The 72,089-nt window shown below is 42.2% G+C and overlaps 1 protein-coding gene across 1 annotated transcript; it reads left to right on the top strand.

Moving 5' to 3' along the window:
* The first annotated feature begins 41,472 nt into the window (after positions 1–41,472).
* On the top strand, positions 41,473–61,387 carry LOC124788901 (glycine-rich protein DOT1-like). The gene is made up of 2 exons (XM_047256186.1): positions 41,473–41,599; positions 59,480–61,387. Exons 1-2 carry the CDS (start codon positions 41,488–41,490, stop codon positions 60,628–60,630), a joined length of 1,263 nt encoding a protein of 420 aa, XP_047112142.1. The 5' UTR covers positions 41,473–41,487; the 3' UTR covers positions 60,631–61,387.
* The last annotated feature ends 10,702 nt before the right edge of the window (positions 61,388–72,089 follow it).

Genomic DNA, 72,089 nt, shown 5'->3' with positions numbered 1-72,089 from the left:
TGACATCAGACGTATCCCCTTTTTTACTCAGTGGTTTAACAATGGCACACTTCCGTCTATCTGGGAAAATACCCTGCTTCAGAGAGCTAGTACATATGTGGCTAAGAATCCCACTTATTTCTTTGGAACAAGCTTTTATTATCCTGCTGGAAATGCCATCAATTCCATGTGAGCTATAACTCTTGAGACAGTTTATTGTCTTCCTAATTTCAGAAGGAGAGGTGGGTGGAATTTAAATTGTATCAAATGGTGTGGGTAAAGCCTCTTCCATTAACTGTCTTGCTTCTTCTAATGAACATTTAGACCCTATTTTCTCTTCAACATTTAAAATATGATTATTCAAAATGTTTTCGACTTCCGGCTTGTTGTTTATCAAGTTTCCATTCGCTTTGATGGTGATGCCGTCATCCTGTACTCTTGGTTGCCCTGTCTCCCTTGTAATAATATTCCAAATTGTTTTGATTTTGTTATCAGAGGTATTAATCTCAGACATGATGCACATGCTTCTGGACTTTTTAATAACCTTTCTTAATGTAGCACAGTAGTTTTTATAATATTTGGCTGTTTCTGGGTCATTACTCTTTCTTGTTGTTAGATACAGTTCCCTTTTGTGGTCACAAGATATTTTTATTCCTTTAGTAACCGAAGGTTTTTAGCATGGTTTCTTATAATTAGATTTAACTACTTTCTTGGGGAAACAGTTTTCAAATTCGCTTTGAAGTGTATCATGAATTAAGTTATATTTTAAATTAGCATTGGGTTCCTTGTACACCTCATTGCAGTCTAACTGCTGAAGATTTTCCCTGAAATTTCTAATTATTGAGTCATTAATTGAATGCACAACTTTGGAGTGTTGTTTTGAATTACTGAATATAGATATGTCATATACTGTAACTACCTGAGCATTATGATCAGAAAGCCCATTCACAACAGGATAAGAATTTGTTTTTAAACTTATCGTGGTCTATAAAAGTGTTGTCTATCAATGTGCTGCTGTCCTTTACTACCCGAGTAGGAAATTTAATGACAGATGACAAATTGAATGAACTGAGCAAGACTTCCAGGTCATTGTTCCTATTACACTCTTTCAGTGAATCAACATTGAAATCCCCACAAATAATAATGTGCTTTCCCCTGTCTGACAGATAGCACAACAAGGCATCCAAGTTTTCCAGGAATAAATGAAAGTTTCCTGAAGGGGAGCTATATACTGTTACACTTATAAAAGTGCCCTCCTTCAGTTTAAGTTGACAGGCACATGCTTCTATATGTTGCTCTAGACAAAACTTTTTTGTATCTAAGCTTTCTACACAGTGATAGCTTTTGACATATATGGCAACTCCTCCTCCCACCTTATTCTCTCTACTCATATGTGCAGGTAGTTTATAACCACTGATATTTACCTTTTCCAGATCAGACACAATGTGATGCTCAGACAGGCATAGTATACACTACTGGAAATTGAAATAAGAACACCGTGAATTCATTGTCCCAGGAAGGGGAAACTTTATTGACACATTCCTGGGGTCAGATACATCACATGATCACACTGACAGAACCACAGGCACATAGACACAGGCAACAGAGCATGCGCAATGTCGGCACTAGTACAGTGTATATCCACCTTTCGCAGCAATGCAGGCTGCTATTCTCCCATGGAGATGATCGTAGAGATGCTGGATGTAGTCCTGTGGAACGGCTTGCCATGCCATTTCCACCTGGCGCCTCAGTTGGACCAGCGTTCGTGCTGGACGTGCAGACCGCGTGAGACGACGCTTCATCCAGTCCCAAACATGCTCAATGGGGGACAGATCCGGAGATCTTGCTAGCCAGGGTAGTTGACTTACACCTTCTAGAGCACGTTGGGTGGCACGGGATACATGCGGACGTGCATTGTCCTGTTGGAACAGCAAGTTCCCTTGCCGGTCTAGGAATGGTAGAACGATGGGTTCGATGACGGTTCGGATGTACTGTGCACTATTCAGTGTCCCCTCGACGATCACCAGTGGTGTACGGCCAGTGTAGGAGATCGCTCCCCACACCATGACGCCGGGTGTTGGCCCTGTGTGCCTCGGTCGTATGCAGTCCTGATTGTGGCGCTCACCTGCACGGCGCCAAACACGCATACGACCATCATTGGCACCAAGGCAGAAGCGACTCTCATCGCTGAAGACGACACGTCTCCATTCGTCCCTCCATTCACGCCTGTCGCGACACCACTGGAGGCGGGCTGCACGATGTTGGGGCGTGAGCGGAAGACGGCCTAACGGTGTGCGGGACCGTAGCCCAGCTTCATGGAGACGGTTGCGAATGGTCCTCGCCGATACCCCAGGAGCAACAGTGTCCCTAATTTGCTGGGAACTGGAGGTGCGGTCCCCCATGGCACTGCGTAGGATCCTACGGTCTTGACGTGCATCCGTGCGTCGCTGCGGTCCGGTCCCAGGTCGACGGGCACGTGCACCTTCCGCCGACCACTGGCGACAACATCGATGTACTGTGGAGACCTCACGCCCCACGTGTTGAGCAATTCGGCGGTACGTCCACCCGGCCTCCCGCATGCCCACTATACGCCCTCGCTCAAAGTCCGTCAACTGCACATACGGTTCACGTCCACGCTGTCGCGGCATGCTACCAGTGTTAAAGACTGCGATGGATCTCCTTATGCCACGGCAAACTGGCTGACACTGACGGCGGCGGTGCACAAATGCTGCGCAGCTAGCGCCATTCGACGGCCAACACCGCGGTTCCTGGTGTGTCCGCTGTGCCGTGCGTGTGATCATTGCTTGTACAGCCCTCTTGCAGTGTCCGGAGCAAGTATGGTGGGTCTGACACACCGGTGTCAATGTGTTCTTTTTTCAATTTCCAGGAGTGTATCTATTACATTATCAGATTGAATGTCATCTAAACAAACCAGGAGCTCGTCTGCTTTATTCTTCAATCTCAGAATATTTTGGTGAAAAATGGTAACATTATTTTTTTACTTTACTTTTTTGAGAATCTACTTTTTTCTTTAATCCCCCAATATTTTAGTTAAATATGATAACATTATTATTTACTTTCCCGTTGTGAGATTTTTGTGAGTTTTGGACCTCTTTAGCACCTGCCTGCCTGAACTTCTCATTGGACACTGATATTAGTCTAAAGAAGAGGTACATCCATTAGTAATAGTGTCGCCCCTTATGGATTTCGCTAACAACTCTGCCAGTTTACCCCTCCCTTTCCTATTGAGATGTAGGCCATGCCTTGTGAAATCCCCCCTATCAATAGCCTCAACAGAATCCAATCCAATGCCTGACAGAGTGGCCGCCCTACGCAACTGATCTAACTCCATATTTACCCTCCCGACAGAGCAGTTTAACTGGGGCTGATCATGCTGCACCAAAGTGGTAACTGATACCTAATCAACACTAAACATCACTAAAACTATTGACAACTTAGGGTGGTGCTAGTGCTTCTCTACCATGCATCTAAGGAGGGGGTAACTTCAGATAGAGGTATTCCCTAAAGACCATCCAAAAGCCAAATTCTCCATCTCCTTGGGCCACTATTAATATCATAGGCTGCCTTCTGCATTGAAGAATGCTCCGTAAATATTTAAGTGTTTGCTAAATGGAGTACTGAGGGGTCTGAAACCTTGCCAGTGCATGGTATATCTATATGATATAATTGGTATCACCAAGAATGTGGTACACATATGTGAGGGGTTTTTGAAAGCTTACAAGCAACACATTTCACATTTGCACAAAAAAATGTCACTTTATTTTAGAAGAAGTATCGTTAGGACACACGATTAGCAGTGAAGGAGTTAAGACAGTCAGTGGTGGTAAAAGCAGTACAGGAATTTCAAATTCCGTATAATACTAAGGAGTTACAGTGTTTCTCAAGTTTAGTGAATTATTACATAAAATTTAGAAAAGCATTTGCAGATGTGGTGGGACCACTTATGTTACTATTGAAAAGGGTGTAGTTAAATAAAGTCTGGAAAAAACTGTGGAGTAACAGTTTTCACATGCAAAAGGTTTTGAGTTTGAATCTCCTCAGGTGCTTTGAAATTTTTCATTTTTAAATCTTTATAAAAATGGCTTTAATCATTATTTTTATTCTATTAGTTGATTTAAATGGAACACTTTTATTTCCGTTCCTTTGTCACATTGTGTTAATCACTGTATTTACTTCAACATTTGCTCTCATTTTTCTTCCTGTCATTTTTTCCCACTTGGAATCTTTGTTTATGTGATTTTAACTACTTCTTATATTAACTTCGATTTAATTTCTTCCATTTTATTATTTTATACTTTCTTCCATGTTGCATTCATTTTTTCTATTTCTCATTTTGCTTGAAGTTCGTTTCATATGTGATCCCTTCTGTCATTCAAATCTTCATCTGTGTTATACGTTTCATAATGCAATCAGAACTTATATTTTAAATTTGTATGACGGATAACTTCCATAAAAATGTACATCTTGTAACGAAAAATACATTTTTGGCACCATTGCACAGTCAGTATAAATAGACCATTTTGTCTCTTGTTTTCACCGATAGTTCAGCACTTCCAAATGTTTAAATATTATGATAGATAGATAAAAATAATTAAAGTCATATGCACGAAGATTCCAGGTAGGAAAAAGATGATAAGAAGAAAACCGAAAGCAAACAAAAAGTTAATATGATGAGTAAAATAATGTGATAAAGGAATGGAAATAAAAAAAATACATTTAAACCCATGAATTGAATAAAAATATCTTAAATTTGCAGAGCACAAAGCATTCACGAATTTTATACACCCAACCAATGCAACAATCCTTTTTTAGCCCTCTAAGGGATAATGCGGAATTCTAAAATTATTTTTTCCATCGGTAACTCCCAAACGATGGCCCATCACAGTGAATGGTTGCAGTGTGTGGAACCTGGGATCTTAATGAACCACACTGTATGCGTGTTTTCAAGGAGTCTTTCCCAACACTGTGGACCTCTCCTTTTTTCTTTTTTTCTTTTTGCTTTAGGGCGCAAAAAACAACTGGGGTCATACCATACGCACCTAAGTCAAAACTACAGAACAAAAACACAGGGAGGAGTTAAACGACTATACGTCAGTCCTAAAGGACAGAATAGGAGGCAGCTAAAAACAAGCACGTGGAAAAAGGGCTAAAAAACACCCTACAGAAATGGAGGTCCAGTACTAACATCTAAATGGCGTTCGCCATATTGCTTCGGTGGATAAAAAGTAAAACGCAGTCGACAGCCCGTGCATCATTCGCTAAAATGGCTGAAAAATCAAATGGCAAACCCAGTCCGGAACGTAAATGGTTCAAAAAGGGAATTCCAGCAGGAAGTGGTGGACAGTGTGAAGTATGGAATCATGTATATCCGATGTTCCTTGTACAGAAAGAATTTTAAAGCTAAAGCAGTAACTAACCATTCAGCTCTTAAGTAGTTTTTAGGACTCAAGGAAGTTTTTCAATCTCTAGAGGAGCATACGAAATTCTTAAATTATTTTCTTTTTTTTATTGGTTACTGGCAAACGATTGTCCACCAGGGTGAATGATTACCTAGAACCTTAACCTACATCACTATATAGATGGTTTCAACAAGTTTATCCCATGGTAGGGGACTTTTCTTTGTTAGTGTAATGTATGGAATCATGTACGGTATATCCGACGTCATTTGTATGGAAAAATGTTTAAAGTTAAAATAGCAACTAGCCACGCAGCTCTTAAGTGTTTTTTTGGGACTTAAGAACCTGCCAGTAAGCTGACCAGATGGGCATTAAGAGAAAACGAGTTCAAGTATGAAGTTGTACACAAGCCTGTAAGAGATATACAAATCCAGATGGTTCAAACAGAAATGTAACAGTGGCACACGCACTGGGTCATGGCCTTGCACAATGGCAAGTAACATAATTAAATGACAGGAAATGTTAACTGTAAGTGTTGCAGCTGAAATTTGCCGTGTGTGATGTGTTGCTGTGTAAGACAACAAGGTTGTGGCTATGGGTAGTAGTAACAGCACAGCTACAAGAAGCACTTCTGAAAGAAGCATGTCATCTGGTCTTGTTGGGACGGCGGTTGTAAAACAAAGGTCGGCCGGGGTGGCCGGGCGGTTCTAGGCGCTTCAGTCTGGAACCGCGCTGTTGCTACGGTCGCAGGTTCGAATCCTGCCTCAGGCATGGATGTGTGTTATGTCCTTAGTTAAGTTAGGTTTAAGTAGTTCTAAGTTCTAGGGGACTGATGACCTTAGAAGTTAAGTCCCATAGTACTCAGAGCCATTTGAAGAATAGGAGAGTAGCAGAATGCTGCTGCTGGAAGTCAAGGAAAGAATATGTGGATCAATATGTGAGAGGTTGTACACAATGTGCCTAACAGGTAGATATGCGCCATAAATTAGTGCCTTTGCACAGGTTACCAGAAGAAACAGAAGCTTTTAACATAATTTATTAGACATTATTGGACCATTTAAACAAACTAATGCCGGTAGTTGATTTGCATTGATTGTTACTGATATTTTCTCGATACATGGAAATGGTAGCAATTCCATGCAACAGACGTCAATGGTAAATCAAGAATGGTCAATGGCTAGATGTTCATATTTGGAGTGTCAGAAAGGTTATTTACATATCAAGGGACAAATTTAATGACTGATTTGTTAAAAAAGCTGTGGAATTTTCTAAACGTTAGAAAGTTAAGAACTAGTCCACTGAACCATTAGGTTTATGGTAGAAGAGAGCACTATCAGATGGAAGTTGAGTCACTATATGAACTCACGCCATATCGATTGGAAAATGTATCATTTCTTGTGGTTATGTACAATTCAAAGATCCATTCTGGATCTGGGCTGTCACCTTATGAGGTAGTTCATGAATCACATATGCTACTGTCATTTGACAAGATAAGACCAAAGATTGGGAAGGATAGGGAGTCTGTAAAGAGTTTTCCTAAACATTAAGGGAAATATGGAAGTGCATGCAGACAATAAACACTAGAGCCCTTCAACGCCAAGATCGATTACGAAATCGTGTGGGCAGATTACCACTGTATAAAGTTGGTCTATGGGCATTGTTGAGTCCTTACATCCTGGAAGATAATACCAAAAGGCTTGTAACTAGATGTCAAAGGCGATATCAGGTAATGGAAACAATATCACCTGTTAATATCAAGCTTCAGTTCCCGACTCTTACAATGATTGTTCTTGTTAGGAGCCAGAAGCCTTTTCATGGTGCTCCAGATGTGCTGACGCAAGCTCATCATCAGTTGATTTTAGGTGTATGGGTAATAAGGAGGAGGAGAAGTGTAAAAACCTTGTGTAACCACAAAAACCTTGCACGACTTATGCATGAGATTCCTTATGGATTAAGTACAAGGAAGTAGGAGAGAATAGTTTATGTTTTGTGTTATAGGTACACAGTTGAAAAGTTAAGTTGGATACTGTGTTATCTAGGATTTAATCTGGAATCATAAGTGATTAAGTTATCGATCAGTTGCGAGAATAGGGGGAATGAGTTGTGTCTCATGTTATATGTGGCGTTTAACTTCTGTCTTCATTTGTACGTAAGTTAGGTATTTTAGAGTTATGTTTTCTTTTGTGTATCTACAAGACTGCAGATGTTTCAAAGGGAGAGGGGGGGGGGGGATGTGATGGGAATTCCCTGTTCTCAGATTGCCGTGGCTCAAGCTATAGATGAGAGGAGTTTTGATGGTGCTCTATCTCTTCACTAACATTGGAGAGGGGGCACTCCGTGTGTAACAATAGAAAATGGACTATTTTTCACGAGACAGGGGGATTTAGTAACCGAATGGCGTCGATGGACACTGAAGTTGACCCTGAATGCCTGAGAAATGCCAAACGAGGTGCAATGATTGGAGGATGTATTTGTGGAATTACGGAGAGAGACAGAAGGGAAAGACATGTTGAAATAAATGAGAAGCGAGTAAGATAAGATGCACCAGTTGTATTAAGGATTGAAAGGCAGATGCAGTACACAGTGGAAATGGTACATTTCATGGTGGTGTGTGTGGTGGGAGGGAGAGGGGGAAGGGGAGAATTTTGTCCAAGTTAAGTGAAAAAAGATATTGCTAATCTCATAGGACGGTGATAGTCACTCGGTGATGTCACTTACCGAACACTAAAAGGGATAGGGTTACAATCTACCTTCATACAGGCACTGGCATACACAATATTCAACCGTATTTAGGTAGGACAAAAGGTCAGGATTGCCCTCGTGATATCATCGAGCCGTGATCCTAATTTCAGCAAATGGGTCCACACTGGATTAATGCTGTAAATAATACCCAGACACCTACAAGCAGGGTAGGCGCTTGGGAGCTTAAGGGCTAGAACTGCAAGCGAGTGGAATAATTATTAACGAGGCAGATAAGGCGCAACAGCGCTGACCTTTCATTTGTCAGCCTCTGTCACAGGGGATATAAAATTGACAATAGAGAAAATGCTTTCACAGGTTTAGCAATGTGGGGGGGAAACAGCAGCACATAGATTTTAACTCTATTTTGCCTAACCTTCATCTGCCTTAGACAGAGGACCGCTCATCAATGCGACCATCTGGTATATCAGATACTAATAGATTGGTTAACGGTTTAACGTGATATAGTTCAATGGGTGCAAGAAACTAAATGTAATTGTAAGAGAAATGTGCTGGAATGTTATGATTGCCATTTGGAGAAATAAGACGTTAGGACGAGCATTGTTGCGTATAATACGAGATGCCATTAGGGCATGAGGAATGGATATTGATGTAAATAGCTGATAAATGTTTTGGAAGAGTCAACTTATGGGGTAACTTAAATGAGAACTGATATTTTATTTGGTAACCTAAGGAAGGTTGGATGAGCCAATGGACTAAGAATTGTAGAATGAGTGTAGGGCATCTGGCTTTGTAGTTCATGACGATTAATGTTAAGAGGGAAAGTGTCACGGTACATGCCGTAAATACGTATGCGAAGTCTTTTGTTACAGTTTGGCCACAGGTTAAGACCTGGGATGTATGAGACAGGCGAAACACCCTCGAACTTCAAGAAGAATATAATAATTCCAATCCCAAAGAAAGCAGGTGTTGACGGATGTGAAAATTACCGAACTATCAGTTTAAAAAGTCACAGCTGCAAAATACTAACGCGAATTCTTTACAGACGAATGGAAAAACTAGTAGAAGCCGACCTCGGGGAAGATCAGTTTGAATTCCGTAAAAATATTGGAACACGTGAGGCAATACTGACCCTACGATTAGAAGAAAGATTAAGGAAAGGCAAACCTACGTTTCTAGCATTTGTAGACTTAGAGAAAGCATTTGACAATGTTGACTGCAATACTCTCTTTCAAATTCTAAAGGTGGCAGGGATAAAATACAGGGAGCGAAAGGCTATTTACAATTTGTACAGAAACCAGATGGCAGTTATAAGAGTCGAGGGACATGAAAGGGAAGCAGTGGTTGGGAAGGGAGTGAGACAGGGTTGTAGCCTCTCCCCGATGATATTCAATCTGTATATTGAGCAAGCAGTGAAGGAAACAAAAGAAAAATTCGGAGTAGGTATTAAAATCCATGGAGAAGAAATAAAAATATTGAGGTTTGCTGATGACATTGTAATTTTGTCAGAGACAGCAAAGGACTTGGAAGAGCAGTTGAACGGAATGGACAGTGTCTTGAAAGGAGGATATAAGATGAACATCAACAAAAGCAAAACGAGGATAATGGAATGTAGTCGAATTAAGTCGGGTGATGCTGAGGGAATTAGATTAGGAAATGAGACACTTAAAGTAGTAAAAGAGTTTTGCTATTTGGGGAGCAAAATAACTGATGATGGTCGAAGTAGAGAGGATATAAAATGTAGGCTGGCAATGGCAAGGAAAGCGTTTCTGAAGAAGAGAAATTTGTTAACATCGAGTATAGATTTAAGTGTCAGGAAGTCGTTTCTGAAAGTATTTGTATGGAGTGTAGCCATGTATGGAAGTGAAACATGGACGATAAATAGTTTGGACAAGAAGAGAATAGAAGCTTTTGAAATGTGGTGCTACAGGAGAATGCTGAAGATTAGATGGGTAGATGACATAACTAATGAGGAGGTACTGAATAGGATTGGGGAGAAGAGAAATTTGTGGCACAACTTGACTAGAAGAAGGGATCGGTTGGTATGACATGTTCTGAGACATCAAGTGATCACCAATTTGGTATTGGAGGGCAGCGTGGAGGGTAAAAATCGTAGAGGGAGACCAAGAGATGAATACACTAAGTAGATTCAGAAGGATGTAGGTTGCAGTAGTTACTGGGAGATGAAGAAGCTTGCACAGGATAGAGTAGCATGGAGAGCTGCATCAAACCAGTCTCATGACTGAAGACCACAACAACAACAACAAGGCGGCCAGGCCAAACAATGCAATCTTGGTGATATCTCAGAAAGAAACTGCTACAACGAACCAAACTGAGATGAGTTTCCCCACCATTGTGCCACGAAGGTGTTTATCAGTATGTGGCTGGAAGCAATGTATCGCCACAAATAATGTTCCATTTATATCCTTTCTTTCTAGCGTAGTTATGTGCACTCTGGCAGCATCCTCCACAACACCAGGGCTACGCAAGTCTCCATCACATTATGGGCCAGCGAGTAGCTGAAGCCAATCTGAGCAACCATCTCCACCAGATCAGCTCATGGGATTAAGTCTGCACCAGCGGACCTTCATCAGTACAAAGATATGCTGTCTCCAAGCCCTGTTGGAGCAGCCAAACTTATGCCTCTAAGGGTAGAGGTTCGCTGCCATGGCGGCACCACCGTGATCCACCCACACTGGGGTATGTTTGCCTTCTAGTAGCAGTGGACCTCTATGGGAATCCAAGCAGCTGTTCGCATCACTGCCATTTCCAGCTCACTGCCGCAAAGTGCTAATCGGACCACGTGCTGCTGATTGAAGCAAAAAGTGCCAGCATGTCTGTGGCGACACACTGCTTTAAACATAGTAGCACAAGACCGAATAAATATGTAATACCTTGCAGTTGAAATTTCCTGGTCTCCACAGACCTCACCGCCACCTCGTCACTCGGCCACTCCTCCATCTTTTACACCATAGTGACCCCGCTCACCCCGAATCTCTCCAGTATAGCAATCGGTTGGTGGAATGTGGGACATAGCCGCACAGTGTAATTGAGTACTAGCTCAATGCCTACAGCAACCGTTTTCACAGTTTAATCTGCTGTGTTCTACTCTTTAATTACTCAAAATCGGCCAGGGAATAAGCCCTACACTGAAAGTATTCATTTACCTTCTGCATTTTTGATGGGCCCAACTCTTCCTTGATGCTAGTTAATATTTCGTATAGACAGAGCGTAGTGGCTATTGATCAAAGTCGTTGAGTGTTAATGTGTTTTAGTTTCAAAAACTTACTTTCTCGTATGAAAAAGCTTCAGGAAGTGTACCTGGAGTCGCAACCAAAAGTCACACAGAAAGATTCGTAACTGCAGAAACATATACCAACGGTTATCTCAATTCAGACATCAAGAGAAAGGATATTTCTAATTTGAATGGACTTTGTATTAGACACTTGACAATACATAAGTAATTAATAACACAGAACTGTATGATGACTGTTTGAAACCAGTATGGTTTATAGCACCCCCGCCCCCTTTTCTGGCACCCTCTCTATCTTCATAACCTATTAGCATGGACGGAAAAGCGGTATGGTTGTGCTCTACATCTACATCTACATTTATACTCCGCAAGCCACCCAACGGTGTGTGGCGGAGGGCACTTTACGTGCCACTGTCATTACCTCGCTTTCCTGTTCCAGTCGCGTATGGTTCGCAGGAAGAACGACTGTCTGAAGCCCTCCGTGCGCGCTCTAATCTCCCTAATTTTACATTCGTGATCTCCTCGGGAGGTATAAGTAGGGGGAAGCAATATATTCGATACCTCATCCAGAAACGCACCCTCTCGAAACCTGGACAGCAAGCTGCACCGCAATGCAGAGCGCCTCTGTTGCAGAGTCTGCCACTTGAGTTTGTTAAACATCTCCGTAACGCTATCACGGTTACCAAATAACCCTGTGACGAAACGCGCCGCTCTTCTTTGGATCTTCTCTACCTCCTCCGTCAACCCGATCTGGCACGGATCCCACACTGATGAGCAATACTCAAGTATAGGTCGAACGAGAGTTTTGTAAGCCACCTCCTTTGTTGATGGACTACATTTTCTAAGGACTCTCCCAATGAATCTCAACCCGGTACCCGCCTTACCAACACTTAATTTTATATGATCATTCCACTTCAAATCGTTCCGCACGCATACTCCCAGATATTTTACAGCAGTAACTGCTACAAGTGTGGGAAGTCTTCCGACACGCGATTTGTACGTCAGTCTACGAATCACAAAAAAGGTTTCTATGAAATCGTTGCGAATCAGTTGCTGACCAAGCGTATAGCACATAACTATATTCTGGAGGTGACAGACCTATTGGGCGAGAGTGCAGGAAGAGAAAAATCGTGTCTAAAAGTGACAGTAGCATGGTCGTGGCATATCTAGAGTGCATTTTACCGTTCCGCGATATTTCTGCTCATGTCTTTTGGGTTCCCAATCCTGTCATGAAGACGTAGAATGGATCGGTTCAGAAAGGCCATCATAGATGAAATTCAAAGTCTAAACTAAAGCTCGTGAGGACAGACACGATCACGTCCACTCCGTTTTGAATGATCGTATAACCACATCACGCACCTTGACTCAGGAAATGACCTCGTTCGCAGCAAGACAAGTACCTGGGCGGACAATGCAACAGCATCTGGAACACCACCGACTGTCACCACGGCGTCCATTGCTGCGCCTTCCTATGGCTCGCCTGTAGAGAGGAGCGAAGATTGTGTCGGGTCCAGTGGAAACACTGCACACAAGAGTGACACCATGTCGTCTTCTAAGGCGATTCTCAGGCCTGCGCACTGAATCTCGAAGGACTTAACCGTGGGCGGAGGCTCTGAGGAGAACGAATGGTGCCAGAATGCGTTCATCATCGTCATGAGAGTCGAGCCCCTCCCAAGAACCATGGACCCTGCCATTGGTGGGGAGGCTTGCGTGCCTCAGCGATACAGATAGCCATACCGTAGGGGTAGCCACAACGGAGGGGTATCTGTTGAGAGGCCAGACAAACGTGTGGTCCATGAAGAGGAGCAGCAGCCTTGTCAATAGTTGCATGGGCAACAGTCTGGATGATTGACTGATCTGGCCTTGCAACCTCCGAGGGCATGCAGCTTTACAGTATGGTTAAGTTATGACGGCGTCCTCTTGGGTAAAACATTCCAGAGGTAAAATAGTACCCCATTCGGATCTCTGGGCGTGGACTACTCAGGAGGATGCCGTGATCAGGAGAAACAAAACTGTAGTTCTGATGATCGTGATGTGGACATCGGACACGCAGTTTAGAAAATTTAAAAAGTTTAAAGTCAGATATAGTGGGAATTAATGAAGTTCGGTGGCGGGAGGAACAAGACTTCTGTTGAGGTGAATACACAGCTATAAATACAAAATCAAATAGGGGTAACGCAGGAGTAGGTTTAATAATGAATAAAAAAATAGGAGTGCGGGTAAAGCTACTACAAACAGCATAGTAAATGCATTATTGTAGCTAAGATAAACACGAAGCCCACGCCTACCACAGTAGTACAAGTTTATATGCCAATTAGCTCCGCAGATGATGAAGAGATTCAAGAAATGTATGATGCGATAAAAGAAATTATTTAGATAGTTAAGGGAGACGAAAAATTTAGTAGTGATGGGAGACTGGTATGCGATTATAGGAAAAGGTAGAGAAAGGTAAGTAGGAGGTGAATATGGAATGGGGGTAAGGAATGAAAGGGGAAGCCCCCGGTAGAATTTTGCACAGAGCATAACTCAATCATAGCTAACACTTGGTTTAACAATCTTGAAAGAAGGTTGTATACATGGGAGAGCCTTGGAGACACTGAAAGGTTTCAGATAGATTATATAATGGCAAGACAGAGATTTAGGAACCAGGTTTTAAATTACAAGACATTTCCAAGGGCAGATGTGGACTACGACCACAATTTATTGCTTATGAACTGTAGATCGAAACCGAAGAAACTACAAAAAGGAGGGAATTTAAGAACATGACCCCTGAATAAACTGAAAGAACCAAAAGTTATAGAAAGTTTCAGAGAGAATATTAGGGAACGACTGACAAGAACAGGAGAAAAAAATACAATAGAAGAAGAATGGGTAGCTTTGAGAGATGAAATAAATGAAGGCAGCAGAGGATCAAGTAGGCGAAAAGAAGAGGGCTAATAGCAACCAATGGGCAACAGAAGACATTTTGGATTAAATTGATGAAAGGAGAAAATATAAAAATGCAATAAATGAAGTAGGCGAAAATGAGACCGACAGGAAGTGCAAAATGACTAAGCAGGGATGGCTAGAGAACAAATGTAAGGATATCGAAGCATGTACCACTAGGGGAAAGATAGACACCGCCTACAGGAGGCGTTTGGTGAAAATAGAAAGACCTGTATGAATATCAAGACTCAGATGGAAAACTCGTCTTAATCAACGAAAGGAAAGCAGAAAGGTGGAAGCAGAGCGATGTACTTGAGGGCAATATTAGGAAAATGATAGAGGACGAAGATGAAGATGAAATGGGAGATATGATACTGCGTGAAGAATTTGAGAGAGCACTGAAAGATCTACGCCGAAACAAGGCCCTGGGAGTAGACAACATTCCATTAGAACTACTGACGGCTTTGGGAGAGCCAGTTACGACAAAACTCTTCAATCTGGTGAGCAAGATATCTGAGACAGACGAAATACCCTCAGACTTCGTGAAGAATTAAAGAATTCCAGTGCCAAAGAATGCAGGTGTTGACGGATGTGAAAATTACCGAACTATCAGTTTAAAAAGTCACAGCTGCAAAATACTAACGCGAATTCTTTTCAGACGAATGGAAAAACTAGTAGAAGCCGACCTCGGGGAAGATCAGTTTGAATTCCGTAAAAATATTGGAACACGTGAGGCAATACTGACCCTACGACTTATCTTAGAAGAAAGATTAAGGAAACGCAAACCTACGTTTCTAGCATTTGTAGACCTAGAGAAAGCTTTTGACAATGTTGACTGGAATACTCTCTTTCAAATTCTGAAGGTGGCAGGGGTAAAATACAGGGAGCGGATGCCTATTTACAATTTGTACAGAAACCAGATGGCAGTTATAGAAGTTGAGGGCATGAAAGGAAAGCAGTGGTTGAGAAGAGAGTGAGACAGGGTTGTAGCCTATCCCCGATGTTATTCAGTCTATGTACTGAGCAAGCAGTAAAGGAAACAGAAGAAAAATTAGGAGTAGGAATTAAAATCCATGGAGAAGAAATAAAAACTTTGAGGTTTGCGGAAGACATTGTAATTCTGTCAGAGACAGCAAAGGACCTGCAAGAGCAGCTGAACGGAATGGACAGTGTCTTGAAAAAGGATATAAGATGAACATCAACAAAAGCAAAACGAGGATAATGGAATGTAGTCGAATTAAGTCGGGTGATGCTGAGGGTACTAGATTAGGAAATGAGATACTTAAAGTAATAAATGAGGTTTGTGGTTTGAGGAGCAAAATAACTGATGATGGTCGGAGTAGAGATGATATGAAATGTAGACTAGCAATGGGAAGACAGTCTTTCTGAAGAAGAGAAATTTATTAACATCGAGTATAGATTTAAGTTTCAGGAAGTCTTTTCTGAAAGTATTTGTATAGAGTGTTTCCATGTATGGAAGTGAACCGTGGACGATAAACAGTTTAGGCAAGAAGAGTCTAGAAGTTTTCGAAATGTGGTGTCACGGAAGAATGCTCATGATTAGATGGTAGGTCATGTAACTAATGAGGTGGTACTGAATAGGATTGGGGACAAGCGAAATTTGTGGCACAACTTGACAAGAAGAAGGAATCGATTGATAGGACACGTTCTGAGACATGAAGGGATCACTAATTTACTACTGGAGGGTAGCGTGGACGCCAAAAATCGGAGAGGAAGATCCTGAGATGAATACGCTGAGCAGATTCAGAAGGATGTAAGTTGCAGTAGTTATTCGGATATGAACAGGCTTGCACAGGATGGGGTAGCATGGGGAGCAGTATCAAACCAGTCTCTGGACTGAAGTCCACAGCAGCTGTAATGGTTAAGCACCTAGCATAATGGCGTATATTTCCACTGGGTACACAACACTATCAGGTATACTTCCCATACCAGGCAGTCTCAACAGCAGGCGTTACATTTCTGAGGTGTAGAGGCCAGTGGCTCTTGATACTACCATAGAGATCTACGCGACATCTTTCTACAAGACAGCGCAAAACGGCAGGTTGCCCAAGTCTTCACGGGCTGCCTTGATACAAGGAAATTTGGAAATTTGTGGTAAGGACTGTGGGACCAAACTACTAAGATCATCGGTCTCTTGATACAAGGAATGTTTGAGTATTGCAGGACGTTCTCCAGTTCCGTCACCCACTGATGACGTTTAGTTACGGTTCACCGAAATACCGGCATACCAACATTCGTCAGTCACTACGATTGGTGAACTTGGGCATACAGATTAAATTGCATTGACGAAGTTACACGCTTCTGTCGTCCATGCTCAGTTCGAGTCGTGGTCTAGCCAGACTAGAGTCATTGTTGCTACCAGAGGTGGCTTCTCGGTGTTTTAAATTCGCGCCACGTATACCCCAAAATCACCTGTCTACTCGACAGGAGGTCCTAGCCACACGACATTTCATTTCATTTGTGTGTAAATGTAATAATTTATTCTTCACACTGTATCGTATTCAATACTGTGCTGTACACTCACCGCTGTCCGCGTCTTCGGCATGGAATCTCACTGACAGGAGTCGAATTGTCTGCACTGATGAGATCCGCTTCGAACTCAGCCCCGATGACCAGAGAAGACGTGTATGGAGACGTCCTGGACAGCGGTGGAATACCAGTCTGACTGTCACCCGCCACACAACCCGACAACCAGGTGCGATGGTCTGGGGAGCCACGTCTTTCTATAGCTTTGGTTGTTATCCGCGACGCCCTTGTAGCTCAAAGGTACGTCAATGATATTTTACGCCCCGTTTTGTTGTCCTTCATGGTAAACTATCCTGGGCTTACATTTCAGCAAGATAATGCCAGCCCACACACGGCGAGAGTTTCTATTGCTTGTCTTCGTGCTTGCCAAACCCTACCTTGGCCAGATGATCGCAGGATCTCTCCCCAACTGAGAACGTTCGGAGGATTGCATGGTCCTTCAACTGACTCGGGATTTTGACGATTTAACTCTCCACTTGGACAGTATTTGGCACGACATCCCACAGGAGGACATCCAACAAATCTGTCAATTAATGTCAAGCCGAATAATTGCTTGCAGAAGAGCCAGAGGTGGACCAACGCGTTACTGACTTCCTTAGTTTGTGAAGTTCTCTGTCCACCTCCTTTTTTTCGGGTGGCCATTGGCTACTCAGTTTCTGATGATGCTCACGTCTGACGAATGAAACTTATCAATGAAGGTAAATTTTATGTGGCTTGTGGCTGCTACACAATTTTAATCAAATAATCGAAATTGCTTATTTAACATTAGATGGGGAGTATTGCTGAAATTTATATAGCTGTGCCTCAGAGCTGTGTATGGCATACACTATACTTTCAGGAACATTTTGTGCCTACAGTAACGTCGGCAAGAATGCAACATTGTTGCAGTAGACTGAACACTCTCCCATTGAGTAAAGCTTAAGGTATATACTCACAGTGGACCTTCACTACGCAGTATTCACAATGCACATTCATCGGAGCTGTTGTTGGTAAGATTTTAGAGTAGGCAACTTCCAGACGTGGTAGTATGATTCTAAAACGCATAGGTTAAGAGCTACGAGCACTTCATTATCTTCGATTCTGTAAGACAAATTTCTTCTACTGTAAACTCTTTGCTTTCCTTTTTTTGTTTGAAAATGTAGAATGGACCAAGCGAAGAAAAAAATTCCAGGTAAATATGGGCTCTAAACTACAATTCTTAAGACCTATGGGCATTCCTTCAGAAGTAGTGAACATGAAGAACTACTCCCGTATAGTAAAATATGCGTATGCATTTTAAAGCACATATTGGATTTTTTTTGTCCATACTAACTCCTCCAAAATATGGAAAATAAAGAGCTTGAAAAATAAGATTTTTTTTCTCAGTTTAGAAGATGAACAAGTGCTCATAGCTCTTAAGATATACATTTTACAGTCCATGTTTACTAGATTCTTTTTCTTGTTTTAGTCCATTCTACCACCTCTGACATTGCCTACTCTACTACATTAGCAACAACAATACCCGCACATGTATTCCACTGCAACAGATACAATGACGGGAAAAAATCGCAACACCAAAAAATAATCAGTGTAGAGTAATGTAATTACGTATAGAAGTGATTAACATTGCAAGATCAGAGATTATGTAAACGCGAGATAAGCCACTGCAAATGTGAAATGCTGGTACATTAATAACCAGCGTAACCTCCAGAATATTGAATGAAAGCATGCAAACGTGCATGGATTGTGTTGTGTAGGTGCCGGATGTCAGTTTGTGGGCTGAAGTTCCATGCCTGTTGCACTTGGTCGGTCAATACAGGGACCGTTAATACTCTCTGTGGATGACGCTGCAGTTGGCGTCCAATGATGTTCCATATTTGCTTGATTGGAGACTGACCTGCTGATCGAGCAGGACAAGGCAACATGTCGACAGTCTGTAGAGCATGTTGGGTTACAGTAGTGATACGTGGTCAAGCGTTATCCTGTTAGAAAACAGCCCCCGAAATGCTGTTCATGAATGGCAGCACAACAGGTCGAATTACCAGCGATATTCTCGTTCACCGCCAGAAGCACCTCTCTGCTTGAAACGCACCTCCGTTACAGACGCCATTTCGAAGGGCCGCCGCCCATCGGAACTTCATGCAACATAGGGGCTGAAGAAGAAATATTCCACGACGTATCACAAAAAATTCTGCATTTTTTTCAACGGAAATTGGCCGAGAGAAAAATGTATTACATAACCTACTGAACGCCCTTCGAATATTGAAAGAGTAGCCATCTACGGATGTGAAAAAACGAAGGGACTTACAAAGGTAAGTTACAAAAAGAATAGCGCAATGTCAGAAGAGAGTAAAACCTTCTGGCGTTTTTCTACAGATACAGTTCTGCTACAGAGCGTGTAATTGATTAATCACAGCGTGGGGATAAAATGACGTGGAAATGGGAAAAGTACTCCGAAGCTAAAGTACACAAGACAATAGATTCCAGCGACGGAAAACGTCTAAACTGCATACATTCACCATGAAATTCTCGCTTTATGTGGGCCAAATGCAATGTCGCACCCAGCCTTAGCGAAATGGTGCCAACAAAGGCCGCACGGACGGGGACGATGCTGATCAGGAAGAAAGGTCATAGACATCGGCGCCAGACGACATGTCCAGGCAATCGATAAACTGATTCTTAGTAATCATATATTTTCCGACGACGAGGACGTACACATGACAGTTCTCGAATGACTCCGTGCCGAAGGAGTGGATTTCTATCGTCAAGGAATTAAACAAGTGGTACAATGTTCCAATCGTTATTTACATAGACTTGGTGACCATGTTGAAAAACAGTATCACTAATCTCTGTCACTTTGAAGCTCAATAAAAGCTACGAGGGTTATTCGGAAAGTAAGGAACGATCGGCCGCGAAATGGAAACCACAGTAAAAATTCGATGAAGTTTTGCACAGGTGTGTTGGGCAGTGTCTCTAAATGCCCGTCGATCGCGTTACTTCATTCGTTTTAGTTCTGAGCACACAGGGAGCACATAAAGATACCTAGAACAATAGTGACTCCCGCCAAGTACGAGGCCCTGCTGAGAAATTTCGCCTAAAGGTATGCAGCCAACATTACATAAATGTTGTGCGTTTTCTTCTTCAAGATAATTCTCAAGCACATTCTGCAGGGGCAATGGAGATGCTCCTGCATCGTTTTCAATTGGAAATGTTTGATTGTCCACAATACAGTCAGTAATTATCTCCCTCTGAATTTCACCTCTGCTCACATGAACCGCTGGCTATGAAGACAACATTCTGACACAGACAACGAGCTGTAGACCAGCGTAGAGAATTGGCGGAAAGCACTGGCAGCTGCCTTCTATAATGAGGGTATTGGAAAGTTGGTACAACGCTGCGACAAACGTCTGAGTCGGATCGGCAACTATGGAAATAAGTAGCTGGGTGTTGTAGCTAACTGTAGCAAATAAAACAGTTTTGATTCAAATGGAATACTGTAGAAAGCTGCACAAATATTCAGTTGGTAAAGCTTCAGAAGGTTGTAAAGGTTGACAACTCTAAATGTCATCAATTTTGTGCACTTCACAAAACAAAACAGAATACATCAACGAGCCAGAACTGCAATCGTTGAACTCACACAAATTACCTGGTTGTAATAATTTGTAGAGACAAGACATGGAATGATCACATAACCTTAGTCGTCAGTAAAATAGGTGACAGACTTCGGTTTATTGGCAGAACACTTGAAAAAAATGGAAACAGTCTACAAAAGAGATTTCTTACAAAACGCTCGTGCGACCCATTCTAGAATATTGCTCAAATGCTTGGGAACTGTATCAATTGGTTCAACAGGAGATAGTGAACGGATAGAAAGAATTGCAACAGGAATTGTGACAGCCGGTCCGACCAGTGTGAGAGCGTCACGGAGGTTCCGAAAAATCTGAATTGGTAGACTTTAAGACAGACATAAACGACCCCGAGAAAGCCTAGTTACAAAGTTTCAAGGACGAGCTTTATTGATGAATATAAGAACATACTAGTACCCCCTAAGAATCTCTCCTGTGGGGTAGCGAAGAAAAGGTTATCCTAATTACAGGGGAATTTAAACAAACATTTTCCTCACCTTCCATACGTGATGGGAACGGGAAGAACCTCTAATAACTGGTACAATGGAAAGTGTCTTTTGCCATGCGCTTCACAGTGAGTGCAGAGTATGGATGTGGATATAGATGCAGACAACGAAGTGTTGACTGCTCAAAATGATGACCACTAATCACAGTCGGAAAAACCCATTCAGCATACCTGTTTCTGACTACTAAGCGTGCCAGACACGTCCGATCTATAGCTATTTTTGACTTTGTTTTCTAAGATTTTGCTATGTGCACCATTTCGACAAGGATTGTTGATATCATTTGGTATGTAAATGATGGGCAGTTCTGAGTACTTGAAACAAAATAACCCACTTCAGATATTCTTAATTCGTCTATTGATTCAATCGGTTTCCTTCACATTGTTCCGAGTTATCGTTCTACCAAAGTGAAACAGTAACATAAAAATGAAAGTAGAAAGATAAGGTCGTTAGAGTCGGAGTGCATACTCGAACAGAATAACGATGCAGAAGGAAATTAAACGAGTGCTTTCGAAAACATCAATCGTAGCAATCCTGTCTATCGGTTTAGAGTTATGTGAATCCGGATTGCGGATGACGATTCGAACTCCATTAATCTGAAATGTGAATCCACTGTGCTATACACAGCGGCAGCTCCCCGAATTACCTATGAATCTCACGTAATTTTCGGATAATGTTGTGCTTCGGAAACTCACTGACAAACCTAGAGGATAGGTATTTGTAATATCCTCTCTGCGGAATGACAAACCCAAACTTAAAACTTACTGGACCCCTTGGACTGTCTGATACGGTTAGCGGTAGATTTACCTGGGGGCGTGGCAGGTCCTCTTTGTGACTTACCGGCGCGTTGGTAGCGTAGTCAACCTCCGCACTTTCTCGTCCTGTAGTCTTATCTGCAGTTCAGCCGCTAGTATGTTATTCGGCACCCTGTGGATTCTAGACATAGTAAATACGTAGAACTAAGGTTTTAGAGAGAAATTCCCGTGCTACTAAATAATGCAATGCAGCTCTGATAAAATCAGTTATGTTGTAGAGCCCCGTTGGCCTCAAAATCCTTTGATACAATTTATTACAAACAAGTTGCAAAATCGTAGTTTGCACGCCAGAATTCAGCTAGATAGCGAACAGATGGATATGTCCATCTAAGTGGGTTTAAGACCACTGTCGGATACCGATTGCCTTTGGTTGTTGTCTCAATCAGGCTAAGCCCAATTGTGATCGTTTTATATCATTCACTCAGCAGCCATGCGGGTCTTTTAGTGCACAAGGCCAAGATCTTGTATTACCGGATGCCACGGAATTCAGTCTTTACTTGCACTTGATACCTCACATAACAATAAACATGATCATAACCAATTGGTCACAATGATCATTGGCAGAAAACAAAAACAGAATTGCAACAGCAGGAGCGAGCACAGCAGCTGACTTACCGTGTTCAATTACTGTCGTGTTGTTGCATGCACTAAGCTTCGCTCAGTTAACTATTTCCATCTATACGTCAGTAACTGTCACATATTAAGGTAAACATTCATTCACAGTCAAAATAACTTCACCACCTACTCGAACGTTCCTTTGTCACGGTCTTATGCAGATTTATCCAAAATGCAAAGCTTAGTTGGTAATCTTGCGGAGCACAACTGCCGTCCATCCGTACTGCTCCCCGGTCTAACCGCTAGTCCACAACACCGGCGAGCTGTGCGCTCCTTCTACCCCTCTAAACCGCTTGTGACGACAGCCACAATCTCGGCCCTTAAAACAGACACATTTTACCTTACACTTTCCCTGTTGCTTTCTGCGCAAATACACTTCTGATTTACACTTTTCTGCAAATTTTACTCTGGCTCTCTGCTCTAATTTAAGGTTTTTGAAACGAACTACTTTTTTACCCTTTGCAGCGTCTGGTCGGACCAGTCCACTTTCTCCATTCCCAAGGCGTGCCCGCGTGTGGATGCTGCGTCGTATTTCTAAGCTACCCCTGGCTTTTCTGTGTCCTTCCGCCTTCATGTTCCTGTAAGTCACCGTGCTGGCCTACCGCACCCGTCTCGGCTCTTATCGTAACCCTTCGGCACGCTACCTGCGCTCTGGCCGTCTGTCTGTCTGCCATCCCACTGCACTGTAATCGGCGCTCGCTTAATTAAAAAGACTAGAACTTTAGTTTTATTGCCCGTACAACAACCGAGCCTCTTTCTGAAGCCACCTCATATTCTTAGGTATCACATGAATTTCCTAAAAGTATTGTGTATCTGAAGCGTTGTCATTCGTGCACAGAACATTGCCATGTTTCACATTCATTTTTAATTGGTCCTTTGTGACGTTCGCGTTGTTCGTTGGATGAGTTCAACTGTTCATAAACACATTAGAATAAAACAGTAAAAGATATTCCGTCGTCACGAGCCTCATTATACACTCCTGGAAATTGAAATAAGAACACCGTGAATTCATTGTCCCAGGAAGGGGAAACTTTATTGACACATTCCTGGGGTCAGATACATCACATGATCACACTGACAGAACCACAGGCACATAGACACAGGCAACAGAGCATGCACAATGTCGGCTTTAGTACAGTGTATATCCACCTTTCGCAGCAATGCAGGCTGCTATTCTCCCATGGAGACGATCGTAGAGATGCTGGATGAAGGCCTGTGGAACGGCTTGCCATGCCATTTCCACCTGGCGCCTCAGTTGGACCAGCGTTCGTGCTGGACGTGCAGACCGCGTGAGACGACGCTTCATCCAGTCCCAACACATGCTCAATGGGGGACAGATCCGGAGATCTTGCTGGCCAGGGTAGTTGACTTACACCTTCTAGAGCACGTTGGGTGGCACGGGATACATGCGGACGTGCATTGTCCTGTTGGAACAGCAAGTTCCCTTGCCGGTCTAGGAATGGTAGAACGATGGGTTCGATGACGGTTTGGATGTACCGTGCACTATTCAGTGTCCCCTCGACGATCACCAGTGGTGTACGGCCAGTGTGGGAGATCGCTCCCCACACCATGATGCCGGGTGTTGGCCCTGTGTGCCTCGGTCGTATGCAGTCCTGATTGTGGCGCTCACCTGCACGGCGCCAAACACGCATACGACCATCATTGGCACCAAGGTAGAAGCGACTCTCATCGCTGAAGACGACACGTCTCCATTCGTCCCTCCATTCACGCCTGTCGCGACACCACTGGAGGCGGGCTGCACGATGTTGGGGCGTGAGCGGAAGACGGCCTAACGGTGTGCGGGACCGTAGCCCAGCTTCATGGAGACGGTTGCGAATGGTCCTCGCCGATACCCCAGGAGCAACAGTGTCCCTAATTTGCTGGGAAGTGGCGGTGCGGTCCCCTACGGCACTGCGTAGGATCCTACGGTCTTGGCGTGCATCCGTGCGTCGCTGCGGTCCGGTCCCAGGTCGACGGGCACTTGCACCTTCCGCCGACCACTGGCGACAACATCGATGTCCTGTGGAGACCTCACGCCCCACGTGTTGAGCAATTCGGCGGTACGTCCACCCGGCCTCCCGCATGCCCACTATACGCCCTCGCTCAAAGTCCGTCAACTGCACATACGGTTCACGTCCACGCTGTCGCGGCATGCTACCAGTGTTAAAGACTGCGATGGAGCTCTGTATGCCACGGCAAACTGGCTGACACTGACGGCGGCGGTGCACAAATGCTGCGCAGCTAGCGCCATTCGACGGCCAACACCGCGGTTCCTGGTGTGTCCGCTGTGCCGTGCGTGTGATCATTGCTTGTTCAGCCCTCTCGCAGTGTCCGGAGCAAGTATGGTGGGTCTGACACACCGGTGTCAATGTGTTTTTTTTTTCCATTTCCAGGAGTGTATGATTAATATCTTTGCGACAATGACCGTCCAACTCTGTCGAACGTAGCAGAATTCTGAATCATGTTGTCAAACACGTTATTGATTCAGGCAGTTATATCAGGTCTTATGGATACGGGAGTCATGTGCAGCACTATCTTGAATATACCAAAAAATTTAAAATAAAGGCGTGCAGGACTATGTTAACGAACTGGGCAGGTGCTCTTGATCTACCCAAAGTTCTGCAAAGTCGAAATTTGTGATGCGTTGCTGTATATTACTGTATTTTATGTTGAGGAGGTCTACTACAACTGTCAAATTGAACCGTTAGGTATCACACTAGGAGGTAGCAATTATAATCCATGGAACACGCATATAGTTAAATTGGCGCCATCATGCTTCACTGAGCAAGCAGCGCTTTATCCAGCAGTGCCGTAAGTGTTATGGTGTGCAAAAACTGATAGTAAGGCGCTCGAGTTGCACCTGTTGACCCTGAAACAGATGACCAATCATTCCATCCTAAATGTTCATCGAAAACGTTTGTTGATCAGATCTAACAACAATCGCATGTGATCTCTCATAGTGCAAGATGATATATATATATATATATATATATATATATATATATATATATATATATATATATTCCCTGACCCCGTCGGGAATCGAAGTCGAGACCCCGTGTGCAGGAAGCGAGTACACTACCACATGACAACGAGCTGCGGATATATATATATATATATATATATATATATATATATATGTGTGTGTGTGTGTGTGTGTGTGAGAGAGAGAGAGAGAGAGAGGGAGAGACAGAGAGAGACTTAGAGTTAGCATTTTAATGAACGAACTAGCTCATAAATTGCACACGAAATACGAACTCGATTACTCCGAGCATCTTCGGGTTTTGAAGGTCGTACGGTTGTTAGTTGTACATCTGCGCTTTAATCTACATGTATATGTGACCTACGTCACATTACTGAATTTATGTGTCGCGGTATCCTAAATCGTCCCACACAACTCATTACCAAAAACAATCATCGCTTCTGAAGAACGCATCGTTATGAACATCGCCCACGTCAATCTACCAAATCTAGAACATTAGCAAACATTATGTGAGCAGCGTTCGTGTTTCTTTGTTTCTTTCTTCTAAGCTCAAAACCAAACTCCGTTATTATTTACCTAATTTTCAGCAAACAACATCATTTATACGGGTCTTACTTTCAATGCAAGATACTTTAGAGCAGAAAAAATTATGTGCTTTTAGCTCACAAACTTTGATTTTTGTGCTAAAAACTTTGAAATCAGACATTTAGTTCCCCTGTAATCGAGTTCGTCTGTTGAGCTGCCAACGAAGTCTTTGCGAGAGGAGCTTCTGCCTGCCTGGCACTTTCTTTGTCATACCGACTGAAGGACGAGGGACACTCGAAATCGAGTGTTCTTCGAATACACCGCCTGACAAAAAGCGTAAGCATCCAGCACGCACAGCTGAAGGGAAATGACGCTATACGCGCTGAAGAGAATCTTGAATGACACTACTACTCACATCATATGGACAGTGTCGGCTGGCAGTACTGAAATGCCCTATGTCCCTCTTCAGTAAAGGTCTAGATAAACACTCTTAATCGTGTCACTAGTAGCGTAATTAGCAGTTGTAACTGACTTTCAGTATTCAGAAAATCGACAGGGAGTTGGAGTCGATGTTCGAGCCGATTTAATAGGGGCGAGATCAAGTGATTGCACTGCTCTTGCTACCATCTCGCTTATGTACTGTGCCAAGATGATAAGCTCGAGAACGCTATATGTAAATGATGTACAGCTGCGTCTTTATGCAGCAGAATCACTACTAGTTATGACCTTAAAATGAGGCGGGACCGAAAACGCGTAGTCTGGACACTGTAAATTCCGTATAATTGTTTAACTTGATGCACAGGCCCAAGATCTACGTCAAAAGTTGTAGGTGCACGTTTGGTAAGATTGCGTAACTTTTTGTGTACAGTACAACAATTTTTCAGACATACATTTGACAACACGTCCAATAGTCCTTTGGTTCTCATGGAACGCAAAATTACGCTGTTCTGAGATGAGCACCCATGAAGCCGCTCAAAATTACTAGCTTGTACGACTGTAAGACCTCATCTTATACTAATTGGTGCTGACTATTAAACTTTACCGATGACGTGGTGCAGCAGTTGAGGCACCGACTCGCATTCAAGAGGAATGGAGTTCGAATACATATTCGCGCATAAAGAACTAGGTATCCTGCGTTTTTACTAAATCAGTTAAGACGAATGTCGCAAAAATTCCTCTGAAAATGACGTGGGCGACTTCCTTCCCACCCGAGGTCGGATCCGAGCTTGTGGTTAGAGTCTAACGATCCTGCCGTTGATGAGGTGTTAAGCCCTATTCTTACTTTCTTCTTATTTAGAGTCCTGATACTGCCTTTTAACACGTGTAGCACTCCGTCTTCAGGCCACAAGCGGCCCATGGGGACTATCCGACCGCCGTGTCATCCTCAGTTGAGGATGCGGATAGGAGGGTCGTGTGGTCAGCACACCGCTCTCCCGGTCGTTACGACGGTTTTCTGTGACCAGAGCCGCTACCATTCGGTCCAGTAGCTCCTCAATTGGCATCACGCGGCTGAGTGCACCCCGAAAAATGGCAACAGCGCATGGCGGCAGGATGGTCACCCATCCAAGTGCCGGCCACGCCCGACAGCGCTTAACTTCGGTGATCTTACGGGAACCGGTGTATCACTGCGGCAAGGCCGTTGCAACACGTGTAGGCACTCTTTTTACTATTATTAGCTTAATAGTAAGACGTGAACAAGAAAATTGAAGTACCGATTTTTAATATTAATTATGCAAGTAGGCCAATGAAACTTACGTAATTCGGAAGGCACTTTGCTATAGATGGGCACAAAGACAAAATGATGTGTGTACGTAGCCGTTAAGAGCGGTAAAAGGAAGAAGATTTTTCTGTATCCGTATGTCTGATGCATTTAAATCTCCAATTCGTGAACATCGACAACTGAAGTGATGTCAACTTCTGCCCTGCAAACTGATCGGGTGCTATGGTGGAAATACCACACGGAAGTAACAAAGTTTCCTGGAGTCACATTCTATTGACGTTCATGTTTAACTGTTTCATTTTCAGTAATAGATACATACCAGGAAGCTACAATGCGACAACTGCTAGGTCTATGATGTTGTCAGCAACGGAAATCAAAATATCGAAGTAACGAGCCTGTAAATAACGTGGTATATTGGCGTCGTTATTTCGCCTACTTTTCTGTAAGAGTAACGTTGTTATTTCCCGCCGTTATCAAAAAATTTGAAGCAAGTTCGTAATTTTTAATTTCTTCATTCTGAATGATTTATGACTTATTATACGGAAGCTATGCTCGTTTGAAGCTATGACTAGAAGGCCAGCGCTAACAGGTCGGAATGAAACACACGAAGGTAGAAAAAATTTGTAAATTTGTGATAAGATTTTATGGGACCAAACTGCTTAGGTCATCGGTCCTAAGCTTACACACTACTTAATCTAACTTACGCTATGGACAACACACACACCCATGCCCGAGGGAGGACTCGAACCTCCGACGGGAGGAGTCGCGTGGACCGTGACAAGACGCCCTAGACCGCGCGGCTACCCCGCGCGGCTACACGGAGCTAGACAGACTTAATTTATGCGTAGAGAAAGCAAGAGTAATGTGAACATTCCCAATTATAATTCATCGTTTTAGTAAACGATCGTAATATTAATATGTGAACTTCGAAAATTGAGGTACCGATTTTTAAAATTAATTCTCCAAGGATCCCAATGAAATTTATATAATTCGAAAGGTAGTTTGCCGTAGATGTGCATAAAAATATTATTTATGTACAAAGCCATTAAGAGACGTAAAAAGAAGTAGTCAAGTAGTCATACACAAATAAGAAACGAGAAAAAAATTTCTCCTCTGTCCCTCACATTGCTACCAACTTCTGTGAAGCGTACAAGTCAGGTGCTATGGTACAAATGACGCACGAAAGTAACAACGCTTCGTGAAATTACACTCTAGGGACGCCCATATTTTAATGTAGCAGATAGTTCATTTGCAGTAACGCGTGTTCAACGGCCAGTTGCAATGCCGCAACTGCTACTTCGTTGATATTCTCAGCACTGGAAAATGAAATGTCGTAACCAAGTCGTCGGGGGCAACAAACGTTACTTATTAGTGTCGTTTCTTCCGTTACTTTCGTTGGAGAGAAAACAGGACTAACTCTGTGTTCGTTTGCCGCGGTCGCCACAAAATCTGACGTGTTCCTAATTTTCCATTTCTTCATTCTGAATAGCTACGATTTCCCTTTTTACATGGGAACTGTATATGTTTTAGGCTATGCCTCGAAGAAGAGCACTAACGGTTCGGACCGAAACACTAAGAGTTAGAGGGACATAATTTCTGCGTAGACAAAGTAATAGGACTAATGTGGACGCCTACTGTTGTTTCGAAAGATATATTTAAATATGCACTGATCGTAACTCCAAATAATCTTGAAGGTTATAATTGCAGTCTGACGAATTTGCAGTCCAGATTTTGTAATGTAAACCATTTCACATCTGACGTTTCTTTACGCATTCACATTGTGTTGACGTGAGCTAATTTTCCGCCGTTAACACAAAATTTATTTTTAAACGCACTGTATCGAGGACTCACTTCAAATGGTGAAACAGTTAAAAAGAAATCAAGGAACTATTGCAAGATACTCGTAGCCGCAATGCAGCGTTTGCTACGGGCCTGTTCTATGGCTAAAATTTCACTGTTTTACGTGGAACGACTGACTTTCGAATAGATGACATTTTTCATCAGAGATCAGATCCACTGATTCAGTTGGTCGAATCTCGATCATAGACTACACTAGTTATTACTATTATTATTATTCTACTAAATGTCTGACACCCTGCATACTGTTAATAACACTGATATTCTTACCACATTATTAATTCTCCCCCGACTACACTGGCCAACAATGAAAATGTTTCCGGCTCAAAAATAGTTAATTCCTATACATTTCCACATGATGAATTAAAAAATCACCATAAAAGTGACAGATTAGCTCTTGGTTTGGAGATAATGATTTTACTTACAAAATACGAGGCGTTCAGTAAGTAATGCAGCACATTTTCTTCTCGGCCTATAGTTTCGTGGCGCTCGGATAGATGACGGCGCTCTATGTAGTTTTCAAAATTTCGTCTGTAACGGAGGTGCGTTACAAGCAGAGAGCTGTCATTGAGTTTCTTTTGGCAGAAAACCAGAGCCTCGCAGATATTCATAGGCGCTTGCAGAATGTCTACGTAGAACTGGCAGTGAACAAAAGCGCGGTGAGTCGTTCGACGAGGTGTCTGTCATCATCGCGACAATGTCTCACAAACCTGTCTCACCTTCCACGTGACGGCCTGCCGAACACAGCTGTGGCTCCTGCAATTTCGGAACATGCGGACAATCTCTTTTGAGGTGATCTACGGCTGACAATCAAATACCTCGCTGCACAACTGGGCGTGTAGGTTGCTAGTGTTGACACACTCGTCCACTAGTTGAGGTACTCAAAGTCGTGTGCCTTCTGGGTTTCTCACCGTCTAACAGAGGACCATGAAGAGCAACGAAGGGCAATCTGTGCGGAACTGCTTTCGCGTTACGAGGCTGACCATGACAATTTTTGGTTGAATATCATCACAGTCGATGAAACATGAATTTGTCACGGCGAACCGGAAACGAAATGACAGTCCATGGAGTGGCGCCACACCACCTCCCACCTCTCCTCCGAAGAAAAAATTCAAAGCCGCAGCCTCAGCGACGGTCTTCTGGGACTCTGGAGAAGTTTTAACGTTTGATGTCCTCCCTCATGGTGCAACAATCAAATCTGAAGTGCTACCCTCAGGATACTGAAGAAACGGTTCAAGCGTGTTCGTCGCCACAAACGGACTTCTCCATCTTGTAACGCCGCTTCCTTTGGACGCAAAGATGAAAACGGGAAAATTGTACCCAAAACCCAATACAAGCCCCAAACCCAAGATCCTAATTTCATAAAAAAGGAAAACAAAGTCCCACTGTGATAGCATCACTTGAATAGTAGCAAGTATACTGAAGAGAAACAATGTAAAAAGCAATAGAAAACAAATCCAGTATAAAGCAACTTAGTATATTTGCAAAAGAAAGTAAAATACAATCCATTTTGTACCAAATTAAAGTAAAAGTAGATCGCAGAGTAGTGTACATATAGAACACGGAGTAGAACAAGTGACCTCAAAGAATACTCCTTGTGAGTACACAGCGGTATACAGGAGATAAAGTTATACATTGTTAATGTGCTTCTAGCTGTTGCTTGATCGTGTCGTAACTTAACGAGTGCTTTTGTACGTAGCCGATACGAGATTGTTTTTACGTTTTGGAAATTTGCGATCTGCTAGAAATCATTAAGCTCAAAACAGGTAGATCAGCAACTCTGAATATATTATTACGTAAAGTCAAGATAGGAAAAGAACCGAAATTTGTCTTAAACTGATTATTATCAATGGAAGCCTGAACTTTGTCCCAAAGTAATAGACTGCTAGTAATTTAACGAAAAAGGAAGTAAATATTGGTATCGAATTGTGAGAAAATACTTAGATATCGTTAAAACAACTGGTTAAATCTGGATGTTATTGCAAACTCTTTGGCTGAAATTTACGTAACTAATTCCACCCAGCTTAGGGAAAGCTTACTTCTTTAAGACAATGATAGGATGTGCTTAGACTATAATAAACCAGCCTAACGTGAATTTACTGTGTTTGACATTTATTTCAAACCAAACATTATTACGTGCTTACGGAACATTTTATCAGCGGAACGATACAGATTAACCACAGAGCGCAGCACACACACACAAACACACACACACACACACACACACACACACACATATATATATATATATATATATATATATATATATATATATATATAATTCAGACTATTTAGCTTACGTAAACTGAAAACTGTAGTGGAGAAACTATTGTTGTGTATAGACTGTAACCATGATTAGTGCAACAATAGCAGTGCAGCTTGTAAGCATCTACGTGTAACTGTGCTCGTACACGTCAGGGAGGGAGCATACGATTATTTGAGCTGGTTAGCACAATTAATACGCACTCGGCGTGAATATGGTGCAGCAGGACAAACTTCTTTTGTAACGTTCCTTATCGGACAGTATACAGACATTCTACCTCTAGCTGGTCGGAGCACGAACTTCATCAACGAACATTTTCAATTGAAGGAGCAGTTACAATCTCTGTGACAACGCAAGACCTCACACAATTCTGCGCACCCGAGAGGAGCTTACAAAACGTGATTGGACCGTTCTTCCTCACCACCCTTATTCCACATCTCACACTGTTCCAGGGTAGCGAAAGCGCCGGCACGAAAATGAAGAATGCAAGAGCAGAGAAGGCTGTGAGACAACGTCAGCCAATAGCCCGGTGACTAGGATCGCATCACGACAGGAGCGGCCTCTACAAGAAGGGAATATAAGCACCGCTACTGCCAGCCCCGGCCGGACAGTAAAGGGACAGTAGAAGACAGACACTAGCAGAAACCACGCATTTGAAGAGAGCACTGCGATAGTCGTTATTAGAGATCCACAAATTGTGTGACAAACCTGCATGAGCATTGTTTATAGCAAAGGACACTGACTGTTTGCATGTCGCCCATCGCTTGCGACAACTCGCTGTAAATCCAGAGTTAAGTATTTTTAGTCTTCTTAATTGCAATAAAAACTGTTAATGTGATTTGATTGATTTGTTGTATAACTATCCGTGCAGGCAGTGTCCTTTAGGCACGCTGTAAGAGACGAGTGGGCGGGATCACACACCATGTGTTTTGCCCAACGAAAGATCACTCAGCGGGAAGTAGAACGTGGGCAATGGGGAGGTTATTGATGCAGTAAGACGTTGGCTCTGACATCGTCCAGTAGGTTGGTACCATGTGGCCATACAGGCGCCCCCAGTAAGATGGCGTAAGGCCGTCGCATTGATCGGAGTTTACGTTGAAAAATAGGATTTTGTAGCTAAAAGAGTGGGGAATAATGTGGTGTGTTGTAATAGTAAATAAAAGCAAACTACTTTCAGAAAAAATGAGTTGCATTACTTATTGAATGGTTCCAGTATATGACTACAGGTATTATGCTAACAAATATCACTAAGTGTGACACCTTCCTAAATTTTAATACACAAACAAATGGCAGCAATAAATTCTACAGTCATCCAACTGAGACAGACAAAATAAAAATTTATCGAATTTTCCTCGATATTATGCAGTTGCAGACTACTATTACGAAGCAGCATACTTGGGAATCAGTAAATAAACAAAAATGACAATAAGCCATAAAACGACTGTATATTCGTCGCTGTCCACCTGGAAACAGTGGCAGACATGAGAAAATCGAATTGACGAGCAGAAAAATGTGGTCCTCACACATTCATTAAACAAACGATGAATGCTTTCATGAACTATCGATTTATGTTAAGACTAGATTATGAAATAAATTCTCTATAAAATTTGCAGTAGACCACTGATGATACTTTGATATAAAATGTGAAACGAGTCAGCGGATAGTAAGATAACATTCTACACTGCTGCCCATTAAAATTGCTACACCACGAAGATGACGTGCTACAGACGCAAAGTTTAACCGACAGGAAGAAGATGCTGTGATATGCAAATGATTAGCTTTTCAGAGCATTCACACAAGGTTGGCGCCGGTGGCGGCACCTACAACGAGCTGACATGAGGAAAGTTTCTAACCGATTTCTCATACACAAACAGCAGTTGACTGGCGTTGCCTGGTGAAACGTTATTGTAATGCCTCGTATAAGGAGGAGAAGTGCCTACCATCACGTTTCCGACTTTGATAAACGTCGGATTGTAGCCTATCGCGATTGCGGTTTAAAGTAACGCAACATTGCTGCTCGCGTTGATAGAGATCCAATGACTCTCAGCAGAATATGGAATCGGTGGGTTCAGGAGGGTAATACGGAACGCCGTGCTGGATCCCAACGGCCTCGTATCACTAACAGTCGAGATGACAGGCATCTTATCCGCATGGCTGTAACGGATCGTGCAGCCACGTCTCGATCCCTGAGTCAACAGATGGGGATGTTTGCAAGACAACAACCATCTGCACGAACAGTTCGACGACGTTTGCAGCAGCATGGACTATCAGCTCGGAGACCATGGCTGCGGTTACCCTTGACGCTGCATCACAGACAGGAGCGCCTGCGATGGTGTACTCAACGACGAACCTGGGTGCACGAATGGCAAAACGTCATTTTTTCTGATGAATTCAGGTTCTGTTTACAGCATCATGATGGTCACATCCGTGTTTAGCGACATCGCGGTGAACGCACATTGGAAGCGTCTATTTGTCATCGCCATACTGGAGTATCACCCGGCGTGATGGTATGGGGTGCCATTGGTTACACGTCTCGCTCAACTCTTGTCCGCACTGACGGCACTTTGAACAGTGGACGTTACATTTCAGATGTGTTACGACCCGTGGCTCTACCCTTCATTCGATCCCTGCGAAACCATACATTTCAGCAGGATAATGCACGAACGCATGGGGCTGGTCCTGTACGGGCCTTTCTGGATACAGAAAATGTTCGACTGCTGCCCTGGCCAGCACATTCTCCAGATCTCTCACCAACTGAAAACGTCTGGCCAACGGTGGCCAGCAACTGGCTCGTCACAATACGCCAGTCACTACTCTTGATGATCTGTAGTATCGTGTTGAAGCTGCATGGGCAGCTGTACCTGTACACGCCATCCAAGCTCTGTTTGACTAAATTCCTAGGCGTATCAAGGCCGTTATTACGGCCAGAGGTGGTTGTTCTGGGTACTGATTTCTCAGGATCTATGCACCCAAATTGCGTGAAAATGTTATCACATGTCAGTTCTACTATAATATATGTGTCCAATGAATGCCCGTTTATCATCTGCACTTCTTCTTGGTGTAGCAATTTTAATCTCCAGTAGTGTAGTACAATGTGCAGATCGATTCTTAAATGCAAAAAATAACTGCAGATAGTTTTTAAACACACACACACACACACACACACACACACACACACACACACACACACACACACATAGGGGCACGCACACTCACACACAAATACAGTAGGAAAATAGTTAAAACAAAAGAAGGAAGGCATTTAGACCCATACAGCCCACTGTACTGGCTGAATCATATGCCTTAACTCTGCGGAAAACTGTCTCTTTTTATGTAACACAATACAAACACAATATCTGTGGATTGAACCTCAGCTGAGAGATAAAGGGTGACTCACAGGAGACGAATGGTTTTTAAATACAGAATACTCCAGTTTTAAAATTAATATATATTTGTTGACATTACATCAAAGCTCATTATTTGCCATTTAATGTAGGCCAGACTTATTTGTGAGTAATAATGTCGGTGAGGTGCTGTCCATCATTCTGAATGCACGATTCAGGTCTCTCCCCCAAATCCTCCATGAAAATACAAAAGTCTCTACAGGGATGGCAGCAATTCCTTGAATGATTGAACTCTTCAATTGATCCAGATTGCGCGGTTTGTTGTTAAGTCACTGCTCTTGAGAACGCCACAGAAAAAAATCACATACTAATAAGTCTGGCGAACCGGTAAGCCAAGGAACTTCGTCAAACTTGAGATAATCGATACAGGAGACATACGTCGAAGAAGCATTCACGGTGTGTTATATAGCGCCATCCTGCTGGAACCAAACATGTTTGAAAGGGATGCTTCGTCTTCTCATTTCTGGTTTCAAGAACGTTTCAAGAATATTAATGTATCGAGGTGAATTAACATTGACTGTGACCCCGTTTTCTCCGAAAAAACGCGGCTAAATAACGCCGGAAGAATCAAGGGCACACCAGACTGAGACTTTTGCAGAGGATAAATGGACGCTGGTGAATAAGGTGTGGATGCTGCAGAGCCAGATACCGCCGGTTTTGTTTATTGATGGCCGTTTTTAAATGAGAATGAGCTCCGTCGCTCATCAATAAAATCACATTATCATTCAAAATCACTTACTTTCTACAGGCAAAGTCTGCATGGACAGCAAAAGCAATTGACTTAAATGGTTGCACAACGATAACTTTGTACGGATAAAATTTTAATACATTCAAAATTCGTCTAAACTATTCACGACTGATTGCTAGCTCACTAACATGCAGCCTAGCTGACCATGGAAGACGTCGTGGTATCCTGACCTTCATTGCTTACATATTCCGCCCTCACAACCATATTCCGCGCATCAAGACGCTTCATTCGAACCCAAACTCGATAAGATAAAGTCAATGTTGTATGAATTCATGTAAATGATACGCAAATAACTAGTAAATCGCAAGTGCGCACCGAGATTGAAATACTCGAGACTGGCATACACACACACATTCAAGACACGACGGTCACAGGGGCTTTTAGTTCGGGAAGGCAAACTGCATGCTGGGGGGGGGGCTGGTCCCTTCAGAGGACAAGTTAACCTATCTATGTCGGCCAGCGACCGCCCATAGAGCAGACAACGTTTGCCTGAGTGAAAGGAAGAACGACCCTGTGTTCGGCTTAAAAGAAAATTCCGCTACATTGTGTGGGAGCGCCTAGCCTACGCATTCTTTACAAACAGCACGCAGTTTCAGAGGTTTTCACTGGGAGACAGCAAACGCCAAACGCCAAAATTACAGATTTCCAGATTGGTCGCCTTAAACGAAACGTCATTCTCCCGTTTTAGAAGAGCAATGCTGATTGACAGACGATATTCCTGACGCCTTGAGGTGAAGTAGTAATGGAAGAGACCGAAAGATATACCCCTTCACGTCTGGCGTGGAGAGGGGCCGTTCCGTTGTCGCTCTTGGAGCGAGAACACGTAACGAGAGCGTGTGCGCTCATACGTGTACTCAAAGAGCAAGGAACAAGTCTCTCCTCAGTACTTCACTGGAAGAGCACCTCTGTCGAGAGCAATTCGGAGTGCGACTCTATATTCAGTCCTTGCGATTAAGCGTTGTTCACTGAGTTGGCCACCACACTTATTGTGTAGTGTGAACGGACAGAGTTGTAGTTAAACGCCTGCGAGCGAATTTTTGAGTGGCATCGCGGTGGACTGGTTATCTGACCGGTGAACCAAGCCAATAGTTAGACTAGGGGCGAATAGGAGTCCTTGGCTTCATCAAGGTGTAGGGAGAGTTTGATTGGCGAAGGTCAATCCAGATAGAACGAGAGTTATCTTTCTTGTTAGCAGCGAGCGGCGCAGACAGCAGTCATCGCAGCTTAAGGTATTGTGCGCTCCTGCTCTTGCGAGCCCCATATTTCCTCCACAACAGTACACTTCACTGCATTTCACATGCGACAGCCTCGATCATACCTAGCAACATTCTAACAGATAATTATTCGAGTTGAGTAGGCGCGGCTCTCAGCCATTCTGCCAAGTCAATAACAATCTTAAACTTTGTATAGAAATTTCATTAGCGAATCCTATCCTTAAGATGTAACTTCACATTCCGAAAAGAACCCAGAAATAACTTGTTCAGTTCATAACTAAAAGTGCCATTGTGATTTCTCAGAATTTTTGCAAAATAAATAATAATTTTCGTTAGTTTCATGTTTTTCTTACACTAACTAGCACTACTCAAGTACCCAAGTATTCCACTAGTTACGTAAGAAATTTTGTGAATTTTTGTGTCATTTCCTTACAGCGGACGACTCCAGAAGATATTTATTGCTGAAAGTTTTTCAAGCATTTCTCTTTAGAGCGTTAGGAACGTCTGTCTGACTTCTGTAGCAGTGTGGGGGTGGAAACTGCATCTTGCAGGAGCCACAGGGTAAAGGGTACATCTCAGATTAATCCGTCGCGCAGAATGACAATAACACTCACACGCTCACAATCGTCCTGGGCTTCTGACTATCGCTTCCCTTATCCTAGCAGAGCTTTCTGGCGTCGTTACACTGCATCTCCGGCCTGTACTCTCCTTATCCATCATGTTCCCAGTTGATCTTAAGGGTCCCACCCATTTGAGGATTGTGTTACGGCTCGGAACAACTCCGTGTCGACAGGGATTTAATTGCACACGAAACGCTCGCTGCATAGCTATAAAAGACTCACCACTTCTAACGCAGGTTTCATAGATTAACAAACGGTGTTGCAAGTGCCACTGCGACATTATGAATTAAATAGCGAGGTGTGTGGAGAAGAACTACCCCACCACGATTTTTTTCCGCCACCGTACCCTCAGTACTTTGCAGTTGAAAATCGCCCGTCTTCCGTGTGTCACCCCGTTTTCTGACCAAGTTCTCGAAATCTCTGACCGAATACTTTAAGCTACTGTGTTTTTGTACATATCTGTGAGCAACGGAACACTAAAATAACGGAATTGTTGGTAATTCACTGACGCTGCTCCTACATCATTTACTATCCTTCTGGAGTAGTTTGTAGCTTCCTTTCTTGAGTTATTCCTTCAATAAAATTAATTAAAGGTGATAGATTAACTGGTTTATTCTTTTCCGTCCTGTTGGTAGCACAGCACTTTTTCATCTATTCTTCTCAGAACTTCTTCGTTTGTGGGTTTTGTTGTCCACGAGTTTTCCATTCTCTTGCAGTATCACATTTCAAATGAACACAGACGTTTCTCACCGGCCGGTGTGACCGAGCGGTTCTAGGCGCTACAGTCTGGAACCGCGCGACCGCTACGGTCGCAGGTTCGAATCCTGCCTCGGGCATGGATGTCCTTAGGTTAGTTAGGTTTAAGCAGTTCTACGTTCTAGGGGACTGATGACCTCAGAAGTTAAGTCCCATAGTGCTCAGAGCCATTTGAACTGTTTGAACAGACGTCTCTCGTCGTACGCATCAACAGTCTAGCTCTTCCAGCCGTACAAGGCTTGCACACAAAGCTCTTAAGAAATCCTCTTTTTTGTCTCTACATTTAGTTTCCATGATGTAAGCAGCAACTTTTCCTTGTAACAGGCTGCCTTCACCTGTGAAATGCTGCTATTTATGTCGACTAAGCTTTTGCCATTTAAGGCTATTTTACTTCCTAAGTTGTCTGAATGATATATCATTAACTCTGGAATCTACTGCGATATGTTGGCGGTTGAAAATCAGACTTACGGTCTTCTTTAATTTAAATTTCATGTCATATTACACTTTCAGTATCTTGTTCATTCTTGCTATTTCGTTTTCTCTTGCTACCGTTTCTTGCAATTTTTATTCCAAAAGCGAAGACAGCGTATGGTGAAACAAGCGCTTTATCATTTGAGAGGTACAGAGGCGAGTGGGTGTGCAACGACTGTACCACAGTTTACTGCTACCAGCGCCACGTCACCATACTGCGACAGTGCGTAGCATACAAGTAGTGCGCCATAATTTAAGAATGAAATTAAAGAAGCTTTTGCAAACTTTGTAACATATGCTTCAGTGCATTAATGTTTAAATTGTAAAATCTCAGAGTGATCACATTAATATATTTCACTAAATACACCATTTTAAGAAAAAAATAAGTGGTGCTAAATAATAAAGATAGAAAGCCAAAAATTGGTCAGGATGTGAGAATGTATGTCATAATCAGCTGTTACTAGTTTTAACTTGACCAGAACAAAATTTTGGTCAAAATCGGATTTTTTAAGAAAAATTTAAGGCGCTGAATATTAAATTGAGAAATATGAAAATTTGTATGAAGCTTCAGTAACAAAGTAACTGTGTGACCCCATTAAGCTACCTCTAATAGCTTTCTAGTAATTTACCGAAAACTAAATTTGAAACAAAAACGTCCTTATTTGTAGTAGATTAAATATCCTTTATATCGATAGAAAGCTTTCATTATAGTACCTGATGAAACGCATTAAGTAATAGAGCTATAATAAATTTCAAGACTTTGATGTAAATAACAATAGAACGTCTGTTCAGCTGTGTGAGTGAATTTGTAAGGGACCAAACTGCTGAAGTCATCGGTCCCTAGACATACACACTAATTAAACTAACTTATGCTAAGAACACACACACACACACACACACACACACACACACGCGCGCGCATGCCGAAGGGAGGACTCGAACTTCCGGCAGGAGGGGCCTCGCAGTCCGTCACACGGGGCCTCTAACCCAGCGGCCACTCCCCGCGGCAAATAAAAGGTCTCTCAAAGTTGTAGTTCAGAGATCATGTTCTACTGTCAGTTCTATTCTAAAAATTCTAGACGGCAAAGTTTAAATGCAGGCAAGCTAAATCTTTTTCTGAGATTATAGCCAACTTGATTCTCTTCATACAAAAATTACGAAGATTCTAAATTAATACACAACAGTGTTATAAAATATGATGTGACCAAGAAAGCGGCCACTTAGAGGCTATTACCAGGGTATAGAGCGGATGGCAGCAGACGTTCCCTTCGTTCGCCCGCTGCGCCCATATATAAATACGGACTGAGAGGCAACGACTGGACTTTATTTCGCACCCAGCTATCGATGGGTCCGCGTCAGTCAAACGCCGGCTTACGCGCTGCCTCGGGTGACGTCACAGACAGACTGCAACTGAACGCATGTTTTCGGTACAAATAGGAAGTGAACACGCGAGGACTGTACACTGTTCTGGATCGCGTGGATTTCGCGGAAGTAACTGTTTGCTTGCCGCCCGTACACCAAAACCGCGTGGCAAATGGTGACATTATTTTCCACACTTTTGGCGAGCGATTAACTTAGATTATTAGAATTCAGGACGAAAGACCAGTTGTTGGGAACTCACCGCAGAGGTCACCTCTGAACTTGTCATTGTGGTTTTTATGAGAGAGACATTATTAAAATTGGTATTGTTATTGTTATTGGTTCAAATGGCACTGAGCACTATGGGACTTAACATCTGAGGTCGTCAGTCCCATAGACTTAGAACTACTTAAACCTGACTAACATAAGAACAGCACACACATCCATGCCCGAGGCACGATTCGAACTTGTGACCGTAGCAGCAGCGCAATTCCGGACTGAAGCGCCTAGAACTGCTCGGCCACAACGGCCGGCATTATTGTTATTATTATTATTATTATTATTATTATTATTATTATCAGGAATATTACTGTGTTGTGCATGTGAAATTTTCTTAAATTTAATTGAACCATCTAGGATTCAAAACTTTTATTTATAATTACAATTCCTGATCCCACCGAATGAACATAGTATACAAACATTTCTTTCAGCCAACGAATAAAAGAATGTGGACTTAAAGACTGGAAACTGTGGTTAGTATGTTCTCCATCGCTTTGTGGCTGACGAAAAAAATTGTTTCAGTTGCTCGTAGAAGACGGCGAATAATATTTCTTATTTCCTGTTACTAACCCGCCGCTCCACAAGACTTCCAATACTTCGTTGTTCGTTGTGCTGCCTACTGCAACAGTCACTTTTCCTGTCAGCAAAGAAACGGTTGTGCGACTGAGGTCACCCTCGTGCTAACGGCCTTTAATGTCCACAGATCGTGCAATTCGCGGAACCTGTGTTTATGTGTGAAATGCTCGTCGCAGGAAGCGTGTCACGCAGGCAAGTAGGTGGCTTCCTGCTCCGGAGGAATTCCGCTAACCGCGAGGGTCAGGTCTGCGCGGCTGTTCCGGTGGGTCCATGACGTCACCGGGCGGACGCGGCGCCCATCTCTTATACGCGGCTCGGGAAGGCGAAGTTGGCAGACGCTAACCGGCTGCGGCATGGCCAGCACATTCGCGTGTCTGCTTCTGCTGCTGGCGGCCGGCCGTGAGGCTCACAGCTTCCCACAACCCTCTCTGCACCTGCTGGGCGGAGGAGGCGGACTCTTCGGAGGTAAGTTTCGCATTAGCCTGCTTCCTTCTGTGCGTAAACACTATCATTTGTCGTCTGTTCTCCTCCCATTGTTTCTGTTGGCTCTGTACTGGTGTAAGACGACAAATTTTCTTTCACTTAGTCAGCATTCTCTAGACTGTCTTATATCCAACAGAATTGTCTATTTGTTGCATTATCTTCGCCTGCAGAATGATATTACTTACTTTGATATAAAATAGATCTGAATATTAGGCTTGGAATGTATCCTGGGAAATTCATTGCACACGAATATATTTAGCTTTCATTTGTCAGTTGTGAGTCTACATTAACGTTAGATTACCTATGGTAACATACAGATTTGTATAAACAGGTAAATCCCCAACGCCTAAACCCTGCATAATAATTGACAGAAACGGCAGAGGGTTCTGCTGTATTCTTACTATGCAAACAAGTCGTAACCCGCCAAGTAATTATGAAACCGTTAGAAATTCGACACAAGAACTATTGCATTAAGAGCTGTTTCGAACACGTAGCGTTAGTGGCAGCAAGACTATTTTAGTTCTAACCCCATGCGGTATCAGGACTTCTTTTCTGATTGTTACTGCCGTTTCTCTGTTGATGATGCCTTGTGAGAAAAAAGTGCAGCACTTTAGTCCTCCTTCCTCGTTAATCTGTAGATCTCCGCAGGTCTCGCCAGGTGTAAACGTCAGTTGATGCCAAGGCCACCTACCCTGCAAAAGGACAGGGCTATGGCTTGTAATGCACCATGGAGTTGAATTCACACTCTTCGGTTTGGATAGTGTTTCACATTATTTACCGTTCACGCATTAATGTCATCGAAACGTACCATCCATAGATGGCCTCAGTTTGAAAAACTAGTTTACTACAACATTAATCTGTGACTTTTATATGAGCCGGCCGCGGTGGACGAGCGGTTATAGGCGCTTCAGTCCGGAACCGCGCGACTGCTGCGGTCGCAGGTTCGAATCCTGCCTCGGGCATGGATGTGTGTGATGTCCTTAGGTTAGTTAGGTTCTAGGGGACTGATGACCTCAGATGTTGAGTCCCATAGTGCTCAGGCCCATTTGAACCATTTGAACTTTTATATGGAATCCAGCTGTGTTAGGTACTTGATGGGGCCACGTTATTTCCTTGAAATATTGCGTCCATAGACAACAACATTCTATTTTAGTTCTAAAATTAAAACCAGTTTCCGGAATAAGTCTAGTAAAAATACTACCACATATAAGCACTGCGCATATTACTCTTCGGTAGTCTGAAAATCACGCTCCGTTTTTAGTTACAGTATAGAGTCACTGTATACCCAGCGCTATCTTACATAAGTAGAACTACATTGCTTTCTGTCTATAAGAACTTCCAGGCGAACTTGCTCTACACACTAAGAAACTATACACCTCAGTCTAAAGACTGCTTCATCGGGTACTATTTCCTGCTTATATTTCAGTTTCTCGGAAACCCAAAATCAAAATTACGATGACTGACAATTTCTTTGCTTCTGTTAGAAGGCCACATAACATATCACTACAGTATATTCACTTGGCATGTTTCTCTTGTAGCTGCACCGCTGTCTTCTACAGAAAAATTTGTTCCTCTTACCCCACATTCTTTCTGTTGAAGTTATGAAAATTTTGAGACGTGCAAACTACAAACGATAGGAAGTTCATATGTATAACGCGAAGTTTGTTCAAAAAGTTAGTCGCACTATTGAGAAAACGCATGTCCTTCAAAACTGTTTTGGTTATGACATTGTTAACGGAAGTAACTGAAACCTTGTCATTTTTGTTCCTCGTGATATTACAATAATATCTAATACTATACCTCAAATGTATTTCAGAATAATGCAGAAGTAAGGACTTCTGTAAATGGGGTAATAATGACAGGTCCCAGAAAGTAACTCTTAAAGAAAATAGGCTAATAAGAACAACTTGGAAGAAATTATAACTTTAAAAATACGTGACACTGCGTCAACAGAAAATAACATAGTATTTAAAATACCTCTAGTAAAAATAATGTACTGCATTAACGCTTGAAAATACCGAAATACTGAAAGTTACCATAGGCGTGCTATACACAGTATGAGTACATACCATACTTAAAAACTTTGAAATAATAATCTAAAACGTTTTAGCCACATCACGACAGCGAAATATTTAGCCACATGAGAATCGAATGCTGAAGAAATCGGCGCCCCCGTTGAAACAGAAATACACGTCGACATTGATGTCATTTTTTTCTTTATCTTTCTGGTTTGGCGCCGCCCGCCACGATTTCTCTTCATCACAAAGTTGCATCTAGACTCTAGACCTTGATTATTTATTATATTATTTCAGTCTCTGTCTTGGGTTAAAGTTTTTGCCCACCGGATGTCATTTCCTAGTGGCTTTACACTCTTCCTTTCACCCTGACCCTTCTTTTAGTCGTGCATTTCAACATACGGTCCTTTATTCGCCAGTTTTTGGAATACCTTCTCGTTTAAGTTTCAGCAGCCTTCTGTAACACCACATCATAAAGGATTTGATTCTCTTATTTTCCGATTTTTCCACAATCCACTTAAAGCCCCCCAACCGAAAGCTAAATACCTGCAAACACTGCAATATACGTACTTATCATTCTCACCGTATTATTTCGTTGCGCCCATTCTCCACTAATGTTTAGGAGAGTGATCCTTAAACTGAACATTGATTTGAAGAATGTGTTCCTTTTGTAAGCACACTTCTTTTGGATGTATTGTGTCGTTTCCTTCCTCCGACACCCCGTTCACCTAACAAAAATTGTGTGTACATACTATTCGAATTATACTATGTGATCAAAAGTATATGGACACCACCAAAAACAGACATTTTTCATATTAGATGCATTGTGCTGCCACATACTGCCAGGTACTCCATATCAGCGTCCTCAGTAGTCATTAGACATCATGAGAGAGCAGAATGGGGCGCTCAGCGGAACTCACTGACTTCGAACATGCTCAGGTGATTGGGTGTTACTTGTGTCATACGTCTGTACGCGAGATTTCCACACTCCTAATCATCCCTAGGACCACTGTTTCCGATGTGATAGTGAAGTGGAATCGCGAAGGAACACGTACAGCACAAAAGCGTACAGGTCGACCTCGTCTGTTGACTGACGGAGACCGCCGACTGTTGAAGAGGCTCGTAATGTGTAATAGGCAGGCAGACATATATCCAGACCATCACACAGGAATTCCACATGGTGCGAAAACTTGGATTTCCTGGTCGAGCAGCTGCTCATAAGCCACACATCGCGGCGGTAAATGCCAAACAACGCCTCGCTTGGTGCAAGAGCGTAAACATTGGAAGATTGAACAGTGGAAAAACGTTGTGTGGAGTGACGAATCACGGTACACAATGTGGCGGTCCGATAGCATGGTGTGGGTATGTCGAATGCCCGGTGAACGTCATCTGCCAGCGTGTGTAGTCCCAACAGTAAAATTCGGAGGTGATTGTGTTATGGTGTGGTCGTATTTTTCATGGAAAATTGTTTGTTGGTTTGCGTGGCACCATCACAGCACAGACCTATATTGATGTTTTTAGCACCTTCTTGCTTCCCACTGTTGAAGAGCAATTCGGGGATGGCGATCACAAACTTGTAAGTCATTTTCAGACAGGTGTCCGGGTAGTTTTGATCACATAGCGTATGATTCGAACTAAAACACTGTTGGTGTCTTCCAAGCAAACAGAGGTGTTCCAGGGACGAAGTTCAACTATCCTTTGGAGAAAATCATACGAACAGCTCTCAAACGTAGTATTACTATCTCGGCTTTTTTCAAAACACGCACCAAGGCAAAGCGTTGCCTATAAGCCGAAGAAAAGGGAATACGGCAGTGTTAACGATCGTAAACATTCGCTAGAGATCAAGTGTGTCATGTTATTCTTTTTTTCTTGAATGTGAATCTATTTTAAGTAAGAGAAATAATCCAGGGAGAGAAGGTAGATTGCAGCACATATCTAGCAAGTCAAAGACTTTACTGTGTTACACACACTAACAAATACATATCCACATTAGGCGTTCATATTTTTATTTGCTCCCAGAAAGAAATAAAAAATATCTACAACCTCCATAAATTTATTCATTTATTTATTTGAAGTCAAAGCAAATGCAGGACATTAAAACCACTCATAAATTTTACCGGTTTGTAACTGCTTTAGCCCATTCCTAAATCGCTGGGATTTGGCTGAAAAAAGCCGATCTGTACATGGACTATCCTACCTACATTCTATCAGTCCCTCCAGATGATGCGTATCTGAACGTCATGGTTTCCGAATCCGCTTACCATCCCCAACAAGAATCTTTTACCAGGTCATCTCATTTCTCCTCATCTTTGCCCCCTTTGAACACTTCAGTATATCTTATACTTCCCACAAACTAGACACCAAAAACGTATTTCCTCCCCTCCCCCATGATCACAAATCCTGGTGTACTGCCATCCATATCAACACGTCCAATCCATTCTATACTCTTTATATTCCCTCTCAGCGCACTTTTAGCAGATTACAACTCAATCTTAACGAAATCTGCCCTGACATTTATCCCTCCCGTCAGATTCAGGCCAATCTTCCCTATGCCTTTTCGACTTCATGGTTTCCCCCTTTCCGTATTCCTCCCTTTTCTTTCGTCCTCTTGATCCTGAACTGGTTCCCATACTAGCTATGTTCCCCCAAACCCTATGTTTTCCTACCAGACATCTTCCCTAATTATACTTATCCCAAGAACCAAACCTTCACGAACCTAGTAGCGCCATAAGCACATTAATTACCCCAATGGAACAATCCTTCCCTGTTCTTCTTACATCTCCTAAATACAAGTCTCTCTCAACAAGTGGTAGTGAAGTGTTATATAGTGGAGCGTTCGTTTCTACTTTCTCGCAACTCATTGTTTTTAAATACTGTACAATGTCTTCTTGAGTGCAATTTTTAAATATTATCAATGAAATGTGTCCTTTCATGTATCTTAAACTCCTTTCGTGTATCTTAAACCATCTGTGCATGTTTCATTCTTTTAAAAGTTATTACAATTTTTTGTATATTTACGACTCTTTTGTCTGAGGAGGGGAGTACTATTCCCCACTGGGACGAAGGAGTGATACACCAATGAAGCACAAAACGGAATGTGGGCTGTACATCAAATAGCTCACCCTAATAACTCGCTTAGAAAATGAAAAGTAACATATACAAGTCCAGTGCAACATAATTGCATCGTAGTTCAGAGTCTTGTCAGTGAACTAAAAGGTACAATAATTTAATACTTCAGGTGACAATGATTTTAACATATACCTTTTTGAGCTGCCAACAACAGTTTGATAGAAATTCGACCTCGAAGAAATATGTATTTACTTTTATTTCTACTAAACATGATCGCTAAATACGCTTTTCATCGTTTCGGTTTCGGTCACACACTGGTCATCTTCAGAAGCTCTAAGTATTAACAAGGGCATCTTCCGGATTAGCCCTCTACGAGTTGCTTCATACTTACATCAATTTCCTAAAATAATACGGCGCAATTCACAAAAAAAAGTCCAAAGAAATCGCCTTTGTAGGTTAGAAAATTTTTGAGAGCTATTAAGTAGGAAAAAATTACGTTTTACTTAAACATTTGTCGGTTTCTGAATGCCAACCTTACAGGTTTAGTGACTGAGATGTCATTGGTTCGCTTCTCGCTAGTAGCAAACTCTTTTATTTTCATTTATATTCTAGATTTACTGTCAAATGGAAATGTGAATTAACATATAAAATAAATTAAACTCTGATACAGATAAACGTTAAAGGCTAAATGAAAAAAAATATATACACATTAATGCTGTTTAGTCTCTAGTTAAAAAAACTTATTTTGTTTTCTATTTCATGTTTCGCTTTTTTGTACCAAATTTTAATCTATCTCGAATACTTGCATTTTCAAGCAATTAATAATTAAAAATTAGAGGATTTCATTCTTATTAAAAATATGATTCACTATTTTTTAATTAGGAATCGTGTTTCTTAAGATCCGTTTTTTAAAATAAAAATAAAACATTTACTGCTGTCGAGGATCGACTTTGTGACGTCTTCATCACAAGGCTAGTACGTGCGCAATTTTTTTAACTAAATATTTTACTTTAGCGAAATACAATAAAATACAATTTATTCAGCTACCAATGAATCTTTTAATGTGCTGCAAATTTTTTGTAATTAAAGACGTTCGAAAATTTTCTAATCTATAAAGGTGATTTTTTTCCCAGTTCGTTTGAAGATTTCTTATTGGCTTGGCAAATTGATGTCCGGACACTGACGTTCAAATTCTGTAAGTACGAACAAAATGGAAGACTGCAGAACCGTCCTCACGGTCTTTGTTAGGCGGCCTTAAGCTTTCTGAAGTCAATCAATTTATGGTCAAAATCGGTCACGATGAAATGCATGATGTGGGATTATATCTAGAAGAAATAAAAAAAATTGTATAATTAATACGAGAAACTTTTTTCAATAGGCGAGATGACTTTTTTCTAAAAAGTGGAATTATTAATGATATTTCCATGGGAATAAGATTCTCTATTTTGCTTTGTTACACGATCGTACTTGTGTGTAACACATTCTTCCAAACAATACATTTATCTTACGAGTGCCTCGAATCTGTAAACTTTTTTTTCTTTTTTGCCCCGTACTGAAAAGCACGAGATACTACATCCTAATCACGTAAGGACGAAAAATAATTACTATGATCTGAGAAATTAAGGTAACCTTACGGAAACACCTCACGAAGCAAGGATGGAAGACGCGGATTTATTGTCTTGCAGATAACGAGATCGTTAGAGACGAAGTACAAGTCTTGAATGAAGAAGACAGAGACAGAGATCGGCTGAGTACTTTGAAAAAGAGACCATTCCGGCATTATACTTAATCTATTTAGGGAAATCACCAAAAACTGAAATGTGGATGCCGGGACATGGATCGTAATCCCGCTACCCCATTGTGAAAGTCATTCCTTAAGCTCTGCGTCACCTTGCTCTGTACAAATAAAGAATAGATTAGCTAAAATGTCATGTGGAATGATCAAATAATTAGTAGAACACGCACAGAAGGAAAACAATCCTGAAAGGAGATTCATACATACTAATATTAATGACTCTATCTACCCTCAGTTAACCGAGCTGACTGCCGACGCTGAGACTGTTTCGGATGGCTGTGTACCCGTATCTAACAATTTGTCACATATTCCACGAATATATCAGTTTCTTTTTTTTTTTATTAGAGTCGTAAACATAAGATCCACGTCCAGTGAGCCAGATGTTAAGGCAGTGGACTCCTGTTCGCAAGAAATGGGGTACAAACCTGCGGAAAAGAATTAGCGACTTGGTGGACAATGTGAATAGTAACCTGATACTTTTTACTGATGAAGCACTTGTCTGCAATGATCAAAAAAAAGAAGCACAAATATCCGACGAAATCTTTATATGATTTCAAAGCGCTACAAAGACTGACAACATGTTCGAAACGTTCAGGAATATAATATTGTGCAGCTCATGAAACACATCAACGTAGAATCCTGCGGATTAAATATCAGTGAGTCAGCTCATACAGACACCATGGTGCAGCAGTTTATGAAAATATGAAATGGAATGATCACGTGGACATTAGGAGATGGCAGACGTCTCGACAACGGTAGGAAACTGAAAAAAGCGGTCAGTAAACAAGAACAGTGCTCATTCACATTCGTGAAAGCTTTCATAAAATATTACTGAAATGAGTGGGACCCATACCAAATACGATTAATATGTGGTATTGAAGGTGTACAAAGAAGGGTTGTACAGATGGTAGTGAGTAAAGTTCTCATCGATGAAAACTGATAAAATATGAAACATATCCACACAGAAATACTGAAGAAAACCGACGAAGAAACTGCTAGAAAGAAAAAAGAAGAGGAAAAGAATCGTTATTGTGGCTGACTGTCATGCGGTGGACCTAGGTTCGATTCCCGGTACTACCAGGGATTTTTCCTTGTTTGATGGACTGGGGCGGGACTCATGATGCCAATTGAGAAGCTGTTTGAATGAGAAGTAGCGGCTCCAAGGTCTGCAAAACAGATAACGGCCGGGAGAGTGTCTTGATTTAGGTTTTCCGTGATTTCCCTCAATCACTCCAGGCAAATGCCGGGATGGTTCCTTTGAAAGGGCACGGCCGACTTCCTTCCCCGTTCTTCCCTAATCTAATGAGACCGATGACCTCGCTGTTTGGTCTCTTCCCCCAAACAATCCAATCCAATCCGGGAGAGCGTTGTGCTGACGCCACGCCCCTCCACATGGCGCCATTGGCTAAGGCTGACACGACGTTTGGTCGGTCCCGATCGGCCTATCTGCAGTAAGAACGCTATAGGATGAAGGCCTCTTTTTGATTTTTCCACGTAATGTGGTCGTCAGTGATCCGAACAAGCGCTGTTATTACGTGTAACGTAATTAGTGACCTTTCGTTAGAAAGTGTTCTCGGTGCTTTCTATCTCTTGGAATCCATCAAACAATTTCCTCGTTCCATCGAACATATATACAGCTGTCTAGAGGTAAAGCCATTTTCTTTTTATTTTCATTCCAGTCGTAATTACGTCATTTCAGCTGTCCTGTTCCTTGATCCATTGGTCTATTTCCTGTCCTTCCTAGTAATTCCCAACAAGCTTGTCTTTATTGATCACTGGAGAACAGTCAGTTTTTGAATGTTTCCCGCATTAAAAGATAATGTCGCACTGTTATAAATCTAAACTGGCAATACACACTGAACTTTCTTTCTCCGACAAGTGTAATACTTATTTTGAAAATGCTATTTATTTTATCAGAAATATTGCTTGCCATTTTTCTCGTGTTACTGTCTTTTCCTTTTCATCCAATCGTCTATTCAAATTGCCTTAAAAATACTTATCTACTAGACCTGTGACTTTGTTATTAATTTTACTATTCCCCTTTAGACGTGTTGCCTATACATTACTTTAGTCCTATCAGAGTCAATTTTCAGACCTGCTTTCAAACTTTATTAGTTCCTGCCATTTGCTGTTGACGTTTGTGTATAGCCGTATGTAAGGCAAGTCTGGTCCTTTCCTGATTAGAATCATTTTTTCCTTTTTTCATACGATATCAATCTTCGAATGCTTGTATAATTTTCTTTTATTATTACTTTCTTTATCATAGGCCATCTTAAATAATGTAATGTGGTTTCTACCTAACGTAAATATCTGTTTCGTTTCCTAAGTAATGTCATTGTTTTCAATAGTTTCTCCTGTTAAACTTTCACCATATCTTCTGATATTTCTTCGATAATTTCTTGGAATATAGTTATTTAGTTCGAAATATATTGTCATGTTCATATTAATTTTCGCCTTCTATTTTCTCTTAACTTATTCAGTTTTACATCTTCGTTTATACACGGTGTTTCCGTAAGAGCGTGCAAAAATTTAACAGGACATAAAGGATGATCCACTAAACAAGTTGAGGTAGGAAACCTGGGTCGGAGATGGCCGCTAAGCAGATAATAGGAATAAAACTACATTACTGTGCACTTTTTAATTTACATTAGTTGCAGTTAACTGCAAATACCATCATTGACGCAATGAACGAGCCATTGTACTTTATCTTACAAAATGTGCTGAAACTGACGGCTATCAACCTCAATGCAAGCGTGACGAGCAAGATTCTGACGCCCCCTGATGTTTTTGGAATCACATCACAGGCAACTACAGTTCTGCTAACTAATTCCATCACCATACCCACTGCGATCTCATACACAAGTGACTTTAGATATCCCCATAGGAAATAATCAAGGGGATCTCGCAGGCCCCTTCCAATCTAACAACCAGGAAATACAACACTGAGATTGTTGCGAACATCCACACTGAAGTGAGACGGTGCACCGTCATGTTGTATCCACATGCTCCTACGAACAGCCAAGGGGAGATTGTAAATACGATACAGCAGACACACCTTATGGACAAGGAAAGTAAACAAATCTGCATCATGACTTCCTAGTAATTAGACTCGTCCTCCTTGTTTCCTTACAGAATGTACACGTAAATAAACAGCACAGTACGAGTAAACTTGTACTCATGTTAGGTGAAATAATCTGGAAAACAGTAATGCTAGACAAATTTGTTGACAAGTTTACTTCAATACCTCCTTAAGCCGCCTTCTTCGACCCCTGGTTCCCTACCTCAAATTGTTCAGTGGAGCATTCTCTATGTCCTGTTATATTTTTGCACACTCTTACGGAAATACCCTGTATTATCTTCCTTATTATGGCAAACTATTTCGCTGTTTGCTCCTTTGTGTGTGTTTAGAAGCTTTATTGCATAAAATATTAAACTTCTAGCGTAATTTATGTTGGTACACCATCCTGTTTTTAAAAAAATTCTCATAATCTACAATTCTGACTTGTTCCGTCATGTTCCTGTTTCTTTCAGTATTTGTGTCTACTTTTAATCTGCATCATATGAAGTAATGATCACTTACGATTATAAAGTGGTTTAGGACCTACACAGCGTCATTTCTGCTTGATGAAATACAGAGAGTGTCATTTATAGTTGCATTTGGTACTTGAGAAATCCATTTCTTATTCCTCTGGGAGTTGTTGTTTTCTAAAGGTTCGCTTCTGTCAGTTTAGATTCGATTCTTTTAACTTTTCTATTGCGCCAAGAAACTTTCTTTATTTATTGACCTACTCTCACATGAAAATTCTCTCATATATTTTTTAAGTGAGATTACCTGTCATTTATCTGTTTCTACAGTCTCCGAAGAGATCTTTTGCCCCATCATCAGAATAGTTGGTGTATGGCCTTGAATGATTTCCATAGTACATTTTTATTTTTAAAACAAGTCACGCTTCTCTGTTTGAGATTCCCAGTATTTATAATAATGGTTCTAATTTTCTTAGTTATAATAAAAGCTACACCTGGATTTCTCCCTTACACTGTTCCTCTGCAATAAAATTCATGTCCCGATTGCATTAAATCATCGCTGTTTCGCCATTCTTGTGATAACCTCACCACACTCCATTCGGTATTTTTCAGATCCCCTTACAACTACATTTGCCATCATCAGACCCTCGGATTCTGCATTTTTTGACACCTAATGTAGAGCAGTAGATGCAACCGATTTTCTACGAAACGGCTTCGTCGAAAATTTACCTGGCCGTACTGTGTCCTAAAGTAATTTCCGAGTTTTTCATTTCTTCACTCTCAATATTCCTTCATCCGGTTCGGAATGCCGACGTCCTATAGCTGGAGTGTTGCAGCAAAGTCCACGCGAGTCCTGCCAGTGCTGCAACAGTATAAACTCTGGCCATGTGATTCTAAGACCTAGAGCATTTCATCAACACAACTAGTATGCATACTGACTACATACTAGCATGTAGCCCATATGTGTACTGCTATTTAGCAGTCTTCCGTATCACATGCATCCCACCATGAGTAAGGCAAAGAGTACGTAGTATACTGTCACCCAAGCGACAGCAATTTTTGGGATCTGGTCTCCTAAAGATCTAAGCGGCACATTGTAGTAGACTTTATTTATACCTATAACGCATACAAAACTGAGCAGACTACTTATTTACGTGAAAAAGAAACACGACCAAGGGAAATAACCTGAACCACACCGTTGTCTATAGTATTTCAAGAAAATAATATCATGAATTATTATGAAAACATTCTACAAGTGTACTTAAGTTCTTACACTACCGATTAAGACGTCTCCATCACATCAATAGTAATTTCCCACCGTTTTCAATTAAAGCTAGTTTTTTAGTTTTCAAATAACCAAAATATTTTCACAGAAACTTGCCTGCATAGTTAGAAAGACGTCGAAAACCACGTAGCGTCTGAAATATACGAACAGTCCCTCAGAGTTAACATGTTAATGGTAACACCACATTCTTTAATATCAGATTTGCTATTTATTTAAAGTCAACAGTGATAAGTAGTACGTTATTAAATAGTCGTCATACGAACACTATCACGGAAATCAACATGAGTCTTCAACGTTCATACAGAAATATTATTGACAGACACATGTAGCAGAATGGTGCTAGTGAATGACCCACAGAATAATGCCAATGGCTTAAATATCAAGTGGAACTCTGAGTCTGTTTACTGTTCATACCCGCACAAGCTGCTTTGTGGCTACACGCCGCTTACTATGCTAACATGGCAAAAAATGTACTTAGTATTTTCAATTTGTGCGAAACAAAGTATTAAGCGTTAGGCTACAAATTAACATGCAATAAAAGAGTTATCAGCACTTAATGCTAAGAAGTAATAAAAATGTTTAATAAGTATCTTCGGTGTATGCATGTGTGTGTGTGTGTGTGTGTGTGTGTGTGTGTGTGTGTGTACATGTAAACTGTTGTCTACTAATTCACTGCTTCAACTACACTGGCCCTTGGATAAATTCGTGGGTAAAAGTCTGAAATTTTTATCAAATAACCGAAAGGAGTTTTATTCCTGTGATTTGTTATTGATTAAGCAGGTCAGCCCAGTCGATGCCTTATTTCTTGCTGGGTCATTTCTTCACTTTACTTAAAGAAAATTATTGTAGCAGAGTATGTACGGTAAGTAAAATAATATATTTGAAATATCAGATTTGCGTGCAGCCGGTAGCGTGCGTCTTCGTACACTATGAATCCGAAACTTGGGGGTATTTATTCTAGAGTGTGAATTTTCACTAAGTAAGTGAAGATATAACTGTAAGTCAAATTACAATAAATGTAATGAAATAATAGAATGGTGAGGGAAAATCTGTCATTGTCTAGAATGTCTGTCCGAATCGATGCACCAAGCGACAGATATTTTCAGCATGAATCTGGCCATTACCATAGTTATAATTAAAGTGCAGTTGCTCAGGTTATCGTATGACAGCGAAAGTAGATAGATATTCTAATGTGTTAATGTGGAACTAATTTATGCTGGAAGAATTAGTTCAAATTTTGGCCACCAGGTGCAAATCTCGCACTGTGAAAGCAAAAAAGACGAACAAAATATTTCTATATATAATGGCTTAGGAATTGGAGGTGAAGACAAAGGTTGAAACAAGTGAAAAAGATACCTTGTTGATTTTATTACAAACAGTCCTTTACACAATTTGTTCAACATGTACACTAGAGACGCCGACGAGATGCTGCATCCGTAAAACGCCAAAATCAACAGTTCCAGTGGAACCTGAGCAAAGTGTTCCTGTATACTAGCATTCAGATCAGATAGAGGACGAACAGTCCCTTATAAACGTATTCTGCTAACTATTTCTAGAACCAAAAGTCACAAAGATTCAGATCAAGTGATCTCAAAGGCCTTGCGTCTGGAAAAACCTCCACATGCAGCACGTTTATGGAAGGTTGCATTAAGCAGAACTTTAAACTTGGCGAGAGACATGAGGTGTGCCCCAGCCTGTATGAAAACAGTGGTTTCCACACGGTTGCGCTCTTCCATAGCAGGATCACATGTTGTACATAAAGTCTCGATAACGTGCAGACGTCACGGTACAGCTGACAGGGCTCTCGCTGTGTCCTCTTCAGAGAGCAACATACCGAGAATATAGATGCTTGTGAGTTCTCACCACACTCTCACGCCGGCCAGAGTGGCCGAGCGGTTCTAGGCGCTACAGTCTGGAGCCGCGCGACCGCTATGGTCGCAGGTTCAAATCCTGCCTCGGGCATGGATGTGTGTGCTGTCATTAGATTAGTTAGGTTTAAGTAGTTCTAAGTTCTAGGGGACTGATGACCTTAGAAGTTAAGTCCCACATGGCTTAGAGCCATTTAGCCACACTCTCACATACGCGCATAACATGCTGTGTAATAGTACCCCAAATTCGGCAGTTCTGTATACTCACTGCACCCTGCAGTGTAAAACGTGCTTCGTCATTCCATAGAATATTGCCCGGGCACATGTTGTCAACTTCGAGCCATGACAGAAATCGATGAGCAAATTCAGAACGCTGCTGCTGTTTGTGAGATTTCAGTTGCTGCACCGTCTGGATCTTGATCAGATACCAATGTAGAATAGACTACAAAACTTTCCGTACTGTTGACCATTTCAGCTTCTGACAAATCTTTATCAGGCAGATTAATAAGAGTTCCAGAATTGTCCTCAACTGAACCTCCCGAAATGTTCTTCTTTAAGTTATCGAACTACTTCTGTCTATTTACTGATATTTCTACACTAACTTCCATAGTTTTGAATGTCAGACCTTCAATCTTATTCCAGTCATTACTAATGGAAATTGAAATGAGCGTTTGGCATCATTAGCCGGGAGGCTCCTTACGGGGAAGGTCCGGCCGCCTTGGTGCAGGTCTTATTACAGTCGACGCCACATTGGGCGACCTGCGTGCCGGATGGGGATGAAATGATGATGAAAACAACAAAACACCCAGACCCTGAGCGGAGAAAATCCCCGACCCAGCCGGGAATCGAACCCAAGCCCCTTAGGACGGCAGTCCGTCACGCTGACCATTCAGTTATCAGGGCGGACAGCATTACTAATAACCAAGTGGAGATGAAAAAGCTTACTGCTAGTTTCCGTCAGTGCTGGTCGCGTCTAATGAATCCTCTCCCGTAACATCGCAGATTCCATACGATTGTAAATACAATGAGCCTGAGCCGAGCGAAACAGCCTCTTCGCCACAACGGGCGTTGCAGACTGCCAGCAAGAGGTCAGCCAGATGGTATCGCTATGTACGTGACACTTTCGTAGTATGTACACACGGAGCAGAGGACTTGGATCCCTTCCTGAAACATTTAAACAGCATTAATCCAAAAATCCAGTTTACTACGGAGACGGAGAGTAATAGGCAACTGAATTTTCTGAATGTGTCTGTGATTAAACGTCGGGACGGAACGTTTGGCCATAAAGTGTATAGATAGGCGATGTATACTAATCGTCATCTGCATAAAGATTCAAACCACCACCCTTGACGAAAAAGAGGTGTAATACGAGTAAAAACCTTGGTAGATGAGGCGTAGAAAAACTGTGAACCTGTTAATTTAAAAGATGAAATTTAAGACCTACGGTCGACCTTCGTGAAGAATGCCTATTCTAGAAAGGAGATAGATCGAGCACTGCGCTCTAGGCAGAGAATCAGGAACAATGACGAACAGGAGCCGCCCAGCGGCAGGGATTTTCTTCCGTTCATTAGCAAGGTCACAGATCGCATTGGGAAAGTGTTAAGCAAATATGGAGTGAAAACCATTTTCTCACCCATCAGGAAAATAAAAGAATATTTAAAATAGACAAAAGATGCACGACATCCTTTGGCTACACCGGGGGTATATAAAATTCCGTGTAGTTGTGGACAGATTTATATCGGTACCACAAAGAGAAGTGTTTACACCCGTCTTGTTGAATATACTACGAATTGCCGCTTGGGTCACACGGATGAATCGGCCGTAGCAGAACATGTTTTCCAGGAAGGTAATCTTGAAATAAAATTCAGTGAGACGAGCGTCATATCTAAAACCTCGCATTATTATGTGCACATGTATAGTGAGGCTATCGAGATTGATAAACAGCGTAATAATTTTAACAGGAAAGAGGAAGCTGTTGAAATGGATAAAATTGGTATGTCAGCGTTGCACCGGAAGCGTGACGATCGATTAATTTCAATCGGGAATGTTGGGATTACCAGAGACAGTCTCTTATCCGACGCTACGTGATGGACAGTGGCGTCCTCTGCATTACCTACATAATCAGCGCTTCCTCATGTTCCGTTTGCAGTTCGCCGCTGTACCTCGGAGGATGTCTCCCGCAGTCGGAGACGAAGCGTCTGGGGAGAGTTTTATACATCAACCACGGCCTATCAACCCGGAAGTTTTATGTGAAGACAATATCCGCCGTGGAAGCCTACATTGTATGATAAAACAGTTTTGTTTCGCTTTAGTACATTCACAAAGGATAATATATACTTAATGGAAGTGATGAGGAGGACTTTATGGTTAAAAAAATGCATTTATGACGAAGAAAAACATTTTGATCAATGTACGTGTAACTACAGATGCCAGAAAATCTTTTGCAAAATCATTTGTATGGTGTATACTACTCTATAGAAGAGAAAGTTGGATCCTTGATAAATTTCAAAGGATTCGACTTGATGTTGCTGAAATGTGAACATGGCGGAAAATGACAAGAACGAGCTGGAGGGAACGAATAACCAACCTGGAAGTCTTGAAGGAATTGAACAAAGAGAGAAGATCATTAAGAAGTCAAAAACAGAAAAATACAATTCATTGGATATGTAACCAAATATAACAACTTCAGCATTAAAGCGCTTGACTGGAAAGCAGAGATCGTGGGGTTGAATTCCGGTCAGATATTGGATTTTTCAGTTTGTGTTTTAACCTAGACTTCAATTCTTAAGGATGTGAGGATTCGTCAGAAATGGCACATGGTTGGAATTCTACATTGAACTATAGGTCCCCTTTCTCCAGTTAAATAACTGGGGTAGGCTAGGGACATGCAAGTCACCAAAGTGACGTCCAGTTTAAAAACTTGCATCGGGCCAGTGAGCCATATGACATTATTATTATTATTATTATTATTATTATTATTATTATTATTATTATTACTGTTATTATTACTCATGAAGGTAAAGAAAGGAAGACAGAGGACAGGATATGACAATTAAATGGAACATAAATGAACAACAACTGACGAAATAGAGTGGTGGCATCACCTAGGTATTAGTCTTTAGAATATGTATGGACAATTTTTGTTGTTACGCCATTTCCAAACGGTGTTTCTTGTGCGTGCCATAAGCCGGTGGCTCGACAGTCCGGTGCCTTGTACACAGTTCACGTCAACTATCGCTTGAAAGTGGCATCATAGCCTAAAACGACAAGGTGAGCAGTCAATAGAGGAAACCAAATAATAATTACAACCGAAGAAACGTTGCCATCTCGAACAAACTACGCGAATCATAAAAGCGATGTCAAGAATTTATTGAGCAGTTTAATTATGAGAAAAGGTGTTTCGTATACTGCAAGATTTATGATTTTTTTAACTCCGTTAGTAGCTGTGGTTACTTCCATGTGAGATATTCAAATCTCTTGGAAACATTCCGTAAACACTAAACTAGTATTTTTGTGGTAACAATTTTAAATTTTTTTATGTACGTGAACGAATATCTGTTTTTAGAAATAGGTTCCATAGCTACATGGCCTTATTTTATCTGTTTATGTTTCATTCTTTACTATCAACTTTGGGCTCGTAGAAATGAACGAAAGAAAGACAATCAAAACAAAACAAATTTCAAAAAATCGGTAAAATGTATAATAAAGTTATTTGTCTAATAGTAAGAAATAAAAATGATTATAGAAACATTGGACACGCCTCATCTGTTGTAGATAATTTCGAGCATCGTCCAAAGTCACATCAAATTTTTTCCTAATCTATTTTATTTCTTACTTTTAGATAAATCATGTCACAAAAGATTTGGCCTATTGTTTGAAAATATTTTTTTTTATTTTCAAGTTTTCTTCAGAATTGAGAATTCATTTGGTTTCCTAGTATCCACTGTTCTCGAAATGTCCGAATGTCCGAATTTATAAATTTATTCGAAGGAAACCTTTTTGGCTGTTAACTATCACACCACTTTTACTTTTCGTACGCAACGTAGAGAGGCCTCGAAGAAATTAACTTTTTGGTACTTCGTCTACAAGCTAGTAGCAGCCATTCGTGAAATATTTCAATTTTCCCGCAGGTCACTGAGATTTTCTTAACTGCCCTGACTACTTTCAAGCATTTATATATGGTTTTGCTAAACTAGACCTCGTAGTGGTCAATAACGCGTTACCATACCCAGAAGAATTTCGCGTTAGCTGACTCTGGCCGCGGAAGCCTTCATATTTGTATAATTTTTCTTGTTTCTGTTGCAGGTCGGTCCCAAGGAGGTGGCCTATTGTCAGGAATACTCAACTCTACCGTGAACAAGGTTCTGAAGCCTCTGAACGTGCTCGGCAATGGTGGGTCGAGTTCCTCCAGCAACAGTTTTGGCGCTGGCGCCACGCTGCCGTTCGGCATATCGGTCGGGTTTACAGGGTCCACATCCAACGCCAACGCTGGAGGACAAGGCATTCCTGTTGGGCAAGGAGGCGCGGGTGAAGTTCCATTTGGTGGAGACAGCCATGGTATCAGCGGTGGTCAAGGGGAAAGCAACTCCAACGCTGGAGGAGGTTTTGGCCACGAAGGAGGCCACGCTGTAGTTGGTAACGGTGGCAGTAGCTCCTCGTCCAGCCAGGCAGAGAGTGGAAGTGTTGCAGGGAGCGGTGCCCACGGAGGCAGCAGGCCACCTGCTACCGACGCAGGAATTCAGGAAATCATCCGACCATCAGGAGGTGGTGGACAGTCTGGTACAGGTAGTTCAAGCCAGGCCAACAGCGAAAGTGCTGCAAATAGTGGCACAGTCGGAGGCAACAGACCAAATCCTGTGGACACTGGCATTCAGGAAGTCTTTGGACCAGCACCAGGAAGCTCCAGCCAGGCCAATAGTGAGAGTGCTGCTAGTAGCGGTAATGTTGGAGGACATGCTCCTAGTCCTATCGATGAAGGCATTCTCGACGTTTTTGGACCTGGCCCAGGAAATGGAGGGCAGTTTGGTGGCAGTAGTGCTAGCCAGAGCAATAGTGAGAGTGCCGCTAACAGCGGTACTGTTGGAGACCACTCTCCTAGTCCTGTCGACGAAGGAATTCACGACGTTTTTGGACCTGGAGCTGGAAGTGGAGGACAGTTTGCTAGTGGTGGTTCCAGCCAAGCCAATAGTGAGAGCACCGCTGGTACTGGCACTCATGGAGTCAGTACGCCTAGTCCGGTCGACATTGGCATCCAGGAAGTGTTCGGAAATGGAGGAGCAGGAAGTGGTGGAGAAGGTTCCGAGGCAAAGAGATCAACCCCCGACTATGCCCACAACGGAAGCGCTGCAGCTGCGACGCCAGATCCTGTCGACTTAGCCATTCAGGAAGTCTTCGGCGCTGCACCTTCAGGAAAAAGTGCTTCTGCAGCATCTGACAAACCACCTGTTTTCACTTAGAGTAGCTTTGGCTTCGCAACAAAATCACTGTTTTCAGCCTCCATTTGGGTCGGAAGATCACTATGTTAGTTTCCAGTAAACCATTGCTGTCCTGTTTGCTTGAAAGCTACGACGAAGCAGTTTCTCCTGGGCATTGCAATTAAGGCAGCTCCTACCGACGTTGCACGTGACGAATCAATAATGAACGACCAGTGGCAGCCAAAAATTACCTTGTGATGAGTAAAATGTTCTAAAGGATGTAACATATACTCAGACTGGAAACTGTCCATACAATGCGTTGGAGATGTCACGCATAATCTCCCGTTACTACTTCGAAAGAGTAGTGAGATCACTTATGAGTTTCATATTACATAGTTGTCTTATCTATGGTAACAAGACCGTATTACTCCATAAGGGTTGACTTCATGTGTCGAAGAACGGTTGTTATGTTTTTCCTTTGTCAAACTGAATTAACAAGTATTTACAAATACACACATCCATCCCTTGTAAGACCATAGTTCTACTTTGCATAATTTCCTACAAGAATGTAATGAAGTCAGTAAAACAATTCAGTTAACAAAGACGTTAGAACATTTATATGCAACATATGCCTGATTCCGTCCTTGAAGCTGCAATAGAGCGTTTTAATCCTGTTTAGTGCCATAAGATGGTTTACAACAGCCAAATACTTCAAGATGTATCTTCATCTTTAAGAACATGCAACATAGCGTGTACTGAGTAAATGTTAATATTTTGCAATAAAACTTCATAAAATAAACACACACCTTGAAGTCATTGTATTTCGTTCCTTTTACAATATGCATTTATTTTCCGCCATGATGTTTCAAAACTTAACTTGAAGGTCAAGGAAACGTACATCACAACACTGCTTGCGTAACAGCGGCTGATGCCGTCAAGTTGTCGCAATTACGCGACCGTGCACTCGCCTCTCCACTCTCGATCGTTTATTTCGTCTAGCGAGTTAGCCGCAGGCTGGATGCTGCCAAGGAGCGTGCACGTCCCCTTCCGCTTCAGGATTACGGCTAGTTTTTGCAATAAGAATACAACATTCACTCAGGTAGGATTTGCAGCGATGTATGTTCAACCAGCGATCGGTAAGTGCGATGACTGATTTATCTGCAGGAAACGTGATACATGTTCCGTAGAAACACTACTTATTTTCTCCGAAACAATGGCTTTACAAGGGTGATCTTTTCTAACAAACTGTGTTCATAACACAATGGAGGATTTCACGACCTTCATTGACTTCAAAAACTTCCGAGCTGACAGGTCGCGGTCAATGTATGAAATTATTCAAGAACGTTTCGTCCCCATCTGCGGGAGCCATCTTCAAAAATAAATCGGTAACTGCTTGAAATTTCGATGTAGCTGCCGATTTATCTCTGAAGATGTCACCCGCAGATGCGGATAAAATGTTTCTTCACGTCTATTACGGTCTCCGAGGCCAGAAGTGTTGACCGAAGACCTTATAGATTTGTCGTACGCATCGGGCGAGGCTACGTATGAGATCAAAGTTCACATTTACGATGCCTTTTTAATTATTTCTTAAATAGAAGGAAAAGAAAAAAATCGACAGCGGCATCATGCAGTGAATGAAGAAGGTTACGAGGCAAAATACCCCCCTTATATGACAGGAGGTGCTGCACGGCTATGGCAGTACGGCGCCGTCATTAGTCTCCATCCGACGCCAGAGTACAGTTTGTGTGTCCTGTGACCACACGCGTCTGCCATTCTGAAGGAGGCGGTCCTACATATCGTCGGTGGGCGCATTCAGCGTAATGGTTTCTGGTCATGGTATCTGCAGCACGAAAGTACCCGTGACTTCTCTAACACTAACGTTTTAGATGCGCTCCCCCGGCTTTACCTTTTCGATTCTGTGTCGTACTTGAGTTACCACAGATTGTCGCCCGGAACGGTCTGTAGAAGCAACGCGGTATCACTACACACCATGTCGGTAAGTCTCCAAAAATTCTTTCATCGTATTTTGTTGCTGTTTAGAAGTCAGGTCGTAAGGCATCAACCGTAATTACATTTAACGCTTGACCAACTTGTCATCGTGTGTCTTCCTGTTTTTTACACGTCTTCCATGCTGTCCTGACCGTCTCGGAAATGATTTTGAGAGGCATATACACTCTTTTCAGATAAAAGTACTATTTTCATACACCTGGGGCAGCTTCTCGTGACACACCTTCCCTTTCGCCCAAGTCTGAAGCACTGATTCACGTTCGTGGATTGCGCCGTTTCGTCCGTAACAACGTCTGAGTTCTATAATGCGTACACAGCGACTATTGCAGGGACTGGATAAAAATATGGAAACACCAAAAATACAACACAATACCATTAGCACTCAAAACACCTTCCATTCGTCTCATAATGGATAAGTATAGGTCCTCTACGGTTTTCGAGCAAAGTACTTGCAACTTTAGGTAACGGTGATGGAGGTGGATAGCGATTACGCACACTTCTCTCCAAAGCACGCCACAAAGTCTCAATAATATTGGGATCTGGTGATCACGGTGGGCACGAGAGATGCTACAGTTCATCGTGGTGCTCACAAAACAAGTCCTGGGCGATGCCAGTCGTGTGAACAAGAGCCCTATCGTCCTGGAACACAGCATCATCAAGTGTGAAATGAGACTCACCCGACCATCCACAGCCCACGTTTTGTGGCTTGGACAACGAGTTTTCCTCTAACGGGCATTTGCGTTACACGTGGGTGGTTTTACGATTCCAGATCGCCCTACAACCGCCTGCTTATGGAGAGCTACCTTCGTGTCTTTCTGGTACTGAGAGAGTTCGAGAGTACGGCATTCAGTTCGGCAATGACTTCTGCAACCGTCGTGTTCTCATTTTTCGTAACAATCTTCTTCAGTCACACATCCCCACCCGCGCTGTGAGTTAGCGGATAACGTTTTCCCTCTTACCCTGTACTCGGTATAAACCTTCGGCGGAGCCTCTTGAAACACTTCGGCTCCCATCGGCTACAGAAGCTCCCACCGTTCGAGCATCAACAGATTTTCCATGTTCGAAATCACTTATCTCCGGCATAAAGCACTCACACCTACACCGAATATTGTTCTGACGACGACTGATACTTGCGACATATTTCGGAAACTGTACAGACGTCGTTTGTGGCCAAATACAACAGCGCAACCTGAATTTATGTGTCTGTGTGTGAATTGCTAAGGCACCAAACTGCTGAGACCATCGGTCCCTAGAATAACACATTATTTAAACTAACTTATGCTAAGAACAACACACACACACACCCATACCCGAGGGAGGACTCGAACCTCCGGCGGGAGGGGCCGTGCAATCCGTGACATGGCGCCTCAAACCGCGCGGCCACTCCGCGTTGCGGAATTTATCTACAAGCATAAATTTCTCTCGGTGTTTCCATATTTCTCCAATCCCGGTACGTATGGGGAACTACTCGGCTTCGCGAACGATGGCTGACTGACCTTGGGACAGAAGTACCAACTACACCGCAACTTTGCAGTTCATTTACTTCATTTCTTGATCACAGTTATGTAATTACTAAAATTTTTAATAGTCGATTTTACATCACAACAGATTCTGCACCATCTCAGAACCGATGACCCACCGTTATAAACAATTCGAACTGTAAGTAAATTGGAATCCACTGGATGCCCGTGTGTGCAGTGATCGATGAGTATTTAAATTTAAAGGACAGCAGTCCAAAAATCAGCAATTTGTTGGAGCAGATCTAGACTTAGACTAAAACGTAGTCGTCACAATGATTACTGTGTAGCCTAAATCTATATCTGCTGCAATAAATTGCGGACTTTTGCGACTGACTGCAGACCTTTAAATTTAAATTCGAGCTTTGATTATGTGACACATTCAAACGTTGATCTGTGTCACATTAGATCGGCAGTTTTTAGTGTTATTGTCGTGATCTTCTGTCCAGCAAAATTTTCAAATGTGTGTGAATTCGTAACGGACCAAACTGCTGAGGTCATCGTTCCCTAGACTTACACCTTCTTAAACTAACTTAAACTATCTTACGCTAAGAACAACACACACACCCATGACCGAGGGAGGACTCGAACCCCCGGCGGGAGCAGACGCGCAATCCGTGACATGGCTCCTCTAACCGCGAGGACACTCCGAGCGACATTAGTCTATAGACTGGATTGATGCTGCTCTATCCTGTGCAAGCCTCTTCATCTCCAAGTAATTACTGCACCCTCCATCCTTCTGAATCTGCTTAGTGTATTCATCTCTTGGTCTCCCTCTACGATTTTTACCCTCCACGCTGCCTTCCGATACTAACTTGGTGATCGCTGATGCCTAAGAACATGTCCTACCAACCGATCCCATCTTCTAGTCAAGTTGTGCCACAAATTCCTCTTCTCCTCAATTCTGTTCAGTAACTCCACATTAGTTACGTGATATAACCATCTAATATTCAACATTCACCTGCAGCACCACATTTCGAAAGCTTCTATTCTCTTCTAGTCTAAACTATTAATCGTCCATGTTGCACCTCCATACATAGCTACGCTTCATACAAATACGTTTAGTAAAGACTTCCTGTCACTTAAATCTGTACTCGATGTTTTATAAATTTCTCTTCTTCAGAAGCGCTTTTCTTTCCATTGCCAGTCTACATTTCATATCCTCTCTACTTCCACAGTCATCAGTTATTTTTTTCCCTAAATGGCAAAAGCCATCTACTACTTTCAGTGTCTTATTTTCTAATCCAATTCCCACAGTATCACCTGATTTAATTAGACTACATTCCATTATCCTCGTTTTTCTTTGGTTCATGTTCATCTTATATTCTCCTTTGTAGACATTGTTCATTCCGTTCATCTGCTCTTCCAGGTCCTTTGCTATCTCTGACAGAATTACAGTGTCATCGGCGAACCTCAGAGTTTTTATTTCTTCTTCATGGATTTTAATTCCTACTCCGAATTTTTCATTTGGTTCCTTTACTGCTCGCTAAATATATAGGTTGAATATCACCGGGGATAGACTACAACATTGTCTCACTCCCTTCCCAACGACTGCTTCCCTTTCATGCCCCTCGACTCTTATAACTGCTGTATAGTTTTAGTATAAATTGTAAATAGCCTTTCGATCCCTGTATTTGACCACTGCCACTTTCAGTACTTGAAAGAGAGTATTCCAGTCAACATTGTCTCTAAGTCTACAAATGCTAGAAACATAGGTTTGCCTTTCCTTAATCTATCTTCTAAGATAAGTCGTAAGGTCAGTACTGCCTCGTGTATTCCAACATTTCTATGGAATCCAAACTGATCTTCCCCAAGGTCGGCTTTCACCAGTTTTTCCATTCGTCTGTGAAGTATTCGTGTGAGCATTTTGCAGCCGTGACTTTTGAAACTGAGAGTTCGGTAATTTTCACACCTGTCAACACGTGCTTTCTTTGGGATTCGAATTATTATATTCTTCCTTGAAGTCTGAGGGTATTTTGCCTGCCTCATACGTCTTGCTCAACAGATGGAAGAGTTTTGTCAGGGCTGGCTCTTCCAAGGCTATCAGTAGTTCTAATGGAATGTTGTCTACTCCCGGGGGCTTGTTTCGACTTAGGTCTTTCACTTCAGTGTCAAATTCTTCACGCGGTATCATATCTCCCATTTCATCTTCACCTACGTGCTCTTCTATTTCCATAATACTGCCCTCGAGTACATCGGCCTTGTACAGACCCTCAAAGTACCCCTTCCACCTTTCTGCTTTCCCTTCTTTGCTTAGAACAGGGTTTCCATCTGAGCTCTTGATATTCATACAAGTGGTTCTCTTTTCTCCAAAGGTCTCTTTAATTTTCCTGTAGGTAGTATCTATCTTACCCCTAGTGAGATAAGCCTCTACATCCTTACATTTGTCTTCTAGCCATCCCTGCTTCGCCATTTTGCACTTCCTGTCGATCTCATTTTTGAGACGTATGTATTCCTTTTTGCCTGATTCATTTACTGCGTTTTTATATTTCTCCTTTCATCAATTAAATTCATCATCACTTTTGTTACCCAAGGATTTCTGCAATACCTGTTCTTTTTACCTACGTGATTCTCTCCTGCCTTCACTATTTCATCTCTCAAAGCTACCCATTCTTCTTCTACTGTATTTCTTTCCCCTGTTCTTGTCAGTCGTTCCCTAATGCTCTCTCTGAAACTCTCTACCACCGCTGGTTCCTTCAGTCTATCCAGATCCCATCTCCTTAAATTCCCACCTTTTTGCACTTTCTTCAATTTTCGTCTACAGTTCAAAACCAGTAGATTGCGGTCGCAGTCCACATCTACCCATGAACATATCTTACAGTTTAATACTTGGTTCCTACATCTTTGTCTTACCATTATATAATCTATCTGAAACCTTCCAGCGTCTCCAGACGTCTTCCACGAATACAAGCCTCTTTCATGATTCTTAAACCAAGTGTTAGCTATGACTAAGTTATGCTCTATGTAAAATTCTACCAGGAGGTTTCCTCTTTCGTTCCTTACCCCCACTTCATATTCACCTACTACGTTTCCTTCTCTTCCTTTTCCTACTATCGAATTCCAGTCACCCGTGACTATTAAATTTTCGTCTCCCTTCACTGTCTGAATAATTTCTTAGATCTCATGATACATTTCATCAATCTCCTCGTCATCTGCGGAGCTAGTTGGCATATAAGCTTGTACTACTGTGGTAGGCGTGGGCTTCATATCTATCTTGGCCACAATAATGCGTTCAACTATGCTGTTTTTAGTAGCTTACCCGCATTCCTATTTTTTATTCATTATAAAATCTACTTCTGCATTACCCTATTTGATTTTGTATTTATAACCCTGTATTCACCTGACCAGAAGTCTTGTTCCTCCTGCCACCGAACTTCACTAATTCCCACTATATCTAACTTTAACCTATACGTTTCCCTTTTTAAATTCTCTAACCTACCTGCCCGATTAAGGGATCTGACATTCCACGCTCCAACCCGTAGAACGACAGTTGTCTTTCTCCTGATAACAACGTCCTCCTGGGTAGTCCCCACCCGGAGATCCGAATGGGGGCTGTTTCATCCGGAATGTTTTGCCCAAGAGGACGCCATCATCATTTAATCATACAGTAAAGCTGCATGCCCTCGCTTTCAGCCGTTTGCAGTACCGGCACAGCAAGGCCGTTTTGGTTAATGTTACAAGGCCAGATCAGTCAATCATCCAGACTGTTGCCCCTACAACTACTGAAAAGGCTGCTGCCCGTCTTCAGGAACCACACGTCTGACTGGCCTCTCAACAGATACCCCTCCGTTGTGGTTGCACCTACGGTACGGCCATCTGTATCGCTGAGGCACGCAAACTTCCCCACCAACGGCAAGGTGGGAAGGTCCATGGTTCATGGTGGGGGGGGGGGGGGGGGGCAATTTTTAGCACAAACGACAAAACAGATCTCATTAGTCTTTTTCTTGCCACTTTTGTTGACAGCGCTAAATAATGGAAGTTCAGCTTACACTTTCCTGTCAGAATGACGCCAAAATGGAGGGCCAGCGTCGTTCTTAAAGACACCATCCATACCTCTTAACAACACAAAGAAATTGTTTAAGAACAAATTGAAACTGAAGCTTAATACAAACAACGAAAATACCCTTGAAGTAGTTTAATCGAATAATACATTACTATTTCCTAATTGAAAATTGTTTAGGTTTTCGCTGTCACTTGTTGACATACTGCCTTTTGCTATTCGTGGCACGACCAGCAATGGAGGAGAATAACTGACAGTGCCACCTGGCGAATTGTCAAAATAATCATTAAACAAACACTACCTGAAATCCCCACACGAAAGCCAACAAGCAATTCGTCGACATCTTAACTCTTTTTAACCTATGAACATATTCAGTTCTATACAACTAGAAGTACTACGCCAATGGTAAGTGAAACACGTAGTGAGGAAGTAATAAATACGATACAAATATGAAAAATTTTAGGTGTCCATCTTAATGAGAATTTAAGCGGCAAGAAGCACATTTTGTAACTCATAAAAGAACTTAATTCAGCCAGATTTACGCTTAGAATCATTGCAAACCTTTAGGAGAGACAAATCAGTAAGTTCACATATTCTGCATATTTTCATTCAATTATGTGATTGGGAATGATATTCTGCGGTAACTCATCTTTAAGAAAGAAAGTCTGCCGGCCTCGGTGGCCTAGCGGTTCTAGGCGCTTCAGTCAGGAACCGCGCGACCGCTACGGTCGCAGGTTCGAATCCTGCCTCGGTATGGATGTGTGTAATGTCCTTAGGTTAATTAGATTTAAGTAGTTCTAAGTTCTAGGGGACTGATGACCTCAGCTGATAAGTCCCAAAGTGCTCAGAGCCATTTGAACCATTTGAAAGAAAGTCTTCATTGCTCAAAAACATGCTGTAAGAATAAGATATGGTGCTCACCCACGATCTTCTTGTAGATGTCTGTTTAAGGAGTTAGGCATTCTGACTACTGTTTCACAGTATATTTGCTTCCTCATGAATTTCGTTGAAAATAATTCATTGCACTTCAAAAGGAACGGTGATGTAAATAATTAGAATGCCAGAAGATGAAATGAGATTCATCAGTTCACATTACGGTTGTCTTTGGCACAAAAAGGCATCCACAATGCTGCATCCAAAAATTTCTATCTCATACGCAGTGATACAAAACGTCTGACAGGCAGCAAAGCAAAATTTGAAAACAAACTAAAAAAGATTGTCCAAAAACGTCAAGCAATATTAAGAGCTTCTTACGAGTGTGATTTTCCTGCTAAGTAAGAAATAAAAATACTCACAGAGATAGTAATATTTTAAACTATTTCTAATTTTAATCAGCTTTGGAGAATGTGGGCATGGGCTACGTGAGGTTGGCCACTTACCTCAGGGTCAGAGAGGCAAATACCGTGGCCACTGAGTCGTTAGGTGATTTGAGAGGGGGAATGTTTTATTCAAGTAATATACATTATGTTCCATCTTTTCCGACTGTAAATAAAGTGTTATTTGGACCAAACTACTTTCGCTACCTTTCAAAGCATCTTCAGTGGTCGTTGTAACAATCTGGTTTCTCTTACACATCTGTTTTCAAGATGGTAAATATTTCTCAAGTTTTACATTACCACTATTAAACATTATTAAACTGCAATGGTTACTAATTTATTTTTGCTTCCTAGTGTTCCTTCAGACATAGGCGATCGATTTTCAGAACATTGCACCTCACCGACAGTAAAGTTATAAGCCAAAACATTATGAGCACTACCCACCGTGACGGATGCCGCCTGGTGGTGTTCGGGGCGCGTGACACGGTAACAAAAGTATGAAAGCGAAGTAGACACGGACGATGGATCACTCCAGCAAAGATACGGGCTGCAAATGGGCAAATCCATTGAGATAAGAGGCTCTGAAAAAGGGCAGATCATTATTACGCAGAGACTGTAAACGAGTATCTCGGAAACGGCGAAGCTGATGGAATGCTCATGTGCTACAGCCGTGAGCATGTACGGAAAGAGGTAGCAGGACGTGAAACTACCACTAGGCGCTAAATGATTAGACGCTGACGACTCGTCGCAAGACATGGGGTTCGGATGCCTGTCTGCTCTGTAAAAAAGGACAGATGGTGCTCTGTGGCATCTCTGTCGTTGAAGCACAATTCTGGCGTACGCAGAAGTGTTCCGGAGCACACCATTCATCGTACATTATTGACCATGAGCTCCACAGCAGACCATCTCTACGTGTTCACATGTTAATCCAACGACATAGGCAGTTACGATTGCAGTGGGCACGGGACGATTGGGATACGACCGTCGATGAATGGAAACGTGGCAGATTTTCGAGCGAATCACATTTTTGCTACAATAGGTCGCTAGTCGTTTCCACCATCGCCGTCATCGAGGTGAACGGCGGCTTGAAGCGTGCAGTACGTATCGTAAGCAGGCTGGTTCGAACTATATTATGTAGTAGGAGACGTTATGCTGTCCTTGCATGGGACCTGTTGCAATCAAAGACACACTGACAGCTGTGGACCACCTGCGTCCCGTCATGCTTAGTGTCTTCCCCGACGGCGATGTCTTCTTTCAGCAGTATAACTGTCCGTGTCTCGGAGCCAGAACCATCGCTACAGAGATTTGAGGAGCACTATAGTGAACTCAAGTTGATGTCTCGGCGACCAAATTCGCCAGATGTAAATTCTGTGAAACCCATCTGCATCGCTATCACGTGCCTTCATTGTCTACGCACATCAGCGCCCCGTTATTTACCCGAATTACGTGACCTGAGCGTAGACATCTAATGCCACAGCATATATTGTCAGTGTACACATCGTGTAGATTCTTTCGATGTTGCAAGCTGTGATCGTTGTTTGTTTTGTCGTCTGTGATCGTTGAACGCTTTATTGTGTTCCAGCACTGACAACTCACGGGCGTGCGCGACTGGTACCGATCAGCTTCTACGGTAAACATTTTGACACAGAAGTAACATAGATTCGCATACGCACGTTACAGAGGTACTTATTTGTAGCAAAGAATATGAAATTACATTAAGGCTATTGCGATACAACGCAGTAAGTAGAACAAAAATGACGTTCATAACGTATGGTATACATTTGTAACCGTGCCGCATATTACATAATTCATTTAAATGTAAGTATAATTACACAAACCAAACAACGGAAATTCCAGGTAGGAATAATCAACAATGTAGGAAAAGACAGATTGCTACTTACCGTAAAGACAACACGTCAGGTTGCAGACAGGCACGATTAAAAGACACAAAAGCTTTCGACCACAGCCTTCGTCAGCAAAGAGACACACACAACATCTCGGTACAATTACCGCGTCCCACGCATGGGGCCCGGGTTCGATTCCCGGCAGGGGATTAGGTGTTGTGTGTCCTTCATCATTATTGACTCGCAAGTCGCCGAAGTAGCGTCAACTAAAAAGGACTTGCAATACGACGGCCGATGTCATACGATCATTTCATTTCATTTTTTTCACTGTTGTTAACAAATAAATCATCCGCTCCCAAAGGCAACACAACATTTCGTCAGACTGGTACAGTGTCACAATTTTGAGCTCGGTGAGGGAGGCAGCAATTTGAAACAGAGAACAGTCAAACCGAAGTGTTTCTTTCGAATAATGTCAGCTTTCAACCATAGTACATGGTACATGGAGGTCAACTGCGAAGCTTTCACTCCCTTACCACAACTAGATTACTGAAGGCTCATAACATATTAATTTATGAGTGCTGCCTTTTAATAACAAGATCTGCACATACACGGTCCGTGGTGGCGCCCCGCAATGTCAGTATTTGTTGTTGAGCAAAGAAGTTCAACGACCACTGAACTACCTTGTAGCACAAAATAAGAGTTCCATACCATTCGTCCCTGCACGACTGCACAGAGCTCGGGGATGAGCGGGCGGCTATGTAACAGATTTAACAACTGTTTATGATAAATAAGCACTGCGCTGACATCTGTATCCTTG

The sequence above is a fragment of the Schistocerca piceifrons genome, chromosome 1, assembly GCF_021461385.2.
Source record: "Schistocerca piceifrons isolate TAMUIC-IGC-003096 chromosome 1, iqSchPice1.1, whole genome shotgun sequence".
Taxonomy (NCBI): Eukaryota; Metazoa; Arthropoda; class Insecta; order Orthoptera; family Acrididae; genus Schistocerca; species Schistocerca piceifrons.
Note: the sequence above shows the minus strand (reverse complement) of the source record. Positions and strands in the feature narration are given on the sequence as shown.

Excerpts from the sequence above, each read along its gene's own strand:
- LOC124788901 (XM_047256186.1), top strand. The coding sequence starts at position 41,488 with ATGGCCAGCACATTCGCGTGTCTGCTTCTGCTGCTGGCGGCCGGCCGT. Across the intron at positions 41,600-59,479 it reads AGGAGGCGGACTCTTCGGAG|GTCGGTCCCAAGGAGGTGGC; the intron begins GTAAGTTTCGCA and ends TTTCTGTTGCAG.